Raw genomic sequence first — 72,089 nt, 5'->3', positions numbered from 1 at the left:
ACAGCCGGCTGGTGGGCAAAGGAGCTCCAGGTAACAGTTCAATGCCACAATCATAAGGGCGATGGGGGGGAAGCGAGAGCGCACAGCGTTTACTGAAAACCGCCCCCAGATCATGATATTGTTCAGGTACAGACGAAAGATCCACCTCCTCGGGCGCCAGCTTAGACGAGCAGACAGGCGAAGGCGGAAGAGCAGACTGTAAACAGTGAGACAAGCAGTGGCTACTCCAACTCTCAATGCGACGGGAGGACCAATTGATATGAGGATTATGACGCTCGAACCACGGATAACCTAAAACAATGGGAGACTCCGGGGAGGAAAAAACAAAAAAACGAAGAACCTCACGATGATTACCAGAAAGAATCAACGAAACCGGTTCACGAGTGGCGAGCTCATCCTTCATGCGATCGTCCAATCCAATGACGAAAGCCCCGCGCAACGCGTCCTCACCCCACCCCGTCTCCGCGGCTTTAACCCGGAAATCAATAGAAAACTCCGCCACCAACCGGCCCCCTTGGCGGAGCCCGTGCAGTTGCCGCGCGGCCTCATCCGAGCACAGGGGGTGGTGAAAAACCGCCTTAAAATCCCGAACAAACTGCTCATACGTGACAGTCTCCACGGGATGCAGAGCGAGATAAGACTCGGCCCAGTCCAAAGCACGATCATGAAGGGCACCGATAACATGAGAAATCTTAACAGCATCAGTGGAAAACGCTTGGGGATAACGCTGAAAAAGCAGAGAAACCTGAATCAAAAAACCCCCGCAACGGCCCAACTCTCCCGTAAAAGGCACCAGAGCCGGGGGAGCGGGGTCACGAACAGAGCCCACACTCAGTGAGGCAGACGGTACGGGCGGGGGAGCAGGAACAGCGGGAGCAGTAGGAGGAACTAGCCGAGCCAAAGTCTCTTGAATGGCCGACAGGGTCTCATTAACTCGGCCTGCCCATTGCTCGGACGCCGCCAACTGCCGAGACAAGCTAGACAAAGACTCCTCGTGTTTCCAGTGATCTGAGACCGAGACACTAACCCAGGATCATGATATGATGTTGTGAGAGTTTCACTAAGAATTAGCTCTGATTACAAGATTTCAATCTATCGTAACTCTAATTTGTATTTACTTCAGTTTGTTCATCTTGGAGCTGTGTGCAGCTGAGGTCAGTCTTATTATTACCAGGTGAGGATATGTAACAGCCACAGTCTGTAGAGATGATGTCACCATGGAGTGGTGATGTCACTGGAGCTGCCAATATGTGCTCCAGCCAAAGCTACACCAGAGGGTTGTGCTGTGTAACAGGTTGGTGCAGGTGGTGTTATCTACATTTGAACATTAGGCAACAGTCTCATGAAGACACTTTATATTGTTCACTAAAGACCAACAATAACAGAGACAAAGGGAGAGCAGCAGAACTAGTGCTAACAATTAGCACTGCTAGCCTGCCCACCAACACCAGCTAATGTTCTAAAAACGATGATCAATGATTTTGCTGTAACGGCTCCAGCTGTCTGTGTCAGGGACACGTTGGAGATGAAGTGAGTGATCCAGTGACAAAGGTTTGGAAACCTGCAGTCAGCTGAGACTAAAGGAGTCACCTGACCGAGAGACCAAATGTTTCACTGAGAACGTCCAGATGAACAGAATCAACCTTTGGGATAATCTGTTACACACATCCATGTTTCACTTACTGCATTATATTTCCTCATTGCTGTGCACACAGGCCTGTGGCTTATAACCAACTCCAAGTTCAGACTCAGAGGCTGCTGAAGCTGTTTTCTGGAACAGAGACGTGTTGGATATAAAAGCAACTCTTCTTTATGTGTCAGCACTGAGGAAAGGAGCAGCTTCGTTTCTAAGTGTATGAAGGACTGTAGCAGTGTGTGTGTGAGCTTTATTTCACAGACAGAACCATGTCAAAAACACAACTTCAGGTAAAAACAATACAAAATCAAAGAGTCTGATCAGAAGGATTAAACAGAGGAGTGTGGGACTGTTTTTAACAGACAGCAGGTTAAGCCAGGCTGGAGGAGTAAACTGAGCCTCGGTGTGAGCAGCAGTGTGTTTGACAGGAAGCTGAGATAAACAGTCTGGAGCCCATTTAGTGCTTCATATGAAAGTGTGAGGATTTGAAAGCAAATCTAAAATCAAGCAGGAGTCAGTGTGAGAATGATTTGTGCTTTTCCTCAGTCAGATGCTGGGAGTTTCAGTTCATCCATGTTCAGCGTGCTGTGCTTTGTGTAACAGGAGAATATGACAGTATAAATCAAGTCTTCATGTCACTGAAAGCCTCCACAGTCTGCTATGGAGGTGCATCAGTTTGGATTTACAAGAAGAACATTTCTTAAACCTGCCACAAGATGGCGCTCCAACAGAAGGGATGTCCACAGTGTAACACAGACACACACATACTGTGTGAATGTGTGAGTGAATGGGCTTTCAACACAAGGCTTCTGCTGCTACCTTTAATTACATAATTAGCTAACAAGAACAAACTGTTAATTACCACCAAAGAACGGCTCCAGATTTTAGCTGCTGACCATTTTGTGAAACGTTGATTACATCAGCTTATTGTTGATTTTTCAACCTTAATATCAGCTGCTTTAAAGGAGCCTCGTTCTCTCGCAGTAACACTTTTCTTCACTAGATGCAGTGCAGGCACAGTCTGTGTTTCTAAACTACACACTAATGTTCATTGTTGTGCAGCTAAATCCTCCCTCTGGATGGGAAGAATCCCTGTCAGGCTTCAAACACCTGGCTTGGTGTTCTGGAGCTAATGTGTCACCTGTGAGGACTCTGAGATGAACACACAGCAGACACTTCAGTTCTCCGTCTGTGTGTCCTCAGTTTCCCAGCATGCCTTGGCTGTGGTGGTGGAGGTGAATGAGGGGGAACATGCTGCTCTGTCAGCACTCAGGTTTCATACCTGGTGATCTCAGAGGACAAAGCGGCGTTACAGCAGCGCACGTTGATGAGACCTGATGCTCTGAACAGTTCAGACTTCAGCCTCACTCTGAGAAAACAAACGACTGACTGTCAGCAGCAACTACACCTGCTCCATCAGTGACGGAGAGAAGAACTGAGACTGAGAGACATACAGCTGCAGGTCAAAGGTCAGAAACGCCCGCTCTTTGTACGGGTCAGGAGTTAGTACTGCAGAGGTCAGAGGTCAGCTTGCTGACAAACCATTTGAAACAGTTTGGAGCTAAAAGCACAACAGCAGAGGAAAGAAGAGACACTGCAGAGATGATGCAAAATATTGTGTTTTGTTCTCAGCTGTCAAAAAGTGTAACACACGTGTTCCAGCACAGCCTTTGTGTACTTTCACTTCTCCATACTGTCCATTGGAAATCCTGTTTGTTACTTTTTGATTTCAGTCCATGTGTCCAAAGCAAACTTCTGTCCCACACTTTCTCTGCTGACTCTTCACCGATGCTCAGATGATCTCAGATGATTTCACCAGAACTCATCAAAATTCGGGCTCCACAGAAACCCAGACGTCACTAAACAAGCGTAACAAGCAAAGTGAAAACTGGTCGTTCAGCTTTATTGACCAAAGATAAGCTCACATGTCACCTCATGACACAGACACTTATTTCCACAGCATGCACGAGGACTGACAATAAGTGTCTATAAAGCCACTTCTATCTGCCACACCTGTGCTTCTGTCATGGTTGCTCTCCTCTCACTCTGTCATTTATCCACAGTCTGCCTCCCTCTGCTCCGTCAGCTGACGTCCTCTCTACACCACCTGCTGTGTTTTATCCTGCAAAAACACATTTAAGAAGCGTTGCACCGAGTAACGGGAGGAACTGCTATAAAATCCATTTAAAGGAGGTGGTGCTGAGTGCTGTGACTGGGGTCCCACCACTGACATCATGGGTGGAGGACATGTTGGAAAACTGCTACAAAGTGCTGTGCAGCCAGCAGAGCTTACAGTCTGTCCTGTGTGTCATACAGGCTCTCACACTTAGTGTTTCTGTGACACATTGAAGAGAAGTTTGTGTTGTTCACAGTTGTGCTTGTACTGAGTGACAGCTGACATGACCTAACAGCAATAATGTGTCTGTGCTGAATGAGAAGTAACACACAATGAAGTCTTGATGCATCTCAATCATCCAGGAAAGTGAGTCTGTTGCTTCTGTTCATCTGGACGCAGCGTTTTGTGGGAGAAACGTGTCGTCATCATCAGGTGACGTCTTCAGTCTCAGCTGCAGGTTTCAGTCTTACAAACAGGACATTTGCATAAAGACTGAAAGCAGCTGCAGGAACGATGGGCTGGGAGCTCCGTTCCTTCATCTTAATTATGCAGATTCTCAGGACCATTGATCAACAACCACTGATCCATGTCCATGAGTCCCATTCACAGAGATGTGGGAATGGCTGCAGTCACAGCATGTAAGATGGAAATAAATGAGAAGTATTTAGCTGAAGTGGATTTGATTTATGTTAGTTCTTTTTTAACTTGTAGTTCTACATTGGAAGATTATTGTGATATTGAAATATAAAAATACATTTATATTCTATTATTTTCTCAAAATAAGCGTCACACTCGTGGAAGCCGGTGTAGGCGCCGAAACGCCTGCATTTATGGAGACTTTCAGCCCCAGGTAGGCCAGTTATGGATCTTCGGATCCACATTATGTCAGCAGCTGTTCTCCACCGTGAACTGTGTTCAAACAAACACGCTCACGCCTCACAGACGACAGCTTACAGTCTGTAGAGATAAAGTGACTTCGTACAGCCCCGACCTGCAGACGCTGTGCGCAGAGGTTCAGGAGCAGAAGTCCCGTTGTAAACATATCACGGCAGACCCGACGATGTTTGCATGAACGCGCTTTTCAGCATCTCTTTATTGACCACTTTACACACACGGTTGCTGTGCGCACACAGCCGGCTGTAGCTTTGCAGCTCACAGCCCGACACACACCAACAACAGCAGAGAGAGCACAGACGTTAAGGCGTGATTGCGGGTGCCGCTCAGGTGCGTCCGCCTCCCCTGCAGTGGCGCTGCAGACCACGCCCACCACACGCAGTAACCAGGTAAAATACATACTTAGGCAGAATTTTGCAAATATCTATTTTTCATTTTGTAGCAGCATAGAGCTTTTTTCCAATTATTTTTTAAAAGTCAGGTCAAGGCTCCAAAAGCCCAAAGGCGATATAACAGTTTGTGTTTGCTACATGGATCATTGTAGTTCAGCTTTCCTTTGTTATATTTCTTTAAGAGCTCAAAATGTGTTCATTACATAAATCAAATGTAATTTTCTCTGTAGCACTTCATGGATTTCATAAGCAACACACTGTAGTTGTTCACACAAAGCATAAAGGTAAAAACAATATACACAGTGTTATCTTCATTTTAGATGTCACAAAGTATTTGCGGCTCCCAGTGTTTTCCCGAACCCTGACCCTTTGCGTGGAAACCGGGTCCAAAAGGCTCTTTGGGTGTTAAAGGTTGCTGACCCCTGCACTAGGCCCAACTGACACATATATTTGATTCCAAATACAAAAAATAATGTGTAACCTGCTGGAAGAATGTAGGAGGTTGAGACAGGATCTCAACACTTGGTGTCTGCAACAAAAGACAACAATATGTGGGCCGATCGTGGCTCAAGAGTTGGCAGCTTGTCTTGTAATCGGAAGGTTGCCGGTTCGAGCCCCTGCTTGGACATGTTGTGTCCTTGGGCAAAAAAGCACTTTGGGGTCCTTAGGGACGAGTAAAGCGCTCTACAAATACAGGCCATGTAATGGCAGAAACGTTCTCTAGTGTAAATCCTGACTAGTTCATTAACTACAGATCAGTTTCAGTGAACATTATTCACAGAGGGATCTGAGTTCCTTATACCAGACTCTACAGAAACTGTAACACTGTGCAGCTCTGCGACTCAACAATATGACAACAATGTAACACACACTAGAATCATCAAATAAAGCCCCACTAACCACTAGAACTAACTAACTAGCACTGGACACTTGCATATTAGAGATTTCTACCACCATAGGAGGCGAGATATCATCCTTGAACCAGAGCATCCAGCCCTCAATTTCGGACATAAAAAGCGACGTGGCCAGGCATGATAACACTTTGACTGAACTGCAGGACTGTGCCTCGAACCACTCTGACACCATCACCACTCTCCAGGCCACTGTGGAGCGTTTGTCTGCGGAGGTAAAGAAGTTAGATGAGAGATGTGGAGCTCTTGAGGCACTCCAGGAGGAATAATTTAAGAACGGCAGGAATACCAGAAGGCACAGAGGGACCCAAGATGACTGAGTTGGTTCACACCTGTTGGCGGAGGCGCTATCTCTCGAGGAGAAGCCACTCATCGATCGAGCACATAGAGTGAATCGCCAGCGTCCCAAACAAAGTCATCTTCCTCGGCCCATCATCTTGAGATTGCACTACTACCACATTGGTGAGGAAATTCTGCTGAAAGCTGCAGAGAACAAGAACCTGATGTATAAGGGTTTTTAAAATAAACATCCTCCCAGATTTCCCTCCCTCTGTTGGAAACGCAGAGCCGCATTTGCAAATATGAGAGGAAGACTACGTGGGATGACCGGCGTCAGGTACAGACTGCTATACCCTGCAAAGCTGTTAGTGACCCATGGTGATGTGAGGAAAAGCTTTAGCGATCCCAAAGAGACCGTAGACTACGCGGAGAAGCACCTCTCCCACCCACCTTCAAATGTATTAAAAGCAAGGATATATCTATATGTCTAACGCTGACACAGCACTGTGTTTCTTCTTTTCCCTTTATATTCCATGTAAAGGTGAATATGGAGCGTTTATGGAGCTCGTTTATTGACGAGGCCTTTGTGTCAACGTAGCTGAAGACAAAACACAGAAACACATGAAGGAGATTTTCCTGGCCTGGATTTTATACAAATATTCTGCAGTACATCAAAAATGAAAGAAAACCATTAGTCAACATATGAACATCACCTCTGAAGTTACAGAGCTTTGACTGGAGACACAGCTGAGCGTTTTGCATTTTGCATAATTAATTACACAATTAATTATGTAACCATAATTAAATGGTTACATCATCTTTAAAGTCCCCAGAGATCAGGAAAAGGGCCTGAGGGTGCTGTGTTTGGAGTCTGCTGGTTACAGTGTGCAGGACCTCACAGGCTGCTGCAGCGTTAGCAGAGGGCGGGACATACACAGCTATCATAATCACGTGTGTAAACTCTCGTGGTAGATAGTACGGTCTCATGCTAACCGCTAGCAGCTCAATGTCCTTACAGCATAGCGTCTCTTTGATAGAGAAATGCCCAGAGTTACACCATCTATCGTTCACAAACACAGCCAGACCCCCTCCTCCCTTCTTACCACTCTCCGCTGTTCTGTCATAAGAGGCTCAGCAGCTAAAGCAGCACACCTGGGTCTCCCAGCCTATTAAAAGCAGCCCTTTGCTTCACCTGCTTCACTAAACATTATTATTTTAAGCAGAGTGGTGTGATTTATGTAGGCATTGCTGTGTGACAGGATGACTTTTCTTGCACACCCACCAAATGAGGGCGCACATGCTTCCACGCCCACTGGTGACTGCACACATCCTTTCAAGGAAGCATTTCATTCATCCCTAACAAATGGAAGAAAACACTGTGCAGCGTGTTCAGGTTTGAACGTGGCCCTGGCTTCTCTCTGCATCCACCTGGCACATGCAACACACATCCACTCCCTGCTGAACTGCTTGTATTTGATGTGTTGAAGTTTTGGTAAAGTTTGAATAAATTCCACTTTATTTATAGGAACATTTCATCTGTGGACTCCTGCTTCCCCTCTCCTTGAGCCAGTTTGTGACGGGAACATGACATAAGAAAACTAATTTATCCCTTTTTGATTCTGTGTATCTGGCGCTCATCCAGTGAGTTCACACTTGGCAGAAACAGACTGAATTTGTCTGGAGAACTTTGGCTTCAGCCAAGTTAGATAAACACACTGTGTCTCTGTCAAAACAGCAGTGTAGTTGTGGCACCCCTGTGAGGGAATGACCACATGAATATTATTTTGTGTAAAACACTCATGTAACGGGACATTTTTCATTGCTATATGTATTTATTTTCAGTTTCTTTAAGAGGATAGAAAATCCATGTAACAGGGATTCATTTTATGTTAGAAAGCAGTGAGGGCGGAACTTTGGTGCTTGCTCCGGGGTTTCGGGGTGCAATAAGTGGAGCCCACCTTCCGCTGCTTCCTCAGACACGTTCTGGAGGAAAGCAGAGACGCATCATGTCTTCCTTACTCTGCTCTTCACCTGCTTTTACAGGTCGGTACACGGTGCTCGCACCGAAAATGTTGTTTATTGTCACCATGGTTACCCACGTTAATGTGAATGGGAGAGTTAAGGCGGTCCGCCAAAGTTATTTATATGTAAACACGGGAGAAAACCAGAGGAGTGTCCCGCGCGACCGCACCGCGAGCCCTCTCGTTAGGTGGAGCGCTCGTGAAGCAGAGTCAGTGCGCTCCTATGCTCTGTGCAAACGTGTTGTAATGCTCCAATCAAATCAGTTCTGTGAGATGTGAATGTTAATAGTTCTGTTAAAGTGACTGAGTAGATTAGCTAGTGTAACACAAGCACTCTGAGCAACTCTGTGTAGCTAACAGAGGCATTCATGGGTTGATTCAACAAGCTGTGTTTCATGATGCACTAAATAGTGATTTTGCCAGTAAATTACTGGAGGGAACAAATGTAATGTATTTACCAATGCTGTTATTGAATAGAACTGTTTAGCCAGTAAGACACTGCAGAAGACAATGTGATGTGTTTATTGATATGATAAAAGGATGTAGCTGTTATGGAAAGAAGTGTGAACTTGAGAAACTGAACCAGTTAAAAAGAGTATATTTCACTGATGTTGTGAAATAAGTAAATGTAATTGATGTGAATGAGGAACCAGCTGAACAGTATATTGAAAGCTCATGTTTAGTGTTTTATAGCATTTATTTGTGTGAAATAAATCAGACTCAGACACGTTCTGGAGGAAAGCAGAGACGCATCGTGTCTTCCTTACTCTGCTCTTCACCTGCTTTTACAGGTAACATGTTTGTCATCGAGGTCTTCATCCTTGGGACCCGTAACATAGTAACTTCTTCATTGTTATACTTCTATAGTTTTCCCATTTTGTGAGCTGTGGATGTGGAAAGTGTCTCAGTGACACATCCACATGAAAACGGCGTTACCTTCGTTCATTTGCACGTCAAATGAACGAGCTGTTTGGACTTTAACGTCACAGCTGATGCTTCGATACTCGAACTCAAGAGTTCAGCTTCCACTCAGAGGTACAAGTACACACAGCAAAGATAAACGTGTACACAAGGTTGAACCCACAAGTGCACAGCTCCAACCAGAGATGGGCAGTAATCCGATTACTTTTTTCAAGAAACGAGTAAAGTGAGGGATTACTATTGCAAAAAAGGTAATTAGATTACTGTTACTTTCCCGTAAGCACGCTGCGTTACTGCGTTACTAAAACCGCAGCTGTGTGCAGATGAACAATGGATAATCTATCGAGTGTGGAGAGAGTGTGAGCGTGCAGCGTTTAAAGCGTGGAAGCACTGACCTTACTTTGAGTTTGACTCTGTAAAAAGTGACAGAAACATTAGCATCCGCTGTTCACTGCGTGGGACGACAACATGCTCACTCACTATGTGTTAATGGGCATGCTTATTTATAACTTTGATAAAATGTCATAAAAATAATTCCATGCCAGCTCACCATTGGTGATCAGGTAGTTTCTGTTCCAGTTCCAGTCCCATAAATCATGAAGCTTGCTGCCAGAAAAGCTTCAAATCTCCTTTGAAAGCTGTTTGTGGTCTTGATTGTGGGAGCTTCAGTTGTCTGACTCCAGCTGCCACACAGTGCTCACTGATATCATTTGCAAAAACCCCAGTGTGACAATATTTATCAGTGAAGCAGAAATCAGGAAGTGACGACTTTTCTTTGAACATTTGCTAAGGCTAAGCTGTGCTTTCTACCACAGTTGGGAATTTCCTGGTTTACAACAAATTATTGTGTCAACACCGCATAAGATTTCAAACTACAGGAAAATCACTGGAGTTATAAGAGGCAGACAACGACACACACACCACATGCATGCTGTTGCTATTTATTGTGGATTAACCTGTCAAGGGCAAGAACAAAATAATTCTGCCTCAAATACAGGAAATCATAGCTTTCCTGTATTTCCTCCATTGTTGGCATGCTGGTTAGTGCTGTTGCTCCACAGTAAGAAGGTCCTGGGCTAAATTATCCATGAATGTAAACGGCTGTGTGTTTCTATCTGATAGACTGGTGAGCTGTCCAGGGTGTACCCTGCCTGGTAACCTATCACTTCAGGGTTATTTCCCAGCCCTGCTGCAACCAGGATAGAGATAGGAGGATGGTAGTTGTTGTAGACCCATTCAATTTCAATTGAAGGATTAAAATGTTCCAGGAGCTCAACTTACTCCATCTGAACATGTTTCAATCGTGTTTTATGAACACAACATGCAGGTTTACTGAATATGAAAAGGTTGTGTTGATTTAACTCAGTTGTTTAAGTTTCTGCCAAAGCAAAACCTTTGTGTGCAACCAGTGTCCACTATTGAATCAAGTAAATCCAACATGTTTTTGTCAGTGCAAAAGGAGTTACGGTGCCTGTATTCCTGCACAATATTGTCCCGGGAGGGAGGAAAACTTTCTGGTGAAGTTTTGGTTGATTTTTGGGTTTTGCTTGACACTAGGTTGATTTTATCAGTGAGGTTTGGATTGTTTTCTTTCTCTAAGAGAGAGAAAGATGGTTTTATGCTTGGACATGTTTGCAATGGGCCCCAGTATTTGTTACTTTATTAGTATTTTATTGGTTGCGTTTGTTTGTGCTTTTGTTACAGTGCACTGAGATAAGAACATCTGAGAGGTGTGATCCACCGGTGGTGATATTTTGGTATTTTGTGAGTTCCTGATTTAACAAATCAGCTCTTTAATCCAGACCTGAGAGGTTGAACTTTAAAGCGCTATAAAATATTCTTACTGGAAACAGTGGCAAAGTGTTTTTCTCCATGATTATAATGGGCTTGGGAGAAATTCACTGATATGTGACATTGATCACATGAGAAGTCCTGAGCCTAAAAGGATTGCAGCGAGTCAATCCAGTCCAAAAACAAGGAGCTGTTTTCCTTTAAAATGATGACGTCATCTTGCTGGTGATGGAGGTTCGAATAGGTTGCGCGTGAGACTCCATTATCAGCAATATCTGGTATGAATGTGTGTGGATGTATGCATGTGACTGGACTGTGATGGACTGACGACTAAAAGTTTAACTGACTTGATACTGAGACAAAAACGGTGCCGACTTTAGGATTAGTGAATGTCCACAACAATTCACCCAGCCTGTAGAAGAAGGGTGGAGGTTTTGTCTTGCTTTGTTTTGTTGTTGCAGGAGCAGAAGGATGACAGAGACTAAAGGGGGAGGCTGTAGCTTCACATGAGTGTGAGCTGCAGACTGAACCCTTTGGTTGCTAATGTTGAGTCACTGATGTTTGCATTAAGAAAATTGTGTTTTATTAGCTGTGTTTTAATTAAGGTATCACATTATATTGTTGGGAATGTTAAATGCTAAAGTGAAGAAAAGCTTTGATTTCACTCATGACTGAACATGTTATTATTAACCATAGCAGGCCACTGTAAAGAGTCAATTAGCTTTTATAGAGGAAAAAAAGGCCAAAAACTCTGTTAATACCTATGAATAACAGGCAATGATAGACTTGTCACATTCAAAATAGAGATATGTAATAACAAACACGGGTCCGTGTCATTTAGGTTCTCCATTGAAATAGTCAATCATTTAGAAAAGTAGAATATATATATATATGTCTCAACGCTGTTTCTCAATAATATTAAAAACCTAAAAACTATTGTTGTGGAAGATAGAAGTCACTGTGACAGCCCTCTGACTGTGGAGGACGTTTGTAATCCTATTTCTGCACTTAAGGCCAACAAATCTCCCGGCACAGATGGTTTAACTGCAGAGTTTTATGAATCATTTTCTAATCTCCTGGCTCCGTCTTACTGCAGCTTTTCATAGGAAGTGTAGAGAATAACATCCTCCCTCCTACTCTTACTCAGGGTCTCATAACACTTATTCCAAAGCCAAACAAAGACTTACTTCTTATTGATAATTGGAGACCCATCTGTCTGCTCAATGATGACTATGAGATTATGGCTTTAGTACTTGCTAACAGAATGAAAGAGTTCTTGGACACAATTATCGATGAGACACAATCAGGCTTTATGAGAAACAGACACCTTTCTAAGAACATGAGATTGGTTTTAGATCTACTTGATTACTCTGATTTGGTATCTGACTATAGCTTCATTCTCTTCCTGGATTTTTAAAAGGCTTTTGATACAATTGAACATCAATTTATTTTCCACTCTTTGGAAAAATTTGGCATTTTTCTGTAAAGCTATCAAAACCTTGTACACGAATGGCAATAGCTCAATTAAAATGATTAAGACTCCACCCCGAGATTTGACCTGTTATACAAGGAATCAGCACAGCTGATAAGGAGCTCATCATCAGCCAGCTAGCTGATGACACCACACTCTTCTTGAAGAATGCAAATCAAATCCATCCAGCCCTTAGTGTTATTAGTGATTTCTCTGAGGCATCTGCTTTATGTCGAAATCTAAAAAAAAATGTGAATTACTAGCAATTAAAGGCTGCACTGCAAATGCTCTCTGTAACATTTCTGTTAAACAAGAAGTCACATATCCAGGACTGTTAATATAAAGACCAAAAGTCAAGATGCTCGTCAAACTTGTCAAACAGTGTTGGGGAATTCTCAATGGTGCTTGGTGCCATACCCTCAGGGACTTTAATGTTATATAAAAACACCGACAGCTCAATATCTGCCTCAGTCACTCTCCCTGATCCAGCTGAGTCAGCAGTGGGAAAAATCTGCTTTTCACAGGAACTTGGTAACAGCAATAAGAGAATACGTAGTTTATTCCAAGAAGATATCATGTCTCTCCCATATATAGAATATCTTACTGGAATCGACATGTTCCAGATATCACCTGGAAGACAGTCTGGATGATCCCATAAATATCTAATTGTGAACAAGGTGAAAGAAATCTCATATAAAATTCTTCATAAATGTTACCCAGCCAGTCACTATATGGTAACATTTAAAAGAGACATAAATACTAATTGCACTTTCTGTGGGGATCATCCAGAAACTTTGGCACATCTCTTTTGGTTCCTCTACACAGAGATTCTGGAAGAATTTAGCAGTTTTGTTATTGTCTATAGTTTAAGGGAGTTTTCTTTACGATGGGAAAATGTTTTATTCTTTTTCTTTAAGTTCCCCAGGAAGAATGATAAATGTTTTTTTATAAAAAAATTGTTAATACTTTTAGCTATTTTATATCCATAAATGTAAGTTTATTAATAAAACACCATATTTCTGCCTTTTTATAAGGATATGAATTGTACATACAATCAATTTCAGACTCAACAAACAAAAAAAGCCTCTCAGAACAATATTTATATTGTAACAGTTGCTATTGTAATGCAGTGTATCACCACATGGCGGCGCCTCCTGTCTCATGACTGGTGTCACCCCCTTTTTGTTCTTCTTTGCACTCCTCCTGTAATGGATGCTCCCGTGTGTACGCAGACTAGTGTGCTCTTTAGTAATGTGTGGTAGAGGTAGCACTTTTATTTTTGATATTGTAAATAAATGAGTACTTTTTGGAAAGTCAGAAGCTGTTGCTCATTCGCTATCCACCTGCACACCTCCGCGGCTGGCTTCATCTCCACTGCACGTTACAATATGTTGATTTTTTTCGCCTACTCATATCATAATTTTTTTACTCCTGGTTCTGTATGTTCATGTTCTGTTCTTTTGTAAACTTCATCTGTTTGTATGTTGTATACTCATTGTGTTTCAATAAAGTTCGATTTAAAAAAAGGTACGTTCTAAACGAAGCTTCAGACGTCACTGATCACGTGACTCTGGCCAAACGAATCAAGCCTCGACACGGTGCTTCTGAAGCAGCGCGTTGATCTTTCTGACACACGCACCGGAGCGTCAGCTTCAAGCGGACCATCACTACGTCTCACATCTAAAGGTGTCAAGGTAACTTTGAACTGAGTTCAGTCAATCTGGAGTTTTTCCAAGTTTTCTGTTGCTCTCTGTGAGAGAAGAGCGTTAAAGGCGGGGCTCTCCAGAGTCCAGCAAAACAGGAAACCACAGCTGGGTGTGTGTAAGTGTGCAAACCAATAGAATGCATCGTGGTGGGGGGGGGGCATCACGGGCATTGGCAAGAAAAAAAGAAAATAATCGGTCGTACCCATGCTTCCCCGACGTCATGCCAGCGCATATTGGGAAATTCGTAGGCACCGATCGGTTTTCTATCAGCCATTTGCTGGGAGTAAGGGCACCCTCCGTTTGCGAGGTGCGCCTGCTGCTGGCGGCACAGGGAGGAGAGGGCGGGGCGGCGGGGAGTCTCTGGCTGGCTGGAGCGGCATCTAATAACCAACTCGCAAAACAAAATAAAAACAACAAACAGATATTATGATACAGACTTATAATCTGCACCGATGTTTTTTCTAAATTCTATAAAGTGAGCTTGAGAGCCCTCGGTGCGCCTGCGCGCTGCTGAAGTCAAAGTAAACTTTATTGTCATCTCCGCTACAGACAGTCCAGCATATAGAGAGACGAGACGACGAGGCTGCAGTTACAGCGGTGCAAGTAAACAAACAATAAATATAAGAAGAGTAAGAAAATAAATCTACACTTTAGGACTCGGGGTAAAGGATCAATAAAAATTAAAATTTATAATTTACAGTTTGATGATTTAAAGTCTCACACAACCCGTCAAAAGGGGCGGGGCCGGCTGCTTCCAAGTAGAGCACATTTCATTTATAATGATGTAAATCCAAGCCCATCATGGATTCACGATCTGAATCCTGGGTTGTGTGAAATCCCAGAAATCAACCTTAGACAAAGTGAATCTGTGAACTAAGGTGTAGGTCTGTTAGGTTAATTGTGCTGATCCTCGGGTTGGGGGATTTGTGTTTGTACTGGAGCGCAAAATTCAAACCAATGGAAGATGGACAACAAAAGTTCAAAGCCATCAGGTGCTCAGTTTATGTATTTATTTTTGGCCTACATCAGTAAGAAATGCCAAATTATATACACAAAGTTACAGGAATCACCACTCCTGTTATTCATGATGATTTCAGTAACATCACATAATAACATGTAACGTTATTATGTGATGTGCGTACTGTTAATGCTGATACTGTGGTGAAATTCTCTGCTTCTTTTGTGTATTCTGCATCTATTACGTCAGATTGTCTTACCCCTCATATGGTTGAGAATTTTGCCAATACCCTGTTAACTACATGTTCCTCCATCCTCGACACTGTGGCACCTATTAAAATGAAGCGCCCCAGAACTTACTCACAATGTTGGTTAAGTGACTCTGTTCGCGCTCTACGACGTGCGTGTCGGCGGGATGAGAGAAGGTGGAGGAAAGATAAACTCCAGGCATCTTACGACATCCTACGTACTAGTCGCTTGAAGTTTCAAACTGCTGCCAAAATGGCTAAAGCAGCTTTTCTTTCAAAAGTTATCTCTACCAATGGTAACAATCCTCGAATTTTATTTAAAATTTTTAACTCTGTGGTCAACCCCTGCCCCACTATGCCGCTGCCGTGCTCCACGGTTCTTTGCGAACAATTTTTAAATTATTTTTTAGATAAAGTCTCATCTCTTAAATCTGCTCTTCCTTTAATGACAGGCCCTGCGTTTACCCCTGACTGTTCCTCTTCCTTCTATCAGTTTGAACCCGTTTCACTCCCTACTCTTAAGCGTCTGGTTGAACAACTGAACAATACTAATCTCGTATATGATGTTCTTCCATCTCGTATAGTTAAGGACTGTTTTAGTGCAATTGGACCTAGTATATTGTCCCTTTTGAACTTTTCTTTGCTCTCTGGTTGCGTACCATCAGCCTTTAAACATGCTATAATTCAGCCTGTTCTTAAAAAAAGGAACCTCGATTATAATGATTATGCGAACTATAGGCCGATTTCCAAGCTTCCGTTCTTGGCCAAAATTCTTGAGAAGATAGTGTTGCTTCAACTCCAGGCCTACCTGGATGAGAATAGCATTAATGATAAATTCCAATCGGCCTTCAAACCACATCATAGCACTGAGTCAGCGCTGCTCCGAGTTCTCAATGACCTTCTACTAATGGCTGACAATGGACGCTCCTCGGTCCTAGTGCTATTGGATTTATCGTCGGCTTTCGATATGGTTGATCATAAAATCCTATTGGCGAGACTTGAGCACACTGTAGGCATCAAGGGTGTTGCCTTGGATTGGTTTAAATCATACTTGTCCAATCGGCTCTCCTCGGTTCACTTGGCCACTTCCTCTTCCTCCGCTGTACCTGTCTGTTGTGGTGTCCCTCAGGGATCTGTGTTAGGCCCTACTCTGTTCTCATTGTACATGCTTCCATTAAGCGCTATCTTTGAGAAATATCACATCGCTTTTCATTATTATGCTGATGACATTCAGATCTACTTTGAGTTAAATGATGACCTAGCTTTGTCCTTGAATAGTTTTCGAGGGTGCATGTGTGAGGTCAGGCAATGGCTCCTGGCAAATACTCTTATCCTTTATGATAAGAAAACTGAAATTGTGGTCTTTGGCAGTGATGTCCTTCGTGCCAAACTTCGTGATGCTTTTGGTTTTCTCACTAGCTCCTTTTACGACACTGTTAGGAATTTGGGCGTGTTACTTGACAGCTCATTTAAACTTGATAGACAAGTGTCTGCTGTTGTTAGATCCAGTTTATACCAACTCCGCCTTATTTCTAAGGCCAGGCAGTATATCCCGCATAAAGACCTGGAAAATCTCATCCATGCCTTTGTAACTTCGAGGCTGGATTACTGCAATTCACTCTATTTTGGACTCCACTCTGCCCTCCTCCATAGATTACAGACAGTCCAAAATGCTGCTGCACGCATTCTAACCAAAACTAAGAAGTTTGCCCACATTACTCCCGTCCTAGCTGATTTGCACTGGTTGCCTGTGAAATACCGTATCCAATTTAAAATTCTGCTGTTTACTTTTAAAATCACTAATAACACAGCACCGAGCTATCTTAAGGAACTCTTAAGCTTATATGTTCCTGCTAGGGCTTTAAGATCATCCTCACAGTTACTGTTGGTGCAGCCTAGATCTCGGCTGAAGTCTAGAGGTGATCGAGCGTTTGCCCTGGCCGCACCAGAGTTGTGGAACAACCTTCCCATTTGCATTCGGGCATCTGACTCTATTCAATCTTTTAAATCACGGCTTAAAACGTATTTGTTTAATCTTGCGTTTTCTACCGGTTAAATGCTGGCCTTGTCTGCAGTGATTTATTTTACTAATTTTCCTATCTTGCTTTTTATTTGCGCTGTGTATGTCTTATCCCCATTGTGTGTTGATGGCACAGTTATATTGTGCTATAGCTATGTGCTATAGTTATTGTTGAAAGATTTTATTATGTTTATGTATAGAAGTACATTTCATTTGAGGTTCTCTAGATGTGTTTGCTCTTTGTACTAGAGAAGTTACACTGTGCAAGCTCAGCACGAAGTCTCTACTGTTGTATGTTATCTCTTCCACTCATGTATCTGTGATGAAGTCTCTACTGTTGTATGTTATCTCTTCCTGCATGTGTCTGTGACGCAAACATGTTTGAGTATAAATAAAGGGTGGCAACTGCTGCGGGGTGTGAGTCTTCGTTTGAACACTCACCCGTGTGCACGTTAAACCTGCAAACCTGTCTGAGTGTCATTTATTCTGACCTGAGTTGCATTACAGGAAAACTCCTGACAGTTATATTTTTTCTATTGGTGGCTTTTTCCTGTGAACATAATTCTACACTTTTATTTTTATGACTCTGATTATACTTGTGTTAATTTGTTCAGGCAGGTATCAGTGCTCAAACCTTTTGTGTTTGTTTCCAACAAGTTGCCCACCTCGGGAAACAAAAATGTGTTCTTTTACTTGTCAGATGAACATATGAGACACTTTGACTCTTCAGTGCAGTGTGGAGCCTAACAAAGATCTGTTTTGTGTCCCAGCTGATCAGCAGGAGGAGGAGAGTCTGACGGAGCAGCAGAGGAACATTTTCAGCTACTTGGACTCAGCTCAGCCACTACAGAGGAAACAATGAGCTCAACACAGAAGGTGACAGACAGAGCAGGACCATATGACCAAAGATATTTATCACCATATACATTTGAACATTTGCCATAACGATGTAGCTGACGATAGAATTGACACCAGACAAAATACTTTACAGCTGCACAACTTTATTAAAATCCCATCAATGTATTTTCACTGAAACAAGCAGCTGTTGTTTATGTGTTTATGTACTAACAGCTGGAAACGTTTCATACAGCTGTGTTTGACAGAAATGAAGGAGAACATATTTAGTTCATTTGTTTCTACATGAGCTCTGTGTGATTTGATGAGTATCTGAGGCTGAGACCACAGGACTGTGAAACATGATTGTTGGGCTTCATTTCTGTGCTGAACAGTCGTTTAAGATTAGCTGTAAATAACAATTAGCTGATGTTGTTCATGAGACTAAAGTCATCTCACTGTGGTAATGTAAATATAATATGGCCAATATTATAGTTATTATATTGTTGGCATTACTAAATTTGGCTCAATGCTTACATATATGCGTAAAAAGCAAATGTAGGAGCTGTGATAACTGTTTCTGATAAAATGAAGAGTAGACTGATATATGAAATATTCCTTTATTGGGTGAGAAAATCAGACCATGTCATAACTGCTTTAAGTCACACAGAATAGATATCAGAGCCTTAAACAGGCTGACTTCTGCTAAATGGGTCAAACTGGGCAGAAGGTCTACAAACACATAACATCCTTATAGAATATGATGTAACACTATAGATCAACTTAGCTCAGAATATATAAAGCATATAAACAGTTACAGCAACATGATGCAACAAACACAGCAGCTACTGATCCAAAATACTCAAAGCTTCATAGTCAAAGGAGCTTGCAAAGAAAAGCGTCTGGACTTCTTTAAGTTACTTGAAGACGTTTCACCTCTCATCCGAGAAGCTTCTTCAGTTCTAAGGTCAAATGGTGGAGAGTCCCAGATATAAACCTAGTGGGAGTGACCCCCCACAGAGGGACAAAAGGACCCCCTGATGATCCTCTAATCGCCTGAGCCAAGGTGTGAAACTGGGTGTGGGTCCCAATCAGCCAGAGTTTCGGGTGAGTTCATTGTGAAACCTGGCCCCACCTTATCATGCGAATTCCTGAGATCAGATGGCCCAGGATGTGAGTGGGCGTTAAGGCGTCTGGGAAGGGATCTCAAAACTGGATTATAGATGGCAGAGAGTTGGTGTCGTAAACCCCGCCTCTGTTCAAAGATGGTCGCTCACAGTGGACATAGATGGCTTCCTTCACTCCTCTTTCAAACCATCTGTCCTCTCTGTCCAAAATGTGAACATTGGCATCCTCGAAAGAGTGACCTTTATCCTTAAGATGCAGATGGACTGCTGAGTCTTGTCCTGTGGAGGTGGCTCTTCTGTGTTGTGCCATGCGCTTGTGAAGTGGCTGTTTGGTCTCTCCAATGTAGAGGTCTGGGCATTCCTCGCTGCACTGTACAGCACACACCACATTGTTAAGTTTGTGTTTTGGCGTTTTATCTTTCGGGTGAACCAGTTTCTGTCTGAGCGTGTTGCTGGGTCTGAAATGCACCGGGATGTCATGCTTGGAGAAAACTCTCCTGAGTTTTTCTGATACACCGGCTACATAGGGGATGACAATGTTGTTGCGTCTGTCCTTCTTATCCTCCCTCGCTGGTGTCTGATCTTCTTTTCTGTGCCTCTTTGCTGACTTTAAGAACGCCCGTTTAGGATAGCCGCACGTTTTGAGTGCTTCCTTTACATGTGTGTGTTCCTTCTTTTTTCCTTCAGGCTTAGAGGGAACATGTTCTGCCCGGTGGTGTAGGGTCCTAATTACTCCAAGTTTGTGTTCCAGAGGGTGATGGGAGTCAAACAGGAGGTACTGGTCCGTGTGTGTGGGCTTCCGGTAAACTTCGATGTTGAGGTTGCCGTTCTCTTCAATGTGCACAGCGCAGTCCAGGAAAGGCAAACAGTTATCCTTTGTGTCTTCCCTGGTGAACTTGATGTTTTTATCCACAGCGTTAATGTGCGCAGTGAAGGATTCCACTTCTTGTGTCTTGATTTTGACCCAGGTGTCGTCCACATATCTGTACCAGTGGCTGGGTACTCTTCCTTTGAAAGAGACAAGAGCCTTCCTTTCCACTTCCTCCATGTAAAGGTTGGCTACAATAGGTGACACGGGGGAGCCCATGGCACAGCCATGTTTTTGTCTGTAAAAGCCTTCGTTGTATTTGAAATATGTAGTGGTGAGGCAGAGGTCTAACAGTGTGCAAATCTGATCGGCTGTGAAGTTGGTCCTGTCCTCCAAGGAGCTGTCTTCTTGTAGTCGTTTTCTGACCGTCTCCACGGCCTCCGTGGTGGGTATGCAAGTGAAGAGAGAGAACTGAAGAAGCTTCTCGGATGAGAGGTGAAACGTCTTCAAGTAACTTAAAGAAGTCCAGACGCTTTTCTTTGCAAGCTCCTTTGACTACGATGACCTGGATGACTGAGAACCTTCACAGACTCAAAGCTTCATAGAACTGAAACCAACATTTATTTTTAGCTCCATCCTGCTGCTGATACAGACTTTAGGTTTCTGAACATTAAACTTGTTGCTGTCTTTCATAGTGTGTAACTTGAAGGCCCTGAGTACTTTCTCCCACACTGAAAACACTGGGATGATCACATTATTTGAACATTACCTAATAAGACGGATTCAGCACAGACAGTTGTGTTAAACTTTCCTAGCAGTCCTTCACAAACAGGGAACAGTCTGTCTATTCTCTCCATCTGTCAGCTGCTGCTGGCTCTTCCTCCTCCTCTTCCTCACACACTGCTGAGTTTGTCCTGGTGGATCATCAGGGCTGCAAAGCCTCACAGATGATGTGCAGCAGTGGCTCCCTCAGTCTGTCCTCACTCTGGACACTTGCAGCTTATCACACATGGAAATCAAATGTGTGATAAGCTGCAGGATTCAAACACAAGTGTAACTTATAACCACATGTTCATACTTTTATTCCACAATCAGAGAGAAAGAAACAGAGAGAGAGTGCAGGACAGACAGACAGGTGGCAGTCTCAGGTGTACACACTGCTACACAACAGCACCAGAGAAGCAGGATTTAGTGTTTGTGTTATTACGAGTGTAAACAAGAAGAGTTCCAGATGGTGCAGTGGACACATGTGTGACTGCTGTGATTAAAGCATCTTTCTTTCAGCTTAACGAGTGAACCGTCAGCTCGTTCAAACACACGTTAAAGTGCGTTTGGCTCGACACCACCGAACAGAGGCAGCAATATAACACAGCTAACATTAACAGTGCAGTGGATCCTGCTTGTGCCGTGATGTTCAGGACTGCAAACCGAGCAGCATCACTGACTTTCAGCTTGTTGTGTTTGTGGATATATGACTGACTTTAATTATCCACAAAATCATCACATTCTCTGTCAGATTAAGGTCGACTATTGAACGGCGTATATTTTAAAGGCTTTAAAACCAAGTTAACGCTGAAAGTACAAACATCACTAATGTCACATAACTCTGCCGACAAGGCATAGCTATGGCTATGAAATGCTCTTTGTGTATCACTTCTTCATTATGAAAGATGTCATTAATGCACTAGTAATGTCTCATCTGGAGTATTGTTCAATCATTTGGTCAGCAGCTAATAAGACAGATCTTAACAGACTTCAGTTAGTCCAGAATAAGGCGTCCAGATTAGTGTGAAGATGTTCATACTATACTAATATTGATAAAATGCATAATAACCTTTCTTGGCTTCCTGTACAGGCTAAAATATTCTATGGCTTACTTGTAGTTCTAAAGAAAGCAATTCTGTTAAACACACCACATTTATTCTGCTCAGCTGCAGTATCCAAATGAAATACATCATCATATTACACAGTTTTCAACAAACTGCAATTTAGTAAATGCTCGAGTTAAAAGTAACGTTTTGTAAAACTGTTACATTTAGAGCAACTTTTAAGTGGAATAAGTTGCCTTAAAAAATTAGAGAATTATTCAAAACTTCAATGAACACTTAAAAGCCGATTTACAGAGCTTTTAGTTGTTGTAAATATTGTAAGACATGATTTGTTTTTGAAAGTTGTGTAATGTGCCTCAATGTTATTGATATTATTATTATTATTATTGATTGCTTATATTTGAACAATTGTGAAACCTCACTGTGGATGTAAGAGTGAAATTATGTGGATATCTTGAATCCACTTTATTGTGTAATATTTTATGTGAGTATTTGACGGAAGACGAGCAAAATCTGTTGTGGAAGCTAACGGGGTTCCTTTAGAATAAACAAACATAGGATTTATTATCACTGAATAATTCTGTATAAATCTATACAAATTATAGAAATATGTAATAGGAAACAACAAAATAATCTAAATTATAAAATAGTGTGTGTGTGTGTGTGTGTGTGTGTGTGTGTGTGTGTGTGTGTGTGTGTGTACAATCAGGATGGATGGGCATGATTTTAGTGTTTGAACAGTCATGAATTATCTTTAACAGCAGGTTGGATGTAATGTGTTAGAACTACCAGCAGGTGGGTATAGGTGGTGCCACGCTCCACCTTCAGGTTTAAAACTAGTGTTAATGGAGTTTGAAGGTTGAGTTTGTTCCACGACTGCATTTCACTCACTGCCTCTGTTTGTATCTCTGTCACTGCAGGACCAACATGGAGCCAGAAGTCAGCGCTCTCAGGAGGCCGACAAACCTCACAGAAGAAAGGGAGAGAAAAAACACACCTGTGACGAGTGTGGGAAGGGTTTTACTGTGAGGGCTAAACTAAAACGGCATCAGGTCATCCACACTGGAGAGAGACCGTTCAGCTGTGACTTGTGTGGAAAGTCTTTTTCCTTGAAGGGTTCCCTAAAAACACACCAACTCATCCACAGTGGAGTTAAAGCGTACAGCTGTGATCAGTGTGGCAGAGCTTTTACTCACAGTAGCAACTTACAGAGGCATCTAGTTACCCACTCTGGAATTAAGCCATACAGCTGTGACATCTGTGGAAAAACTTTCAGTCAGAGAGGGAACCGAAATACACACCTACGCATTCACACCAGACATGATGTGTATTGCTGTGAACAGTGTGGCAAACAGTTTATAACTCACACAGACTTACAACGACACATGTTTACCCACACTGAGGAGAGACCTTATCAATGTGACCTGTGTGAGAAGACTTTTAAATCTCCACGTCACCTGAGACAACACCAACAGATCCACACCAGAAAGAGACTCTACAAGTGCAGCTACTGTGAGGTATGTATTTATATTGTTATCTTGTCATTTTAGCCTGACTGTTTGGAACAACTCTGCTCATTAAACTGTGTTAGCATGTTAGCAATTCTACTGCATGGAAAAGCAGCTCTGAGTGATTATTCAGATTTTCCTTTCAGTTATGATTTTAGTATTACTGTAGTATTATGGTGGTAGTATTGTAGTTATTGCAGCCCAGTAAACTGAGTGTGTTAACTGAAACAGTCAAATGTAGTTGGACGTCTGCAGAGATGCTCTTTATTTCAGGCGACGTTCAGGATACAAATGTTGAAGGACTGACTTACACTGTCTTTGTGTCTTTGTTTAGAAGCAGAGCGGCACAGATGGATCCAGTTCTCAACCCTGTCATCACTGTGGTGGTGGGAAAGACTTTCATTGTGACCTCTGTGGAAAAACTTTCAGTTGGCAAAAGACCCTAAAAGTACATCAACGTAGACACACTGGAGACAAACTGAAATACTGCAAAGAATGTGGGAGAAGCTTCACCACACCAAGTGAGTTAAAACGACATGAACTGATTCACAGTGGGGTTAAAAAGCACCTCTGTGATCAGTGTGGGTCATCCTTCACCACTGCATGGAAGCTTAAAACACACAAAGGAGTCCACACAGGAGAGAAACCACACAAGTGCAGACACTGTGAGAGAAGCTTCTCACAGTCAGGTAGTCGTAACATTCATGAACGTGCACACATGGAAGGAAACTACAGCTGTGACCAGTGTGACAAGAGCTTCAGGAATCTCAGATCATACTCTGCACACAAACGATCCCACGTTACTAATAAACTGTTTCACTGTTACCAATGTGCCCAAACATTCACCTCATTGTCTGCTCTGTGCAAACATCAGCGCGATCACTCAGGGCTGAAATCACTCCCATCACTGGATCACAGTGAATCTGAAGACACAGAAAGATCCTCTGGTTTCTGTGTCAGACTCAAAAAGCTTGAGATCAGGCTCCACAGAGTTCAGATAGAATCATTTAAACTTGTGTTGAACTGAACTGGTTGCTGGGCTGAACTTCTACATAATACAGATCTACATGGGATCTTCTTTTCTGTTGTTTTACTGAGTCAGTTTTGTCCTTTTTTCTCTGTCCTGGTTTTGCTCGTCTGTAAATGATTGAAACTCAGTCAAATAGTTCATTGTTCTCCAGCAAAACGTTTTGGAAACTCATGTTTAACCTTTAAAACTCTGACATGTTTTAGCACACAAGGCTTCATCGGGGAGTTCACTCATGATTGGACCATGAGAACAAAGGTTTTTAGTTCTTTCAAAGAGAGTTTTGGAGATGTTTGATGTTTCTGTTTTTCTGAAACCACCTGAAAGAAAAACTATTTTTCTTGCTTTATGTAGTGTGGAAGTTTTTAATGTTTCTTCATCTGTGATGTTCTTGAATGTGTTCGCGTGAAGATGGTACAAATAAACTGTCCTTTCAGCTTTAGCTCCTAATTTATTCATTATTTATGGATGTAGCACAGCAGCCGTCTCTTGATTAACACATGGAGGGCTCGGGATCTGATGGTGTCGTCTCCCTAATTTGCCCACTCAGTAAATCTCACTCATGGCCAAGAAATTGAAATAAACCTTGTTTCCCTGCTGGATAGTGATCCACTGTAACTCTGCTCCTCCTTCCTGTTTAGGATTTCTGTGGCTGAAGTAAAATTCCCTCCATCCATCACTTATCCCAGCTAACCCAAAGTGAAATAAAGTTTTGCTCGTCTTAAAAAAGCGTTACAATAATGGGCATTACCAATGCAAACTGAATGATACAGAAGATGAAAGAAGAGACTTTGATCAGTTAATAAAGGTCATGATCTGGATTCATTGTGGCTGCTACACAGATACTTCTGGGTCACTTCTCTCAGATAAGATAAGATAACCTTTATTAGTCCCACACGTGGGAAATTTGTTTTGTCACAGCAGGAAGTGGACAGTGCAAAAGTTATGAGGCAAAAATTAGAATACAATAAGAATAAATACAGTACACAACTGTACAGAATAGAATAAAATAAAATACTATATACAGAAGAATAAAATAAAATAAATATACAATAAGATAAAAATAGAATACAAATACAAATACTATATACAACTGAGTAAAAATACAACGATGACAGAAAGGATTATTGCACTTAGTACTATTGCATATGTATGGATGTGTGTGCTTGATCAGTTAAAGTCTTTATTATGGAGTCTGACAGCAGTGGGGAGGAAAGACCTGCGAAATCTCTCCGTCCCACACCGTGGGTGCCGCAGTCTCCCACTGAAGGAGCTGCTCAGTGCTGTCACAGTCTGCTGCATGGGGTGGGAGATGTTGTCCAACAGGGATGACAGCTTAGCCGCCATTCTCCTGTCACTCACCACCTCCACTGGGTCCAGAGGGCATCCTAGAACAGAGCTGGCCCTTCGGATCACCCTGTTCAGTCTCTTCCTGTCCCCAGCAGAGATGCTGCCGCCCCAGCAGACCACACCATAGAAGATAGCAGAAGCCACAACAGAGTCATAGAAGGTCTTCAGCAGTGGGCCCTCCACTCCAAACGACCTGAGTCTCCGCAGCAGGTACAGCCTGCTCTGCCCTTTCCTGTAGAGGGCGTCTGAGTTATGAGTCCAGTCCAGTCTATTGTTCAGATGAACACCAAGGTACCTGTAGGTGTCCACAGCCTCAATGTCCATACCTTGGATGTTCAGTGGTTGCAGTGGAGAATGCTTGTGCCTGCGGAAGTCTACCACCAGTTCCTTGGTTTTACTGGCGTTGATCTGGAGGTAGTTCAGCTGGCACCAGTCCACAAAGTCTTGGGTCAGACCTCTGTACTCCTTGTCGTCCCCATCAGTGATGAGGCCGACTATTGCAGAGTCATCAGAGAACTTCTGCAGGAAGCACTGGGTGGAATTGTGGGAGAAGTCTGCAGTGTAGATGGTGAAGAGGAACGGAGCCAGAACCGTTCCCTGTGGGGCCCCCGTACTGCAGACGACCCTGTCCGACACACAGCCCTGAGTCCTCACATACTGTGGTCGGTCGGTGAGGTAGTCCAGGATCCAGGTAGTGAGGTGATGGTCCACTCCAGAGTTCTCCAGCTTGTCCTTCAGAACCGAGGGAAGAATAGTGTTGAAGCCACTGGAGAAATCAAAGAACATGATTCTCACAGTGCTTCCAGCGGTCTCCAGGTGAGCGAGGGAACGATGTAGTTAGGAACCTTCCTCACCAAACTGACTGTTGGACCACACCCCTGGTTTCATGAGAAATTGTTTCAGCCATGATTTCTCTTCCTGTATTTCAGAGTAAAGACTGAAGTGACAAATGGAAGCATGTTTAAAAAACACAATGTGAGAGAGACGTTGAGGTCCTTAGAAGTTACCCTGGGTTTTTCTGTCACCCTGCTAGATGTTACACACCTTGTTATTGGACTGATTTCTACTGCTGGACTACTCCTGCGGAGAGTAACAATACTCTTACTAATTAGCTCCCTTTCACACCTTTGGGGATATTTATTTTTGTGTTTGCAGCGCTGTGAGCCAGAACAGCGAGAGAAAAATCTGCAACAGCGACGAGCCGAATGCTTACGTGAATCGCAGCAGCTGCACATGTGCAACGCTGAATTAGAGGATATCTTTGCTCTGGATTTCTATTTCTACTTTTTCGTTTCTATATGATTCTTCTTGCATCTAAACAAAGATGATTCAATTTGCTAAATGTTGATGGCTCTTCATGCTCAGGTGTAAATGATACGTAATATTTGCTCTTGGTTTGGTTCTCCTGTACAGAACCTTGCAGTACAACAGAAACCTAAAAACATTATTTGTAGTTGTTATTCTTAGTAGTTCTGCTGCCTAAATACCACAGGGTCTGATTATGAAGTTATTGAGCTGCACATACGTTACGACCTGCTTAAGTTCGAGGTCACAGCGTCTGTAGAGCAGCTGGAACATAATGAAGTCTACAAGGTTAAAGTTTTCTCTTCAGTTATTGTTCTTTCTGCTGCTTGGTTTGATGGATCTGAGAGCTTTTGTTTTTATTATTGTTATTATAATTATCATTAATATTTTACTCTCTAGAAGCTTTAAAATAGTGTTTGTGTTTGAAAAAATTGATTTAAGAATTGAACAGAAACATCTGTCCTTCTGAAAATCGCCCAAAGGCACGGAGACAAAGTCAAAGGATGCAACCTGTAACTTTCTCTTCCTTCATGTCAGGACCATCATCCATGATTTATATAAAATGCATATAGCAACAGTAGCACTTTAGTTTGGACTTTATGATTTCTGTAACTGGAAAATATTATTTTGTTTAAAGAAAGAAGTGACCGCATAGTTGCAACATCAAAGGGAAATATTAATTAATTAGCATCAAGTATATTTGTTGCTTAAGCGTTTGCACTATAACTTAAGTAGGATTATAACTTTTAAGGAAGGAAAGATTTCAGATATTTAGTTCACTGTTTCAGTTATTTTATATGAAATTAAAACATTTACGTTGGTCAAACATGATGCTCTAAATCAAATAAAAGTTTGAAAATAAATGATGTATTTTTAAATGCTGCAACAAATGTTCACAAAAAGTAACTATAATTAAAACCAGTTAAACAAAATCAAATGTTTGAATCATGCTTAACCAAATGCCAGGCTGCAGAGCTGAACCTAAAGTATACGTAGAAAGATTTCAACATGTGAGCAGTTTTTAATGTTTTTATCACATATAAATGTCACAGCAGTGGGTCCTGGCCCAATGCTTTGTGTTTTTGGTTTTCTTTGACTCTTGTTTTTCTTGGTTTTTGTTCTTCTTATTTATCAGGCTCTCAGTAATCTTAGTTCTCCCTCCCTCAGTGTTCATTTCAGCCTGTGTTTAGTTTCTGTTCCCGTGTCCCACGTTTCATCGTTTCATGTCGAGTCAGCCCTGTCTCTCTGTTTCCTGTGTCTCCCCAGTCAGCCCCGCCTCCCTCGGGCACTCATGTGTGATACAGAGTAATAAACCTGACTACATTTGCTACACTCTCTTTATTACCTGTTACTTTAAAATTCATACACTAATTATGTCTGCCCATCTCTCTAATGTGAAGGTCAAAGGTCAACATCCCAGTGACATAAGAATAATCCCAAATCAGAATCAGAATCAGAATACTTTATTGATCCCTGGGGGAAATTATTTTTTGTTACAGTGCTCCATTTTAAACCAACATTAAGACAAGACAGACAATACACTAACTAAGAATAGTACAATATATACATATATATACATACATACATACATAAGTCACTCATAAATAAATAGTTGGAAAAGAAACATGTGTAGCTGTAGCAGCAAACAGTGTGTTAAGTGGATGCGTTGTACAGGGAGATGGCCACAGGCAGGAAAGATTTCCTGTGTCGTTCAGTGGTGCTTTTCGGTAATCTCAGTCTCTCACTGAACGTGCTCCTGTGACTGACCAGCATGTCATGGAGTGGGTGGGAGGTGTTATCCAACATTGTCTTTATCTTGGACAGCATCCGCCTCTCCGACACCACCTTGAGGGTGTCCAGCACCATCCCCACAACATTGCTGGCCTTACGGATTAGTTTATTAAGTCTGTTGGCATCTGCGACCCTCAGCCTGCTCCCCCAGCATGCAACAGCATAGAGGATCGCACTGGCCACAACAGACTCATAGAAAATCCTCAGCATTTTCTGGCAGATGTTGAAGGACCTCAGTCGCCTCAAAAAATAGAGACGACTCTGGCCCTTCCTGTAAAGTGCTGTGGTGTTTTTAGCCCAGTCCAGTTTATTGTCAATGTGTACTCCAAGGTATTTATAGTCCTCCACAATGTCAACACTGACCCCCTGAATTGAAACAGGGGTCAAGTGTTTCCTGGTCTTCCTGAAGTCCACGATCAGTTCCTTGGTCTTTGCCACGTTGAGCTGCAGATGATTCTGCTCACACCACGTGACAAAGGAGTCGATCACAGCCCGGTACTCTGTCTCATCATCCCTGCTGATGCATCCAACCACCGCAGAGTCATCAGAAAACTTCTGAAGATGGCAGGTCTCTGTGCAGTGGCTGAAGTCTGTGGTGTAGAGGGTGAAGAGGAAGGGGGAGAGGACAGTCCCCTGTGGTGCCCCTGTGTTGCTGATCACCTTGTCAGACACACACTGTGGGAGACGTACAGTGGGGCAAAAAAGTATTTAGTCAGCCACCGATTGTGCAAGTTCCCCCACTTAAAATGATGACACAGGTCAGTAATTTGCACCAGAGGTACACTTCAACTGTGAGAGACAGAATGTGAAAAAAAAAATCCATGAATCCACATGGTAGGATTTGTAAAGAATTTATTCGTAAATTAGGGTGGAAAATAAGTATTTGGTCACCTCAAACAAGGAAAATCTCTGGCTCTCACAGACCTGTAACGTCTTCTGTAAGAAGCTTTTCTGTCCCCCACTCGTTACCTGTATGAATGGCACCTGTTTGAACTCATCATCTGTATAAAAGACACCTGTCCACAGCCTCAAACAGTCAGGCTCCAAACTCCGCCATGGCCAAGACCAAAGAGCTTTCGAAGGACACCAGGAAAAGTATTGTAGACCTGCACCAGACTGGGAAGAGTGAATCTACAATAGGCAAGCAGCTTGGTGTGAAAAAATCAACTGTGGGAGCAATCATCAGAAAATGGAAGACATACAAGACCACTGATAATCTCCCTCGATCTGGGGCTCCATGCAAGATCTCATCCCGTGGGGTCAAAATGATCATGAGAACGGTGAGCAAAGATCCCAGAACCACACGGGGGGACCTGGTGAATGACCTGCAGAGAGCTGGGACCAAAGTAACAAAGGTCACCATCAGTAACACACTACAACGGCAGGGAATCAAATCCCGCACTGTCAGACGTGTTCCGCTGCTGAAGCCAGTGCATGTCCAGGCCCGTCTGAAGTTTGCCAGAGAGCACATGGATGATACAGCAGAGGATTGGGAGAATGTCATGTGGTCAGATGAAACCAAAGTAGAACTTTTTGGTATAAACTCAACTCGTCGTGTTTGGAGGAAGAAGAATACTGAGTTGCATCCCAAGAACACCATACCTACTGTGAAGCATGGGGGTGGAAACATCATGCTATGGGGCTGTTTTTCTGCCAAGGGGACAGGACGACTGATCCGTGTTAAGGACAGAATGAATGGGGCCATGTATCGTGAGATTTTGAGCCAAAACCTCCTTCCATCAGTGAGAACTTTGAAGATGAAACGAGGCTGGGTCTTCCAACATGACAATGATCCAAAACACACCGCCCGGGCAACAAAGGAGTGGCTCCGTAAGAAGCATTTGAAAGTCCTGGAGTGGCCTAGCCAGTCTCCAGACCTCAACCCCATAGAAAATCTGTGGCGGGAGTTGAAAGTCCGTGTTGCTCGGCGACAGCCCCAAAACATCACTGCTCTCGAGAAGATCTGCATGGAGGAATGGGCCAAAATACCAGCTACTGTGTGTGCAAACCTGGTAAAAGACCTATAGTAAACGTTTGACCTCTGTTATTGCCAACAAAGGTTATGTTACAAAGTATTGAGTTGTATTTTTGTTATTGACCAAATACTTATTTTCCACCCTGATTTACGAATAAATTCTTTACAAATCCTACCATGTGGATTCATGGATTTTTTTTTTCACATTCTGTCTCTCACAGTTGAAGTGTACCTCTGGTGCAAATTACTGACCTGTGTCATCATTTTAGGTGGGGGAACTTGCACAATCGGTGGCTGACTAAATACTTTTTTGCCCCACTGTACATATTGTGGTCTTCCTGTCAGGTAATCAACAATCCAGGACACCAGAGAAGCATCCACCTGCATCGCTGCTAACTTATCACCCAGGAGGGTCGGCCTGATGGTGTTGAAAGCACTGGAAAAGTCAAAAAACATGACCCTCACAGTGCTCGCCGGCTGGTCCAGATGGGTGTAGACACGATTGAGCAGGTAGATGATGGCGTCCTCAGTTCCGAGACGAGGCTGATAAGCGAACTGAAGGGGATCCAGGTGTGGTCTTACTATGGGTCGCAGCTGGTCCAGGATGAGCCTTTCCAGGGTCTTCATGATGTGGGAGGTCAATGCCACGGGCCTGTAATCCTGGGGGCCACTGGGACGTGGCGTCTTTGGTACAGGGACGAGGCATGATGTCTTCCACATCACTGGGACCCTCTGCAGACTCAGACTCAGCATAAACAGTTTATGAAAGACTCCACACAGCTGGGGGGCACAGGTCTTGAGGACAAGGGGACTCACTCCGTCTGGTCCAGCAGACTTGCCTGAGTGAAGTCTCCTCATTTGCATCTCAACCTGGTATTGAGTGAAGGTGATGGGTGGGGGAGGGGTGTCAGGAATCTCACAGGAGGCAAAATGTGAAGAGAGAGGCTGGCACAGTGGTGTGGCTCTGGATTCCAGGCTGACTGCAGGTGAGGTTGTGGGGGTGGGAGCAGACACTGTGGTGTCGAATCTATTGAAAAACAGATTCAACTCATTGGCTCTATTCTCACCTCCCTCAGCTCCCCTGCTGTTGGTTGGCCTGAATCCAGTGATGGTCTTCATGCCCCTCCACACCTCTCTCATGCTGTTCTGCTGGAGTTTCCACTCCAGCTTCCTCCTGTAATTGTCCTTAGCCTCTCTGATCTAAGGGGCAAAGGCAGCGGTTAATTTAGCACATTTAGCATTAAGGGTACAGCAAGGATATACTTTTACTTATTGTGGCAGGGGTGTGGTCTCTGGCCTGCTGCAGTGGAGGCTGGTGGCGGGACGTTGGACGGCACAGGTGAGGGTGATGGAGCTCATGACTCTCCCCTTTATAGTGACGGAGGAGACTGGCGTGGGGGAAGCGTGTAGTGGAGGAAGCCGAGGAGAGAGCTGGTTTCTGGCTACAAAGACGGCGTCAAACCAGAAAAGATTGCTCGTGGTCAAATAATGTGTCAATCACCTGTGAATCAAACTGTGTGTGGCTCAGTTCATGTCACAGTGTTGTTTAGTATATCTTCACTTGTCTCACTCTCCTTCTGTTCTGTCCATCAGGACGATCCTCAGCGCTTACACAGATCCTCCATCGATGTTTTGGATCCAATCAGTGATCAGTTCTACGAGGAGGCCTGGATGTTCACCAGCGCTCGCTGTGCAGTGATGTGTGTGAAACCTCTGAGGACTCACACGTGTGTGCTTCAGCCCACACACACATATGAAGCACTGCGACCTCACACAGAAGTGTTTTACACATCCAGCCTGAATCCTGATCATTTCTACAGTTTATTAAGTTCAGCTTCACCTGAACATCAGTGATGAAGCTGCTCTGACTCCATCACAGCTCACAGCTGTTGGAATGAGTCAAACAATGAAGAAGGTTCAGAAACAGCTGATGATTTTACAGAAACATGATGCAAACATGAAAATGGACACATGATTTTTTATTAACAGAAACTGTTTATGTTTCACTGTGCATGACGTCATCAACACTGACACCAGGGGGCGCTCATCACCAGCCTGAGGAAGTGTGATAATGGGGGGAGACGCAGTGTTGTGTGTACTGCAGTCGGACAGAAGGAAAAACTTCCTCCTGAAAACATTTTCATCCTTCCCAAAAGTGTTTGAGTCAAATGTTACAAATATATAAATACAATAAAACACAGGGTCTTACATAAAATCAGTGATGCAGTTGTGCACTGAGCACCTTTCCAATGTTCCTTCCTCAGATGAGTCCAGCTGCTGAACACATTAACATCTGTATGTAAATGTAGCTGAGAACCAACCTGAGCACTGCTGGGAAAATACAAAGGCAACCATCAAAGTGCTGTATTATCTTATTTATTCTGAATGTTGACTTAGATCCACACCACGATTTATGAAACTATAGAACTAAAATAACAACAATCGTCTGCTTCTTTAAAATTTCTTTCATTACATCAAACCAATGAAAACTGAAAAAAACAAAGAGCTGTTAGCATGTTCAGACCAACTTTGAGACAGAGACTGTAAAGTTCTGCACTTTAAATCCTGCCTGTGTTCCTGCAAATGATTCACACTGAAAGTATCTTAGTTTAGTATTGAGTGAGCCACAAAGCAGCCTGATAGCTTTAAAACAGGAAAAGTAAATGAAATTGACAGTTTCAGTGTAGCTGGATCTATTATTGGGGGGTCATGACCCCGTAACCCCGCCTGGTCCTGAGGTCAAATCCACCATCTTTGTTTCAGTGCTTCATGTTCTCCCGTGTTTGTGTGCGTCCTCTCCGGTACTCCGGCTTCCTCCCACAGTCCAAACACATGCAGTTAGTGGGGTCAGGTTAGCTGTGAGTGGTTGTGTCTCTGTGTTATTCCACCTTAATAAATGACTTCCTGTTAGCATGAAGTGCTTCTGTAGGACTGATGTCATTTTCATGGTTGGATCATTTAAATGAAGCTGGACTCAGATGCAGTAAATAAGCTGATTGATCATTAATGAATAAAGCTGGTCAAACACATCACGTGGACACATGTGATTGTGTGTTGTAGTATTGATCCTAATGCTGGTATCAGTCCTGGATCAATAACACTGGATGGATGCGTTCAGCATGGAGCCCTGAGCTGTGTTACAGACAAACATGGAAACTGACAGGTCTGTGTCATTCACAGTCTGTAACACTTCTAAACAACAGAGGCTGACCCAAGTGCCTCAGAGCCAGGCACGCTCACATCACAGCTCTCTAAATAAGCCAGTTTCAAAATAAGAGCTGAAAGCTGTGTTTGCTTGTGTTAGCTTATTATTGTGGAGACTAACATTCAGTGATCATGTGTTCAGACTCATAATGATTACTCTCAGAAATCCTGATCTTTGTATTTACTGTGTGTTGGATCAATAAATGAGATTCATGGTATCACACAGCTGTGCTGCTGCTGATGTCAGCACATCTGGAACAATACGAGGTATCTGCTACCAGACTGAGCAGGATGTGAGACCTGTGGACTGTTTAAAGCTGTCCCTCCACAGCTCACTCAGACCTGATCCACACCTCAGTGATATTCTCTGACTTCCTCAGTAGAGACAGAAACCATTCAGATCTGGGACCATCAGCTGACTGATGATGTCACACAGACTGTGTTTTTCAGGAACAGTGATTCTGATGTGAGCCTGCTAGCTGACAGCAGACCTGATGAAAGCACATGTTCACATCTGTGAGGACAGACTGGACTCTTTGACTGCACCTTGGTTCTCCTCAGAGGTCTGTACAGGAGCATGTCCACCCCCACTGAAGATCTCAGTCACTGTGAAACATAGAAAGCTGCTTGTGTGGCCTCTGCCTCACATGTAGATACAGCTACAGGTTTCTCTGTCAGTCAGACTGAAACAGTGTCCTGATGCTGCATCATTCAGCTCTGTGCCCCAGTCAGCATCACTGGGAGCTACCAGTGTTTCTGCCCTTTTCCTGTAACACTACACTCAGCACAGGCTCAGCTGGTATCCAGTGTTGGACTTTGGCTTCAGCTGCTGTGATAGATCCTCTAACATAGATCAGCTCTGCTACATGTTGTTAGATAAGTGCAGCTGCTGTCATGTCCTGATGTTTCTCTGGCTCAGCAGCTTCTCCATCAGAGGTTCACATGGAGCTGATCCAGTATCTCCAGTAACTGTGTTCTGTGCCTCACTGGTTCATCCTTCTGTCTGTGTGACGTCAGTCAGATGTTGAAGTTAAACTCTGTAATCTTCACTGTGTCACAGAGTTCAGTGAGTCCCGTTATTCACAGTATCAATCAGATCATCAGAGAACAGCTGATCAGCAATCAGTGGTGCCAACAGCGCCTCCTGTGGTGAGAGGATGCAATAATGCAATGTAGCATTTTTCCACTCAACACTTGCAGTCATGGAAACTGTCTGTTGGATCTGTGTGACGTTGCTTTCTTGGTTAGAGTTCCTCACAAATGTCCAGATGATTCTTCTAATGAGGCGTCGACCATGTTTTCAGCTCTTTGGAAGAAAACGTCGCCCTTTGCCATCCTTACTTTTCTTTGACTTCTTCAAATGCAGCTGAACTCCAGCTGGTATTTTCTTGGACTTTGCAGCTGTTTCTGGTCATCAGTTCATTCCTGCAAACCTCTGAAGCTGAACAACAATGATGCTGCATTGCTGGCTGATCCCAAAAGGTTGATTCTGTTCATCTGGACGTTTTCAGAAACGTTTGCTCACTGATCAGGTGACTTCTTCAGTCTCAGCTGACTGCAGCTTTACAACCTTACAAACAGCACATTTGCACAATGACTGAAAGCAGCAGCACCTGATATATATGATACTAATATAATACATATACATATATAATCCATACTAATGATGAAGGAACTGAGCTCACAGTCCATTGTTCATTCAGTGAACTACTCAGTTTATTTTGGGCCTCAGAAATGCTCACTCTGTTTGTACATCACTGTCAGCAATAGACTCATTCTGCTGTGTGGACAGGAACACATGTGACATCACTTCCTGTTTGTTTGTGACTGAAGAGGAAGAAGTTTACAAGGAATCATTTAGAAGAGTTTCAAACATCAACTGATTGAATCCATGAATCTGAAAACGTGTTTGTGAGTGAAAGAGACAGACATGTACAGACTGAACTATCTGTTCAACAGTCAGAGTGTTTCTGTAACAGGAGACACTCTTTACACTCCACTCAGCACAGGGACACTGAGGAACCAGGAAACCAGACCATAAACCCAGGATAAAGAGTTTGAGTGAATGTGGTGTTGAAGGTGTGGAGGTAGATCAGAGTGTCAGAGGAGACTCTGTAGAAGGACAGAGTGCCAGCAGGACAGTCCACATACACTGCTGCTCTGTTAGAGACAGAGGAGGAGGAGGAGGAGATGGATGTTTTTATTTTATTGTGCCTGACAGACTGAGGACCACGATCAGAGCAGAACAGACTCCAGGACTGATCATTCCATCCAAACCAACAGTCATAACTGACTCCTTGCCTTCTGATGCTTCTGTAACTCACTGATATACAAACGTCTCCTCTCCACTCGACCTCCCAGTAACAGCGACCAGTCAGACCATTTCTACACAGCAGCTGATGAACATCATCAAATCTGTCTGGATGATCAGGATATGACTGAACCTCCTCCACACGTGTCACCTTCCTGTTGTTGTCAGACAGTTGGAGCTTTGTGTTCACTGTGTTTGTGTCGATTGTGAGTTGACAGGAATCTGATGGAGAGAACAAACACAATCCAGCTGCAGTTATTGATCCATCATCTGTTCATTGATTGACACTTTGATGATGACTCCTGACATGATGAAGATGGTTGAATGTGTGCTGCTTTGTTTTCATGAATCCCATTAAAAACACACTTACACTTCCTCAGACCTGGTCTCAACCATCGGACTCCAGCAGGCTCCACCCTGAAAGGAGGAGGGGGGTCAGAGCAGCACAGTCAGCATGCACACATGGACATTACATGGCTCTCACACACACACTGTTACACACTGAGCTCAAAGCTCGGCTCCACTGTTTTATTCAAAGAAATCTACATTTATTTATCAGCACATTTAAAAACAGCTTGAGCCAAAGTGCTGCACAGAGTAGAGAGAAAATAGGAAACATACACAGTAATGACTATAAAGACTGGTCAGGATTGAAAGCTACAGAGTACAAATGTGTTTCCAACCGGCTTTTAAAAATGTCCAGTGTTGGTGACGACCTGATGTGAAGGGCGACTGTTCCAGAGTTTGGCTGCAGCCATCGATAAAGCTCACCTCTGTTTTTACGTCTAGTTCTGGTCAGAAGCTGCTTATCTGCAGACCTGAGGGCTCCACTTGGATTCTTTTGTTAAAGAGAGATAAGATGGAGCCAATCCATTCACAGATTTAAAGACAACCAGATCTGGAAGTGGATTCTACCACGTACTGGTAACCAGTGGAAAAAGCTGGTGATGGGTCGTCTAGCACAGACCCACCGCTGGAACCAGACAATTGATGAGGGAGAGAACTGTGACAGCGCCGTTCCTTCACTTGACCTCAGTCGCTCTCGTCTGCTCCCTCGTAACACTGCTCTTTATTGAGCTTACATGAATATGCACAAGTTCATTAACATATGACGTCTTACACAGGTATGAACAAAGAGTACCAGTCTGTGCATAGTGTGTGTGTGTGTGTGTGTGTGTTCCAGATGTGACCCTGTGACCCCAAAGCTGGTGCTAAGAGTCCAGCGGTCCCCCTAACAAAGGGCTCTTATACTTAACCAGACGCAGAGTAGGTGTCCTCCTACACCAGGGGTCTCAAACTCGCGGCCCGCGGGCCAATTGCGGCCCGCAGGACGATAGTTTTTGGCCCCACCTTAATATGAAAATGTAATGTTAGTTTGATAACGTATGACACTTTACAGTGTTGTGGGCGGAGCTGAATTAACCCACCAATCAGGGTTGGATATGGATCTCATGGGACACCAGCCGGGCTTGATGCAAGCAGGGAAACATTTCTCAATGAGTCAAAGTTCCAGCAGCGTTGCCCTGGAGTGTTTCTTTCTTTCCTGTGCCTGGCTGGCTTCCTCCTTTCTATTGGGCAAACGCCAACATTCGCCCCAGCGCGCTGCGTTCACAACACTTCAAAAAAACTTGTTTTTTTAAGTTGCTGCCCAGCGGGACATTATACGTATATAGATTTATACACACGTCAGTGGGATTTAAAGTTATTTTTCCACAGAGAGAGATCTCATATTAACTCTCACAGTGATGCGTAGGCGGCGGGATAAAAGAAAAGTCATGAACTCAATGCAGCCCAATTTAGTTTGCAGTCACATAGCGACGTCCCACCACCAGCCTCCACTGCAGCAGGCCAGAGACCACACCCCTGCCGCAATAAGTAAAAGTATATCCTTGCTTTACCCTTAATGGTAAATATGCTAAATTAACCGCTGCCTTTGCCCCTTTGGGATTATTCTTATGTCACTGGGATGTTGACCTTTGACCTTCACATTAGAGAGATGGGCAGACATAATTAGTGTATGAATTTTAAAGTAACAGGTAATAAAGAGAGTGTAGCAAATGTAGTCAGGTTTATTACTCTGTATCACACATGAGTGCCCGAGGGAGGCGGGGCTGACTGGGGAGACACAGGAAACAAAGAGACAGGGCTGACTCGACATGAAACGATGAAACGTGGGACACGGGAACAGAAACTAAACACAGGCTGAAATGAACACTGAGGGAGGGAGAACTAAGATTACTGAGAGCCTGATAAATAAGAAGAACAAAAACCAAGAAAAACAAGAGTCAAAGAAAACCAAAAACACAAAGCATTGGGCCAGGACCCACTGCGGTTGTGGGATTCATCGGGAAACTAGCGGATGATACCGTGGAGACAAAGACTATCACAACGTTTCCCAACCAGAAGCCGTGGGTGGATAAAACCATCCGCGACGCTCTGAGATCCCGCACCGCTGCCTACAACACGGGACTCATGACGGGGGACATGGACCCGTACAAAGCCGCGTCATATAACGTGCGGAGGGCGGTGAAAGAGGCGAAGCAGCGCTACGGGAGGAAACTAGAGTCACAACTCCAACAGAGTGACTCTAGGAGCCTGTGGCGGGGACTAAGGACAATAACGGACTATAAAGCACCAACAACCGGTATGACGAACGCGGCCGTGACTCTGGCAGACGAGCTGAACACTTTCTATGCTCGCTTCGAGGCTGCAGCTAAGGTCTCCAACAATGCTAGTGTTAGCGGCGCTAACGGCTGCAGACAGGAAGATACTGCCAGCACCGGAAACGTGCTCGTCATCTCCGAGCATGAAGTAAGGAGAGCCTTCAAGAGAGTGAACACCAGGAAAGCAGCAGGACCAGACGGCATCCCAGGTCGTATCCTAAGAGACTGCGCATACCAGCTAGCTCCTGTGTTCACTGAGATATTCAACATCTCTTTATCTCAGTCGGTGATCCCCACATGCTTCAAAGAGTCCATCATTGTTCCTGTCCCGAAGAAACCCCACCCTGCTTCTCTCAATGACTATTGCCCTGTAGCCCTCACCTCAGTAGTGATGAAGTGCTTTGAACGCCTGGTCAGAGACTTCATCATTTCTTCACTACCAGACACACTGGACCCACTACAGTTCGCTTACCGTCCAAATCGTTCCACAGACGATGCCATCTCTCATCTCCTCCACACATCACTCACTCACTTGGACACTAGAAGGGGGAATTATGTTAAAATGCTCTTCATAGACTACAGCTCTGCATTTAACACCATAATTCCCTCCACACTCACCACCAAGCTGGAGCATCTGGGACTCAGCTCATCTATGTGTCAGTGGGTCTCCAACTTCCTAACTGGCAGACCACAGGCAGTAAGGATGGGCGGACATGTCTCAGCCTCCACCACTCTCAGCACTGGAGCCCCCCAGGGGTGTGTTCTGAGCCCCCTGCTGTACTCTTTGTACACATATGACTGTGTGGCCACTACCAGCTCCACCACCATCATCAAGTTTGCTGACGACACCGTCGTGGTGGGCCTGATCTCTGATAACAACGAGACGGCCTACCTGAAGGAGATTAGGAATCTGGAGAACTGGTGCCAGAGGAACAACCTCCTTCTAAACGTCAGTAAGACAAAGGAGCTGATAGTGGACTTCAGCACTAAGCAGGAGAGGAACTACCAGACCCCCGTCATCAACGAGTGCCCAGTGGAGAGAGTGGACAGCTTCAAATACCTCGGAGTTCACATCACGCAGGACCTGTCATGGTCCTGTCACATCAACACCGTGGTGAAAAAGGCCCGACAGCGTCTCTACCACCTCAGACGCTTGAGAGACTTCCAACTGCCCTCCAAGGTGCTCAGGAACTTTTACTCGTGCACCATAGAGAGCATCCTGGCGGGAAACATCTTAACCTGGTTCGGGAACAGCACCATGCAGGACAGACGAGCTCTACAGAGGGTTGTGCGGTCAGCTGAGCGCACCATCCGCTCCGAGCTCCCTGACCTGCACTCAATCTACAGCAGGCGGTGCTGGACCAAGGCCAGGAAGATCGTGAAGGACCTCAGCCATCCCAACAACAGACTGTTCTCTCTGTTGAGGTCAGGAAAGCGATTCCGCTCCCTGAAGACCAACACAGAGAGACTGAGGAGGAGCTTCTTCCCGCAGGCGATACGGTCTCTCAATCACACCACCACACAGTACTGACCCACACATATGGTTCTTTCACACACACTGGACTTTCTGGACTTTGGTTTTGCACAACACTGGTCACTATATTCTTCATTTCCGGTTAATACTTGTACAGCTGCTGTTATTGTGTATATATTTATTTATATTTAGATTTCTTCATACATTCTTATATAGTTCTATATTGTGTATTGTGTATTTTGTTGTACAGTTATTTTATTTTCAACTTTAATTTATATATTTATCTTTATCTTATTCTTCCCAGTTAAATTTACCCTTCATTCTAATTTGTGTTGTACAGTTATTTCATTTTTAACCTTAATTTATATTCTATTCCTTCCTAGTTAAATTTACCCTTTTTAATTTTTCATATTTATTTCCTATCTTATTCATAGCCTTTTCCTTTTTTGTTTTCTTTAGGTCACGAGCAGTTGTCCAAGCATTTCACTACATATCGTACTGTGTATGACTGTGTACGTGACAAATAAAATTTGAATTTGAATTTGAATTTTATATGTGATAAAAACATTAAAAACTGCTCAGATGTTGAAATCTTTCTACGTATACTTTAGGTTCAGCTCTCCAGCCTGGCATTTGGTTAAGCATGATTCAAACATTTGATTTTGTTTAACTGGTTTTAATTATAGTTACTTTTTGTGAACATTTGTTGCAGCATTTAAAAATACATCATTTATTTTCAAACTTTTATTTGATTTAGAGCATCATATTTGACCAAAGTAAATGTTTTAATTTCATATAAAATAACTGAAGCAGTGAACTAAATATCTGAAATCTTTCCTTCCTTAAAAGTTATAATCCTACTTAAGTTATAGTGCAAACGCTTAAGCAACAAATATACTTGATGCTAATTAATTCATATTTCCCTTTGATGTTGCAACTATGCGGTCACTTCTGTCTTTAAACAAAATAATATTTTCCAGTTACAGAAATCATAAAGTCCAAACTAAAGTGCTACTGTTGCTATATGCATTTTATATAAATCATGGATGATGGTCCTGACATGAAGGAAGAGAAAGTTACAGGTTGCATCCTTTGACTTTGTCTCCGTGCCTTTGGGCGATTTTCAGAAGGACAGATGTTTCTGTTCAATTCTTAAATCAATTTTTTCAAACACAAACACTATTTTAAAGCTTCTAGAGAGTAAAATATTAATGATAATTATAATAACAATAATAAAAACAAAAGCTCTCAGATCCATCAAACCAAGCAGCAGAAAGAACAATAACTGAAGAGAAAACTTTAACCTTGTAGACTTCATTATGTTCCAGCTGCTCTACAGACGCTGTGACCTCGAACTTAAGCAGGTCGTAACGTATGTGCAGCTCAATAACTTCATAATCAGACCCTGTGGTATTTAGGCAGCAGAACAACTAAGAATAACAACTACAAATAATGTTTTTAGGTTTCTGTTGTACTGCAAGGTTCTGTACAGGAGAACCAAACCAAGAGCAAATATTACGTCTCATTTACACCTGAGCACGAAGAGCCATCAACATTTAGCAAATTGAATCATCTTTGTTTAGATGCAAGAAGAATCATATAGAAATGAAAAAGTAGAAATAGAAATCCAGAGCAAAGATATCCTCTAATTCAGCGTAGCACATGTGCAGCTGCTGCGATTCACGTAAGCATTCGGCTCGTCGCTGTTGCACATTTTTCTCTCGCTGTTCTGGCTCACAGCGCTGCAAACACAAAAATAAATATCCCCAAAGCTGTGAAAGGGAGCTAATTAGTAAGAGTATTGTTACTCTCCGCAGGAGTAGTCCAGCAGTAGAAATCAGTCCAATAACAAGGTGTGTAACATCTAGCAGGGTGACAGAAAAACCCAGGGTAACTTCTAAGGACCTCAACGTCTCTCACATTGTGTTTTTTAAACATGCTTCCATTTGTCACTTCAGTCTTTACTCTGAAATACAGGAAGAGAAATTATGGCTGAAACAATTTCTCATGAAACCAGGGGTGTGGTCCAACAGTCAGTTTGGTGAGGAAGGTTCCTAACTGAGAGAAGTGACCCAGAAGTATCTGTGTAGCAGCCACAATGAATCCAGATCATGAGCTTTATTAACTGATCAAAGTCTCTTCTTTCATCTTCTGTATCATTCAGTTTGCATTGGTAATGCCCATTATTGTAATGCTTTTTTAAGACGAGCAAAACTTTATTTCACTTTGGGTTAGCTGGGATAAGTAATGGATGGAGGGAATTTTACTTCAGCCACAGAAATCCTAAACAGGAAGGAGGAGCAGAGTTACAGTGGATCACTATCCAGCAGGGAAACAAGGTTTATTTCAATTTCTTGGCCATGAGTGAGATTTACTGAGTGGGCAAATTAGGGAGACGACACCATCAGATCCCGAGCCCTCCATGTGTTAATCAAGAGACGGCTGCTGTGCTACATCCATAAATAATGAATAAATTAGGAGCTAAAGCTGAAAGGACAGTTTATTTGTACCATCTTCACGTGAACACATTCAAGAACATCACAGATGAAGAAACATTAAAAACTTCCACACTACATAAAGCAAGAAAAATAGTTTTTCTTTCAGGTGGTTTCAGAAAAACAGAAACATCAAACATCTCCAAGACTCTCTTTGAAAGAACTAAAAACCTTTGTTCTCATGGTCCAATCATGAGTGAACTCCCCGATGAAGCCTTGTGTGCTAAAACATGTCAGAGTTTTAAAGGTTAAACATGAGTTTCCAAAACGTTTTGCTGGAGAACAATGAACTATTTGACTGAGTTTCAATCATTTACAGACGAGCAAAACCAGGACAGAGAAAAAAGGACAAAACTGACTCAGTAAAACAACAGAAAAGAAGATCCCATGTAGATCTGTATTATGTAGAAGTTCAGCCCAGCAACCAGTTCAGTTCAACACAAGTTTAAATGATTCTATCTGAACTCTGTGGAGCCTGATCTCAAGCTTTTTGAGTCTGACACAGAAACCAGAGGATCTTTCTGTGTCTTCAGATTCACTGTGATCCAGTGATGGGAGTGATTTCAGCCCTGAGTGATCGCGCTGATGTTTGCACAGAGCAGACAATGAGGTGAATGTTTGGGCACATTGGTAACAGTGAAACAGTTTATTAGTAACGTGGGATCGTTTGTGTGCAGAGTATGAACTGAGATTCCTGAAGCTCTTGTCACACTGGTCACAGCTGTAGTTTCCTTCCATGTGTGTACGTTCATGAATGTTACGATGACCTGAATGTGAGAAGCTTCTCTCACAGTGTCTGCACTTGTGTGGTTTCTCTCCTGTGTGGACTCGTTCGTGTGATTTAAGATGACCTTCAGTGGTGAAAGATGACCCACACTGATCACAGAGGTGCTTTTTAACCCCACTGTGAATCAGTTCATGTCGTTTTAACTCACTTGGTGTGGTGAAGCTTCTCCCACATTCTTTGCAGTATTTCAGTTTGTCTCCAGTGTGTCTACGTTGATGTAGTTTTAGGGTCTTTTGCTGACTGAAAGTTTTTCCACAGAGGTCACAATGAAAGTCTTTCCCACCACCACAGTGATGACAGGGTTGAGAACTGGATCCATCTGTGTCGCTCTGCTTCTAAACAAAGACACAAAGACAGTGTAAGTCAGTCCTTCAACATTTGTATCCTGAACGTCGCCTGAAATAAAGAGCATCTCTGCAGACGTCCAACTACATTTGACTGTTTCAGTTAACACACTCAGTTTACTGGGCTGCAATAACTACAATACTACCACCATAATACTACAGTAATACTAAAATCATAACTGAAAGGAAAATCTGAATAATCACTCAGAGCTGCTTTTCCATGCAGTAGAATTGCTAACATGCTAACACAGTTTAATGAGCAGAGTTGTTCCAAACAGTCAGGCTAAAATGACAAGATAACAATATAAATACATACCTCACAGTAGCTGCACTTGTAGAGTCTCTTTCTGGTGTGGATCTGTTGGTGTTCTCTCAGGTAACGTGGAGCTTTAAAAGTCTTCTCACACAGGTCACATCGATAAGGTCTCTCCTCAGTGTGGGTAAACATGTGTCGTTGTAAGACTGAGTCTGTTGTAAACTGTTTGCCACACTGTTCACAGCAGTACACATCATGTCTGGTGTGAATGCGTAGGTGTGTATTTCGGCTTCCTCTCCGGCTGAAAGTTTTTCCACAGATGTCACAGCTGTATGCCTTAATTCCAGAGTGGGTAACTAGATGCCTCTGTAAGCTGCTACTGTGAGTAAAAGCTCTGCCACACTGATCACAGCTGTACGCTTTAACTCCACTGTGGATGAGTTGGTGTTTTTTTAGAGAATCCTTCCAGGAAAAAGACTTTCCACACAAGTCACAGCTGAACGGTCTCTCTCCAGTGTGGATGACCTGATGCTGTTTTAGTGAAGCCTTCAGAGTAAACTCCATCCCACACTCGTCACAGCTGTATGGCTTAATTCCAGAGTGGGTAACTAGATGACTCTGTAAGTTGCTACTGCGAGTAAAAGCTCTGCCACACTGATCACAGCTGTACGCTTTAACTCCACTGTGCATGAGTTGGTGTTTTTTTAGGTAACCCTTCAAGGAAAAAGACTTTCCACACAAGTCACAGCTGAACGGTCTCTCTCCAGTGTGGATGACCTGATGCTGTTTTAGTGAAGCCTTCTCAGTAAAACCCTTCCCACACTCGTCACAGCTGTACGCTTTAACTCCAGTGTGGATGACCTGATGCTGTTTTAGTTTAGCCCTCACAGTAAAACCCTTCCCACACTCGTCACAGCTGTATGGCTTAATTCCAGAGTGGGTAACTAGATGCCTCTGTAAGTGGCTACTGTGAGTAAAAGCTCTGCCACACTGATCACAGCTGTACGCTTTAACTCCACTGTGGATGAGTTGGTGTTTTTTTAGGTAACCCTTCAAGGAAAAAGACTTTCCACACAAGTCACAGCTGAACGGTCTCTCTCCAGTGTGGATGACCTGATGCTGTTTTAGTGAAGCCTTCTCAGTAAAACCCTTCCCACACTCGTCACAGCTGTACGCTTTAACTCCAGTGTGGATGACCTGATGCTGTTTTAGTTTAGCCCTCACAGTAAAACCCTTCCCACACTCGTCACAGCTGTATGGCTTAATTCCAGAGTGGGTAACTAGATGCCTCTGTAAGTGGCTACTGTGAGTAAAAGCTCTGCCACACTGATCACAGCTGTACGCTTTAACTCCACTGTGGATGAGTTGGTGTTTTTTTAGGTAACCCTTCAAGGAAAAAGACTTTCCACACAAGTCACAGCTGAACGGTCTCTCTCCAGTGTGGATGACCTGATGCTGTTTTAGTGAAGCCTTCTCAGTAAAACCCTTCCCACACTCGTCACAGCTGTACGCTTTAACTCCAGTGTGGATGACCTGATGCTGTTTTAGTTTAGCCCTCACAGTAAAACCCTTCCCACACTCGTCACAGCTGTATGCCTTAATTCCAGAGTGGGTAACTAGATGACTCTGTAAGTTGCTACTGTGAGTAAAAGCTCTGCCACACTGATCACAGCTGTACGCTTTAACTCCACTGTGGATGTGTTGGTGTGTTCTTAGGGAACCCTTGAAGGAAAAAGACTTTCCACACAAGTCACAGCTGAACGGTCTCTCTCCAGTGTGGATGACCTGATGCTGTTTTAGTTTAGCCCTCACAGTAAAACCCTTCCCACACTCGTCACAGGTGTGTTTTTTCTCTCCCTTTCTTCTGTGAGGTTTGTCGGCCTTCTGAGAGCACTGACTTCTGGCTCCATGTTGGTCCTGCAGTGACAGAGATACAAACAGAGGCAGTGAGTGAAATGCAGTCGTGGAACAAACTCAACCTTCAAACTCCATTAACACTAGTTTTAAACCTGAAGGTGGAGCGTGGCACCAAACACCTTAAAGGTCTCTTATCCCCACCTGCTGGTAGTTCTAACACATTACATCCAACCTGCTGTTAAAGATAATTCATGACTGTTCAAACACTAAAATCATGCGCACACACACACACACACACACACACACACACACACACACACACACACATTATTTTATAATTTAGATTATTTTGTTGTTTCCTATTACATATTTCTATAATTTGTATAGATTTATACAGAATTATTCAGTGATAATAAATCCTATGTTTGTTTATTTTAAAGGAACCCCGTTAGCTTCCACAACAGATGTTGCTCGTCTTCCGTCAAATACTCACATAAAATATTACACAATAAAGTGGATTCAAGATATCCACATAATTTCACTCTTACATCCACAGTGAGGTTTCACAATTGTTCAAATATAAGCAATCAATAAGTGACGGAAGTGACGAGTAAGGTAAGCGGAGTGACGAGTAAGGTAAGCGACCCATGTTGTAGGTGACGTCAGACGCCGGAGATTTGGCGGAATAAAAAAAAAGCAAATGGTAGCACAGAGTTTAACAAAGGTTTTTCAAGCTTCAGTATTACCAAATATACTAATCGATTGTCATATAACTAACAACATCTGTTCTATCATCTCTAACACCCTGGAGGACAACGGGGAGAGTTTAGACGCTCTCCAAGATTACATCGACCGCTGTTTTCAAGATCTAGTAATGAAGAAGGCCCTCAGTGCATCCTCCCCGACCAAAATTGAGACGCCGTCATCGAAGAGATGTCGCCCGGCAGACTCCCCCGGTACAACATCGCCTGCCGGCAAAGACATCGCAGACATCCTGGAGTCAATCGACAAGCGATTGTCCAGTTTCGATGCGAGGCTGGCCCTGGTGGAGATTTTACACCGGGAATTTAAATCTCTGAGAGAATCCCTGGAATTCAGCCAGCAGCAGGTGGAAACGCTTGCCGCTGAAAATGCCACGCTACGGGAGTCGGTCAAATCTCTCACCGATAACGTGACCCAGCTAAACATTGAAAATAAAAAAATAAAAGAGTCCGTTATCGATCTACAAGCCCGTAGCATGAGAGATAATCTTGTGTTCTCTGGTATTCCAGAATCTGTCGGAGAGGATGCGGAGGCAACGGTGAAAAGCTTCATCAAAATCCACCTGATGCTGCCGGAGGACACCGTAAAGAACATCGACTTCGATAGAGTACATCGCTTGGGGGGGCGTGAGGTCGCGGACCGGGAGACCACGGCCTATTGTGGCCAAATTCGGGCAATTCAAACAGAAGGAACAGGTGAAGAGTCGCGGCAGAGAGCTGAAAGGAACGGACTTCAGCGTGAACGACCAGTTCCCCAAAGAGATCCTGGAACGACGCAAGGTCCTGTTCCCAGTTCGACGTAGCTTCATCCAGAAAGGCTCCCGTGCTGTCATCGCCGTGGACCGGCTCTACGTGGACGGACAGCTGTACCGCGACCCCGGCACCACACTGTGGTTATACTGACTGCACTCCAGATAAGAACCCGCTACACTCTTTTCTTATTCATTCACACTTTCTCCTTTAACATGGGTTTAACCTAGTAATATCAATATGATGTCATAGCAGATATAACACCGTCACCCTCCGTCATTGCTTTAATTGGAATGTTTCCGTTTCGTTTCTTTTTTTTGTTGTTGCTCACAGTTCATGTGGTTTCTTTCTTTCTCTTGTCTTTCACTGCTGTGATCACCTACTTCCCCACTCACCTACAAACAACACCCTCTATTTCCTCCATATTTTCACACCACGATCACGCAAACACATCCGCTCAACGGCAGCACATTCACAACAGCCTCACAGCACGCACAGACTTGCAGGACACATAAGCAAGCCACGCTTGTTCATATTAGTGAATATTCACACATAGTCAGACTTATGGAGTCTCTCACCACACTTGTTTTTCTCTCTCTCTCTTTCTATTTACAAACAAGGGATGTTTCCACACTCTCTCCACCTGTCTAAACGAAACACCCAGCGTACATCATTCGACATACACACACAATTATGGGCATGCTGAGGTTTGTCACATGGAATGTAAATGGAGCTGGCACCAGAGGAAAGAGGTTAAAGCTATTTAACCAGCTTAAAAAACTACAGGCAGATGTTTTATTACAAGAAACTCACAGACCTGTCACAGGTTTAAACGAACTTAAAACACCTGAGTTTCCTAACGTGTTTGCAGCCTGTTATAATTCTAGACAACGGGGAGTAGCAATTTTAATACATAAAAATGTTAATTTTACAGTACTCGATACAGTTATAGATCCAGAGGGTAGATTTCTAATTATTAAACTATCAATATTGAACAAAAAACTATGTATTGTAAGTATATATGGTCCAAATGTTGATGAACCCTCATTCTTCCACGGATTTTTTAGTGCACTCTCTGAGCACCTCGATTGCGCACTCATTCTTGGCGGTGACCTCAACCTTGGACTAAATGAAGAAATGGATAGGCTCAACACAACAGGAACTCAGCGCAATTGGCAATCCACAAATATAATCAAACAGTATATGAGCGACTTTGGCCTTCGCGATGCATGGCGCTCCCTTCACCCCAACAGTAAGGAATATACTTTTTTCTCGCATGTTCATCACTCTTACTCTCGTCTGGATTATTTTTTGGTCACCAGCTCACTGCTGAGTGACATTTCAGACACTGAGATTCATCCTATAGCTGTCAGCGATCATGCTCCTGTATCTTTAACACTAATGCACAAGAATAATACTACGCTAAGTAAAAACTGGAGATTTAATACATCACTGCTTAAAGATGAAGACTTTATTACATATTTTAAAAAGGAATGGACTTCATATTTAGACTTTAATGACACTCCCGGAATATCTGCTTCTGTTCTATGGGAAGCAGGGAAAGCTGTGATGAGAGGTAAAATAATTTCTTTCTCATCACACAAAAAGAAAGAAGAAAACAAAAATATTCAGGAATTAGAAAAAAACATAAAATCACTAGAAGAAGCCTATGCGTGCGACCAAGATCAGGAAACATTGAACAAAATATGCAAGACAAAACTAGAATTAAATGAAACTATTAATAAAAAAAACCACAATTCCTTATACAAAGACTTCGCTTGCAGAATTTTGAACACAGTAACAAATCAGGCCGATTTCTAGCTAACCAGTTAAAAATAAATAAAGAAAAAACAACTATATGTGCTGCTAAAGATTTATCGGGGAACACAATATATGACCCTGGAAGAATAAACAACATTTTTAGGGATTTCTATGAAACTTTATACTCACCACAAATAAACCCATCTAAAAATGAAATTGATCGGTTTCTTGACAACGTAACTCTCCCAAAATTACTAGACAGTCAAGCAATGGAACTGGATTCGCCACTGACGCCAAGTGAATTCCAGGAAGCCCTGATAAGTATGCCCAATAATAAGGCTCCAGGTCCAGACGGCTTCCCTGCAGAATTCTACAAAGAATTCTGGACAATTCTGGCACCAGTATTCCACGGAATGTTGCAAGAAATCAAGGAAAATGGCAGACTACCACCAAATATGAATTCTGCCAACATTAGTCTCCTGCTAAAACCAGGCAAAGACCCTTTATTTCCCTCAAGCTATCGTCCAATTTCTCTTTTAAATGTAGACCTTAAAATAATCTGCAAAGCTCTCTCAAAGAGATTAGAGAAAATAACCCCCCTCTTAATTCATCCTGACCAAACTGGTTTCATAAAAGGTCGGCACTCCTCAACAAACACTCGTAGATTACTTAATTTAATAGACTACTCATACAATAAAAACATCGAAACCATAATATTTTCTTTAGATGCAGAAAAAGCATTTGACAGAGTTAACTGGAAATTTTTATTCGCAACTTTACACAAATTTGGTTTCGGAAACTCTTTTATAAACTGGATAAGAATATTATACAATTCCCCAACAGCTCGTATCAGAACAAATGACCAGACATCCTCCAGCTTCTGTCTCCTGAGGGGCACCAGACAGGGATGCCCACTCTCCCCTTCACTTTTTGCAATTTTTATCGAACCTCTAGCAGCAGCATTTAGACAGGCTACAACAATTAAGGGCATAAAATGTAAGAACATAGAGCATAAAATCAGTCTCTATGCGGATAATGTGTTGCTTTTTCTGCAAAACACACAAACCAACCTCTCTGAGGTAATTACTCTAATAAACTGGTTTTCAAGAGTTTCAGATTATTCAATTAACTGGCCAAAATCTACAGTTCTCCCCATTAACTGCTCCTTCCATAATTCTTCCTCTGCCCCACTGCAATCCGAAAATATTAAACATTTAGGTATTAATGTTTCTCCTAAGCTTTCAGACTTAACTAAATTAAATCACATCCCACTTCTAAAGAAAGTAGAAGGCGATCTGACTAGATGGAAATCTTTACCCATATCACTCATGGGAAGGGTCGCCACTATAAAAATGATCTTGCCAAAAATAAATTACTTATTTTTGATGATCCCTAACAAACCATCACAAGATTGGTTCAGATCTCTGGATTCATATATTTCCAAATTCCTTTGGAAAAATAAACCTCCGCATATCAGCTTAAAAACGCTACAAAGAACCAAGGATAGAGGAGGATTAGATCTGCCTAATTTTCACCAATACTTCTTAGCCAACAGGCTTCAGTTCATCTCAGAATGGTCAAAACATACCTTCTTAGATGAGCCCTGGCTAGATGTTGAACAGGCACTATGCAAGGATCTAGAGATTTCAGACCTACCATTTATTAGCTCAAACATCAAAAGACATGAATGCTTTAAAAGTATCAACATCAGCTTCTCTCTGACAGCATGGTGGGAGTTTCTAAAAATAACGGAGTCTTCATTAATCCCATGCAAACGTACACCTATCTGGAATAACCCTGACATATTACAAAACAATAATATGATTAATTTCCCAGAATGGAGTTGTAAAGGAATTAAATACTTAGAACATATATTAGAGGGAACAGAATTTATTCCATTTGACAGACTAGTTGCACAATATGGGATCAACAAGAAAAGATTTTTAGAATATCAACAAATTAAATCCATAATAAAAAAGAAATTCAACCTCAGTCAAGTTGAATTACAAACACCACCAAGTGCGGCACATCTCCTTACTCTTAAATCCCCCAAATTATTATCTAAAATATACAGAACACTTTCTAAATTAGATGAATCAATATCACTTCCTATTGCAAAGTGGGAAGCAGATTTATCAGTCAGTATAGACCAAAACTTCTGGTCTCAGGTATGCTTAAAAACCTTTAAATTGATTAAAAATCCCAGTCTGCAATTAATACAATACAAAATACTACATAGAGTGCACTATACAGGTCATCGGATGTTCAAGATGGGCTTTACATCTTCAAACAACTGCTCATACTGTCAAAGCAATACACCAGACAATTACATTCACGCTCTTTGGTTCTGTCCACCAGTGCAGAAGTTTTGGCGCGAGATATGTGAAGACTTATCAAAGTGTCTGAAATGTAACATTCCAACTTCCCCCTTAGTGTGTTTGTTGGGCAGCTTAGATAATGTCACTTCAGAAAAGAATATAGCCCATATGGTTTTCCCTGCCCTATGCATAGCCAAGAAAACTGTCCTCATGAACTGGAAAAATAAAAACAATCTTAATTCTAACCAATATAGAAATTATCTATTAGATTACATTAGTTTTGATACAGCCTCTGCCACCACATCAGATCAATTGCTCTGGGCTCCTTTGATCAGCTCCATCACCTAGTGGGGGTGGGGGGTCATAGTTTGGTCCAGCCTTCAATGTTGTGATTGGTGTGGGGGTAGGGACAGGCTTAGGGCGTCGGGGGTTTCCCCGGAGGCATCTTCGTTGGGGGGGTCAACCCGGGGTAGCGGTCATGTCCGGTTGGGGGCTTTTCTGACTATTTCCTCGTGGCTGCGTGCAGCGGGGCTAGGGGAGGGTCTGTGCTGATGGACGTGGGTTACTGACCTGGTAGCCTGTCTGCCCCTGGGTGGGTCCGGGATGGGCGTGAGGGTCTGGGGGCGCGCCGTCTCTGGGCCGGGGCCCTGGCCGGGCCTCGGGGCCTTGGGTCCTGGTTTGTGTGTTGCCGGGGTTGTGGGCGGGTGGGTGCATGGGGGCCCATCCCTGGCGCAGGGTGCTGCCGGTGTGTCGAGCCACCTGTGGGGCTCTTCAACCGGTGGGGAAGATTGTCACACCTTGCAGGAGCTTTCCTCTCCTCAGGAGCTCTCTGCAGGAGGGGGAGATACAGGAGAAGTGAAGGAAGATCTCAGCCTGGGTGTCTATTGTCTCATGTAGTCTGGAAGATGAGTGGATGGTGGGGTGGGTGCAGTTTTCTCTATGGTGGGTTTAGGTGGACTGTCCCGGGCTCTGTGGGGCCGGGGGGGCGCTGCTGCGCTGGGCCCCGGTCTGGATGGGCCTGAGCCCCCTTTCCCTGGTGGGTCGCGGAGTATGGGAGTGCCTACTGGGGTCAGTGGGGGAGCTGGCCCCAGGGAGGGGTCACCTGCCCCTCCCTTCCTTCCCTCCCCATCTCCAGCTGCCTCCCTCTTCCCGCTCCACCACAACCACCCACACATGCAGGGCCTTGGAGTAGGGGTATGTCACCAGGGTGCAGAGGAGGCTACCCCCCTCTGTCCCCTTCTGGCTGCCTCTGCCTCAATTTTATCCCACAACTTAGACATTCACATTACTCACACCCTCATTACACATACATATAGGATCTTGGGGGTGGGCACGATACACGGAGTCCAAGTTACCATCAGGGTGTACACCTCACACCTGGCATCGTTGCCCACCTCTCAATATTAAATACACGTAGACATTGAGGGCTAGCAGGAGGGACTATGCGCTTACCTGCTGCTCTCTGGCAGGTAGCTCCATGCCCTCCTGGGTTTTAATTGCACCTTAGAACACACATGCATCAACACTACTATAAGCGGTTTGGAGTCTTCTCTCACCCCCATTCTCTGCGGCCTGCTGGAGCGGGGGGGCTAGGAGGAGTTGGCCGTCCGACTGCGGTCTGGGGTGTGTGAAGTGCATATGAGAGCATGAGGGTGGGAATAGATGTTTGTGTCTGTGTGTGCCTGTATGTGGGCAGGGATAGCTCAGTAGGTAAAGTGGTCGCCCCATGATCGGAAGGTCGGCGGTTCGAATCCACTTAACGGCTACCCTGAGGTACCCCTGAGCAAGGTACCGTCCCTACACACTGCTCCCCGGGCGCCTGCTTAGTGGGCTGCCCACTGCTTCACTGAGTGAATGGGTCAAATGCAGAGAAAAACAAGTAATTTCCCCATGGGGATCAATAAAGTATCCATTATTATTATTATTATTATTATTATTGTCTGTGTCTATATGTCAGGTTGGGTATCAGACGCCACCTCTCTGGGGACATCTCGGGCCCTCCAAGGTTTGGAGGCCTATCTCCACCCACCACCACTTCCTCTGCCGGTGGCGGACTCCCTCAGGTGTCGGTGCGTTGGTGGTTCTTTGTATCTGGGGGTGGGCGTCCGGGAACACACCGGCTCACTCCTTAGCGGCCGCTTATTGGGGCTCGCTCGGGCCACTTCGGAGGTGGGGTGCCCCCAGCCTCTCGGCCTGGGGCTCGGTCACTCAGGCACAGCTGGCTGCCGGCGGACCTCACAGACGCGTCGCTGCAACTCCCCCTGGCTTCTGCTCCGCGGCTGCTGAGTGAGCCCTCATCTGGGACTCTCCTTAGCTCTTACTGGGACAGTGGTGCGGCTGCCCCTCTGTGGGTCTTCCTTGGTCTCTTGTGTTCTGGGGGCCTCTGGATGTCTGGAGTTTTGATCTCCTCCATACCTGCTTGATACCATAGAGCACAGGGCTGTGGCTCCCCACACTCCCTAGCAGATCATTACATGGAGATTTATTGCTAGCTAGTTTATTGTGATGGTGCTTTTTTTTTCTTATTATGTTGCTCTTTGTTGTTTGCTTTCTCCTCTGTTTTTTTTTCTCCATACAGGTGACTCAGGAGTTTTGTTTTTTTATTTGTTTGTTTTTTTTCTCTCTTCCCCCCCTTCTCACAGTCTCTTCTCCCCTTTGGTTTTCTTTCTTTCTCTCCCTCTCTTTCTTTCATTCTTTCCCCCTGTCCTATCGCACAGTCATGTCTGTCCCGTTTGTAGCAACTGAAAATAAAATAAATTCATAATTATAATAAAGGTCAATCAAATGGACCAATATGGCAAGGTCATGATGATCCACTTGGTAAAATAAATCCGCTTGGCATCTTTCTTGGCCTTAAGACAACAATTCTGATGGCTATAGATCCAAACGGGACAAAAAAAAAAATATGATGATGTATTTTATCTGGATACTGCAGCTGAGCAGAATAAATGTGGTGTGTTTAATAGAATTGCTTTTTTTAGAACTACAAGTAAGCCATAGAATATTTTAGCCTGTACAGGAAGCCAAGAAAGGTTATTATGCATTTTATCAATATTAGTATAGTATGAACATCTTCACACTAATCTGGACGCCTTATTCTGGACTAACTGAAGTCTGTTAAGATCTGTCTTATTAGCTGCTGACCAAATGATTGAACAATACTCCAGATGAGACATTACTAGTGCATTAATGACATCTTTCATAATGAAGAAGTGATACACAAAGAGCATTTCATAGCCATAGCTATGCCTTGTCGGCAGAGTTATGTGACATTAGTGATGTTTGTACTTTCAGCGTTAACTTGGTTTTAAAGCCTTTAAAATATACGCCGTTCAATAGTCGACCTTAATCTGACAGAGAATGTGATGATTTTGTGGATAATTAAAGTCAGTCATATATCCACAAACACAACAAGCAGAAAGTCAGTGATGCTGCTCGGTTTGCAGTCCTGAACATCACGGCACAAGCAGGATCCACTGCACTGTTAATGTTAGCTGTGTTATATTGCTGCCTCTGTTCGCTGGTGTTGAGCCAAACGCACTTTAACGTGTGTTTGAACGAGCTGACGGTTCACTCGTTAAGCTGAAAGAAAGATGCTTTAATCACAGCAGTCACACATGTGTCCACTGCACCATCTGGAACTCTTCTTGTTTACACTCGTAATAACACAAACACTAAATCCTGCTTCTCTGGTGCTGTTGTGTAGCAGTGTGTACACCTGAGACTGTCACCTGTCTGTCTGTCCTGCACTCTCTCTCTGTTTCTTTTTCTCTGATTGTGGAATAAAAGTATGAACATGTGTTTATAAGTTACACTTGTGTTTGAATCCTGCAGCTCATCACACATTTGATTTCCATGTGTGACGACTGCAAGTGTCCAGAGTGAGGACAGACTGAGGGAGCCACTGCTGCACATCATCTGTGAGGCTTTGCAGCCCTGATGATCCACCAGGACAAACTCAGCAGTGTGTGAGGAAGAGGAGGAGGAAGAGCCAGCAGCAGCTGACAGATGGAGAGAATAGACAGACTGTTCCCTGTTTGTGAAGGACTGCTAGGAAAGTTTAACATAACTGTCTGTCCTGAGTCTTATTAGGTAATGTTCAAATAATGTGATCATCCCAGTGTTTCCAGTGTGGGAGAAAGTACTCAGGGCCTTCAAGTTACACACTATAAAAGGCAGCAACAAGTTTAATGTTCAGAAACCTAAAGTCTGTATCAGCAGCAGAATGGAGCTAAAAATAAATGTTGGTTTCAGTTCTATGAAGCTTTGAGTATTTTGGATCAGTAGCTGCTGTGTTTGTTGCATCAATTCAATTTAAATCAATTCAATTTTATTTATATAGCGCCAAATCACAACAAAAGTCGCCTCAAGGCGCTTCATAGATACAGAGAAAAAACCCAACAATCATATGACCCCCTATGAGCAAGCACTTTGGCGACAGTGGGAAGGAAAAACTCCCTTTTAACAGGAAGAAACCTCCGGCAGAACCAGGCTCAGGGAGGGGCGGCCATCTGCTGCGACCGGTTGGGGTGAGAGAAGGAAGACAGGATAAAGACATGCTGTGGAAGAGAGACAGAGGTTAATAACAGATATGATTCAATGCAGAGAGGTCTATTAATACATAGTGAGTGAGAAAGGTGACTGGAAAGGAAAAACTCAATGCATCATGGGAATCCCCCGGCAGCCTACATCTATTGCAGCATAACTAAGGGAGGATTCAGGGTCACCTGGTCCAGCCCTAACTATATGCTTTAGCAAAAAGGAAAGTTTTAAGCCTAATCTTGAAAGTAGAGATAGTGTCTGTCTCCCAAATCCAAACTGGAAGCTGGTTCCACAGAAGAGGGGCCTGAAAACTGAAGACTCTGCCTCCCATTCTACTCTTAAATACTCTAGGAACAACAAGTAGGCCTGCAGAGCGAGAGCGGAGCGCTCTAATAGGGTGATATGGTACTACAAGGTCATTAAGATAAGATGGGGCCTGATTATTTAAGACCTTGTATGTGAGGAGCAGGATTTTGAATTCAATTCTGGATTTAACAGGAAGCCAATGAAGGGAAGCCGAAACAGGAGAAATATGCTCTCTCTTTCTAGTCCCTGTCAGTACTCTTGCTGCAGCATTTTGGATTAGCTGAAGGCTTTTCAGTGAGTTTTTTGGACATCCTGATAATAATGAATTACAGTCGTCCAGCCTGGAAGTAATAAATGCATGAACTAGTTTTTCAGCATCGCTCTGAGACAGGATATTTCTAATTTTAGAGATGTTGCACAAATGGAAGAAAGCAGTCTTACATATTTGTTTAATATGTGCGTTGAAGGACATGTCCTGGTCAAAAATGACTCCAAGGTTCCTCACCGCGTTACTGGAGGCCAAGGTAATGCCATCCAGAGTAAGAATCTGGTTAGATACCATATTTCTAAGATTTTCAGGGCCGAGTACAATAACCTCAGTTTTATCTGAATTAAGAAGCAGAAGGTTAGCGGCCATCCAGGTCTTTATGTCTTTAAGACATTCCTGCAGTTTAACTAATTGTTGTGTGTTATCTGGCTTCATGGACAGATAGAGCTGGGTGTCATCTGCATAGCAGTGAAAATGTATGCTATGTCTTCTAATGATACTGCCTAAGGGAAGCATGTATAATGTAAACAGAATTGGTCCTAGCACTGAACCCTGTGGAACTCCATAATTAACCTCAGTGTGTGAAGAGGACTCTCCATTTACATGCACAAATTGGAGTCTATTAGATAGATATGATACAAACCACTGCAGCGCAGTACTTGTAATACCTACAGCATGTTCTAATCGCTCTAATAGGATATTATGGTCAACAGTATTGAACGCTGCACTGAGGTCTAGCAGGACAAGCACAGAGATGAGTCCACTGTCAGAGGCCATAAGAAGATCATTTGTAACCTTCACTAAAGCTGTTTCTGTGCTGTGCTGAGCTCTGAAACCTGACTGAAACTCTTCAAATAAACAATTCCTCTGCAGATGATCTGTTAGCTGTTTGACAACTACTCTTTCAAGGATTTTTGATATGAAAGGAAGGTTGGAGATTGGCCTATAATTAGCTAGACTGCTGGGTCTAGAGATGGCTTTTTGAGTAAAGGTTTAACTACAGCCAGCTTGAAGGCCTGTGGTACATAGCCGATTATTAGAGATAGGTTGATCATATTTAAGATCGAAGAATTAATTAATGGCAGGACTTCTTTGAGCAGTTTTGTAGGAATGGGGTCTAAAAGACACGTTGATGGTTTGGAGGAAGTAATTATTGAAGTTAACTCAGAAAGATCAATTGGAGAAAAAGAGTCTAACTTAACATCAATGGTACTAAGAGTAACTGTAGATAATATTACATCTGTGGGATGATTATTGGTAATTTTTTCTCTAATGATAAAAATTTTATTTGTGAAGAAGTTCATGAAGTCATTACTAGTTAACGTTAAAGGGATGGTTGGCTCAAAAGAGCTCTGACTTTTTGTCAGCCTGGCTACAGTGCTGAAGAGAAACCTGGGGTTGTTCTTATTTTCTTCAATCAGTGATGAATAGTAAGATGTTCTGGCTTTGCGGAGGGCTTTCTTATAAAGCAGCAAACTATTTCTCCAGGCTAAATGATGATCCTCTAGATTTGTGACACGCCATTTCCTCTCCAGATTACGAGTCATCTGCTTTAGGGTACGTGTTTGAGAATTATACCACGGAGTCAGGTACTTCTGATTTGAGGCCTTAGTTTTCACAGGAGCTACAGTATCCAGAGTCGTACGTAGTGAGGAGGTGAAATTATTAACAAGATAATCGACCTCTGTTGGGGTAGCGTTCAGATAGCTGCTCTGCTCTGTGTTGGTACAGGGCATTGGAGATGATAACAGTGGGTGGATTATATTCTTAAACTTAGTTACAGTGCTTTCAGAAAGACATCTACTTTGATAAAGTCTACTCTCCACCGCTGTGTAATCAATTATTGTAAAAGTAAATGTTATCAGGAAATGATCAGACAGGAGAGGGTTTTCAGGAAACACTGTTAAATGTTCAGGTTCGATGCCATATGTTAAAACAAGATCTAGAGTGTGATTAAAGTGGTGGGTGGGTTCTTTTACATTTTGAGAGAAACCAATTGAGTCTAATAACAGATTAAATGCCATGTTGAGGCTGTCATTCTTCGCATCTACATGGATGTTAAAATCACCCACAATAATTATTTTATCTGAGCTCAGAACTAAATTAGATATACAGTCTGAGAAATCAGACAGAAACTCTGTGTAAGGCCCAGGTGGACGATAGATGATAACAAGTAAGACTGGTTTCTGAGTTTCACAGCTGGGGTGGACAATGTTAAGCATCAGGCTTTCAAATGAATTAAAAGTCTGTCTTGGTTAGGGATGGGTATCGAAACCCGGTTCTTGTTGAGAACCGGTTCCCACTGTTTCAATTCCTTGGAATCGTTTGCCATTTTTGCAAACGATTCCCTTATCGATTCCAGTCGCCCCGAATGACGTCACCACGTTGCGGAGCGTCATTTACCTGGCAGGAAACACGGCACCAGCGGCTCAAATGCTCAAAAGCTTGGTTATACTTTACGAGAACGGATGACAACAGGGCAACTTGCAATACTTGCAAAGTAGATATTTCATTTAAGGGAGGAAACACTACGAATATGCAAAAGCATTTGCTCACAAAACACGTGATAACCTTAAATGAATGTCGTGTTTTTAATTCCGCTCCGGACTCGTGAATCTCAACCCAGCAGCAGCAGTAACGTTTGCACGTCCTCTCCCGTTAATGCGGCAGGTAAATAATCAACTAACAGTGCATATTATGTTAGCGCGATCTGCCTTATTACAAACCTGCCATTACTGTGCATTTAGGGGACCGTGATGAGACAGACAGAGTCTGGCTGGCTCAGATGCTGGCAGTTCTCACTGCAGTCTACCGGTAGCGTCTCCTTTCAGGCCAGGATAGACGAATGTCACCGAGCAGTGACTGAGTTTGTGGTCAAAGGCTTGCACCCGTTTGCCACAGCAGATGCCCCCGATTTCACTTTGGTAAGTGAATGTGTTTAATTGTAGGCAGGGACATTACTGGATATTCTTGTGTAATTGCTACAGAATAATTTATGTTACACTTTGTTATTGCTACAGGAGAATATTTATTTTATTATTTTACATTTACATTTTTTTCCTGGGGACCCTGTGACACCCCATTGAAGAGCCGCAGGCTGGATCTCTTAAGATCTCACTGTTGGGTTTGTAAGGCCATGTTACTCCTAAATTTCTATCTTGTTCAAAGAGAAGATAAAAAATAAAGTTCTAAGCTAATCGACCTCAGTGTTCTCCTTTTTTAAAAATAAGAATCGATAAGAGAATCGATAAAGAATCGAATCGTTAAACAGAATCGAAAATGGAATCGGAATTAGGGCTGGGCCATATTATACCGTTCACGGTAATACCGGTATAAAGTTAGGCAACGATAGGAAAATGAAATATCGCGATAGAATATGAGTAAAACGCGCATGCGCAGTGCCTTTGTTTTCATACGCACATGGCCGATTGTTGAGTGAAACAAATGAACCAGAATTGGTTTGTAAAAATGGTGCAACTTCAGTGATGTGGAACTGGTTTGGTGTTTGTCCGTCAGATACACAAAGCACATTTTTTGCAGAACATGCAAGCGGCCGTCGTTATTGTCGTATTTGTCGGACTAAGATGCTCTTAAATCTGGGAGTAATCTGGGTCCTAAACTCCGTATTCTATAGGTCAAACGAACACTGCAGCATCACCTAGACTTAAAAACTGTCTAAATTCTTTCATCTTTAATAAAACGATCAGCATTGCTGCTTTACCAGGTGTAACTATGAAGTTTAGCTTCCAGGCATCCATGAAAACAAAAGTTATTACATTTAACGGAGTTAGAAGTTAGCAGGAAGCTAGCGGAAGTTAGCTCACTAGTTTTGCTAGTTACCCAAGCATGATATAGCATGTTCTGACAGAGATTTCTGGAAAAATTCAAACGTACAGCTCTGCTATCACTTCCAACATAAATGAAGACAGGAAACTAAACAGCAGTGACGTTTGTAGGGTTACTGAAGGTGGGCTAACTGGTATATAACGATATGCTACGTGATCGCTAGCAACACAGCTATGTTAGCATAACATAAACAGTGAAGCTGGAGGACGAACACCAACACTTTTCCACTTAGAAAAGTTAACGTGCCTGATAGTTAGAGACAAATGCAATCGCATGGCAGGATGCTGTAAACGGACCAAACTTCAGTCAGGAGAACAACTGAGATAATCCATCCACAATACAAGGTTAGTCATTAATATACTGCAACAACATGGGAATAGAACAGCTGCCAGAGAATTCAACATTAATGAATCAATGGTACAGAAGTGGAGGAAGCAAGAAGAATGAGTTTAATAAAGTTTGATTTATCTGACTGCTTTGTTTCGCTTAATGTGCCTTATAATCACGTGCACCTTATGGTCCGAAAAATACGTACTGCACACTGCAGTTTAATGTTGCAAAGCACCTCTTTTTAACTTCAGTCGATATTATACATGGTTATGCTCAGGATATGTCAGCCCATTTCTACTGGAAATGCCTTTTGGTTAAACTTTCAGCAAGGAATTTGCATTTGCACTGTTACATTTTTATAAAGCTTTAATGTACATAAAAACCAGCTTCTTGTTTAAGTGAAAATAAATGGAAGGTTGTCTTTTTGCGCTAGTAATGTTGTGGAGTTGTATTTTGTCTCGCATCAATTATATCGTCAGTTATATCGTTATCGCAAATTTTCAAATATATATCGTGATAAATATTTTTGGCCATATCGCCCTGCTCTAATCGGAATCGTTAAAATCTTATCAATACCCATCCCTAGTTTTGGTCTTTCATTAATTAATAGGCTGGTGTGAAAAATTGCTGCCACACCGCCCCCTCAGCCTGTGCTTCGAGATTTCTGGTAGTTAGAATGACTCGGGGGTGTTGATTCATTTAAACTAACATAATCATCCTGCTGCAACCAGGTTTCTGTAAGGCAGAGTAAATCAATTTGTTGATCAATTATTAAGTCATGTACTAACAGAGACTTGGAGGAGAGAGACCTAATATTTAATAATCCACATTTCACTGTTTTACTCTTTGGTTCAGATGTGGATACTGTATTGTTCTTTCTTTGTAATTGTTTATGTTTAAGTTGTTTGTTGCTGGTTTTTAGTTTGTTTTTTGTCTTTTTGGAAGCTGACACAGTCTCTATGGAGATGGGGTTTTTTTTGGGGGGGGGGGGGGGTAGCAGGAGGAGAGAAGCTGCAGAGAGGCGTGTAAGACTGCAACTCTGCTTCCTGGTCCCAACTCTGGATAGTCATATTTTGGGGGGGTTTAATAAATTTGTCCATATTTCTAGAAATGAGAGCTGCTCCATCCAAAGTGGGATGGATGCCGTCTCTCGTAACAAGACCAGGTTTCCTCCAGAAGGTTTGCCAATTATCTATGAAGCCCACATCGTTTCTGGGACACCACTCAGACAGCCAGCAATTTAAGGAGAACATGCGGCTAGTCTACCCTCTTCCTGACCAAGGATGTTTGCTTGTGTGCTTTTATGACCCTTTGATCAGCAGTACCTCACACACACACACACACACACACACACATACACACACCCAGGCAAGGTACTCTTTGTGTGTATGTGGACGTCATATGTTAATGAACCTATGCATATTCATGTAACCTCAATAAAAGGACAGTGGTATGGGAGGACGGACGAGACCAACTGGAGTCAAGCGGTTGTCCAGTTCTCTCCCGTGCACGAGTAACATGAAGAAGCTTGCCTACAAGTGTCTTGCTTTTGCAGTGTAATTATATTGTCTTCAACGTTCCAGCGAATAGGTTTATACTCTAAAACCTATCAAAGACGATCACTGAAATGGTCTCAGCAGGTCCTTTGATGACAGCAATGAAATGCAGTGGTAAGGCTTTTTGGGGATTAAGTTCGTTTTCATGGCAAAGAAGGACGATGCAGTTCATCTGATCACTCCTCATAACATTCTGGAGTGCAGGCAAAATGCTATTATAAAAACTTAAGCAGCAACTTCTCCAGGTTCCAATATTTATGCAATTCTCAAACCTTTTGGCCACGACTGTATAACCTCTTCTGAAGTTTAGTGGATATTATACATGGTTATGCTCAGGATGTGTCGGCCAGTTTCCACTGGAAACGCCTTTTGGTTAAACTGTCAGCGAGGAATTTGCATTTGCACTGTTACATTTTTATATAACTTTAATGCACATAAACAACAGCTGCTTGTTTCAGTGAAAATACATTGATGGCTTTTTAATAAAGTTGTGCAGCTGTAAAGTATTTTGTCTGGTGTCAATTCTATCGTCAGCTACATCGTTATGGCAAATGTTCAAATGTATATGGTGATAAATATCTTTGGTCATATGGTCCTGCTCTGTCTGTCACCTTCTGTGTTGAGCTCATTGTTTCCTCTGTAGTGGCTGAGCTGAGTCCAAGTAGCTGAAAATGTTCCTCTGCTGCTCCGTCAGACTCTCCTCCTCCTGCTGATCAGCTGGGACACAAAACAGATCTTTGTTAGGCTCCACACTGCACTGAAGAGTCAAAGTGTCTCATATGTTCATCTGACAAGTAAAAGAACACATTTTTGTTTCCTGAGGTGGGCAACTTGTTGGAAACAAACACAAAAGGTTTGAGCACTGATACCTGCCATTGCTGGCATTGAAAGATGCAACGCCAGCAATGTGGATTGTCAAGACTCAAACCAATCATCAAGCAAAGACAACAGGGATCATTTGTTTCTGTTTATTTAGCATTCACAGCATTTGTAGTTGCCTTCTGTGCAGGGGAAGTCCACGCACACTGTGTGGTACCGCCATCCGCAGAAGGTGCATTCAACCTCTGTAAGAGAAACGAGATTGTCTGAGACTGAAATGATATTAACTAAAGAAGTGGTGATTTGTAAAACTTCACATTTTGATCCGGGACGTACTCTGCATGAAAACAAGCGCTCACTCTTCCTGCTCAACAAATGACAAGGGCGGAGCCTTATACCACGTGATACAGAAGCTGTGCCGTGTGATGCTAAAATTAGCAGGGAAACAACAACGGAGAGCACGTCAGGGATGACGAGAAAGTGACAGGAGAAAATCCGTCCCGGTCAACCACCCAAACATTAATAACGGGAACCTTATACAGCGCTTCCCTATACACGTCGAACTCCCGCAGGCACAAAGACATCACGGAGGCTATCACTTATCACCTGACCAAAGATATGGCTCCATCAACACTGTGCAAAACGAGGGATTTAGGAAAACGATCAACACCCTAGACAAACGCTACACAGTGCCGTCCCACAACTATTTTTCTATTGTTGCACTACCTGCTCTGTACACGCAGCGTCGAGCAACGGTGGAGACGGAATTTCAAGCAGGACAACATTTTGCTGCAACAACAAAACGTGAGACATTTGTTGTTTTATGTTTATTTATTGTTATGAGAGAATCATGATCTCAATTCTAAGCCAAAAAATCGTGATTCTCATTTTATGCAAAATCGTGCAGCCCTAACATTAACATAAAACTATTGTTTCACCAGAGAAACAAACATGAAGAGAGAGAGAGAGACAATAACAGCTACCAAACAGTCGTCATAATTCGTCACACAATGAGAAAAGGACAAATCAACAAGTAACAATGACTAATTAATATTAAAATCTGTAACATAATGTATTGTTTGGAGTTTAGTCTGATTGGTTCAGGATGACCTGCCATTATCCAATCACACGTCTGCTTACCTGCATCTTTTCTCTTTTTTCTAACCTGAGCACCTGATGGCTTTGAACTTTTGTTGTCCATCTTCCATTGGTTTGAATTTTGCGCTCCAGTACAAACACAAATCCCCCAACCCGAGGATCAGCACAATTAACCTAACAGACCTACACCTTAGTTCACAGATTCACTTTGTCTAAGGTTGATTTCTGGGATTTCACACAACCCAGGATTCAGATCGTGAATCCATGATGGGCTTGGATTTACATCATTATAAATGAAATGCGCTCTACTTGGCAGCCGGCCCCGCCCCTTTTGACGGGTTGTGTGAGACTTTAAATCATCAAACTGTAAATTATAAATTAAATTGTTATTGATCCTTTACCCCGAGTCCTAAAGTGTAGATTTATTTTCTTACTCTTCTTATATTTATTGTTTGTTTACTTGCACCGCTGTAACTGCAGCCTCGTCGTCTCGTCTCTCTATATGCTGGACTGTCTGTAGCGGAGATGACAATAAAGTTTACTTTGACTTCAGCAGCGCGCAGGCGCACCGAGGGCTCTCGCGCTCACTTTATAGAATTTAGAAAAAACATCGGTGCAGATTATAAGTCTGTATCATAATATCTGTTTGTTGTGTTGTTTTTATTTTCTTTTGCGAGTTGGTTATTAGATGCCGCTCCAGCCAGCCAGAGACTCCCCGCCGCCCCGCCCTCTCCTCCCTGTGCCGCCAGCAGCAGGCGCACCTCGCAAACGGAGGGCGCCCTTACTCCCAGCAAATGGCTGATAGAAAACCGATCGGTGCCTACGAATTTCCCAATATGCGCTGGCATGACGTCGGGGAAGCATGGGTACGACCGATTATTTTCTTTTTTTCTTGCCAATGCCCGTGATGCCCCCCCACCACGATGCATTCTATTGGTTTGCACACTTACACACACCCAGCTGTGGTTTCCTGTTTTGCTGGACTCTGGAGAGCCCCGCCTTTAACGCTCTTCTCTCACAGAGAGCAACAGAAAACTTGGAAAAACTCCAGATTGACTGAACTCAGTTCAAAGTTACCTTGACACCTTTAGATGTGAGACGTAGTGATGGTCCGCTTGAAGCTGACGCTCTGGTGCGTGTGTCAGAAAGATCAACGCGCTGCTTCAGAAGCACCGTGTCGAGGCTTGATTCGTTTGGCCAGAGTCACGTGATCAGTGACGTCTGAAGCTTCGTTTAGAACGTACCTCTTTTTAAATCGAACTTTATTGAAACACAATGAGTATACAACATACAAACAGATGAAGTTTACAAAAGAACAGAACATGAACATACAGAACCAGGAGTAAAAAAATTATGATATGAGTAGGCGAAAAAAATCAACATATTGTAACGTGCAGTGGAGATGAAGCCAGCCGCGGAGGTGTGCAGGTGGATAGCGAATGAGCAACAGCTTCTGACTTTCCAAAAAGTACTCATTTATTTACAATATCAAAAATAAAAGTGCTACCTCTACCACACATTACTAAAGAGCACACTAGTCCGCGTACACACGGGAGCATCCATTACAGGAGGAGTGCAAAGAAGAACAAAAAGGGGGTGACACCAGTCGTGAGACAAGAGGCGCCGCCATGTGGTGATACACTGCATTACAATAGCAACTGTTACAATATAAATATTGTTCTGAGAGGCTTTTTGTTGGTTGAGTCTGAAATTGATTGTATGTACAATTCATATCCTTATAAAAAGGCAGAAATATGGTGTTTTATTAATAAACTTACATTTATGGATATAAAATAGCTAAAAGTATTAACATGCCTCAGAGAAATCACTAATAACACTAAGGGCTGGACGGATTTGATTTGCATTCTTCAAGAAGAGTGTGGTGTCATCAGCTAGCTGGCTGATGATGAGCTCCTTATCAGCTGTGCTGATTCCTTGTATAACAGGTCAAATCTCGGGGTGGAGTCTTAATCATTTTAATTGAGCTATTGCCATTCGTGTACAAGGTTTTGATAGCTTTACAGAAAAATGCCAAATTTTTCCAAAGAGTGGAGAATAAATTGATGTTCAATTGTATCAAAAGCCTTTTAAAAATCCAGGAAGAGAATGAAGCTATAGTCAGATACCAAATCAGAGTAATCAAGTAGATCTAAAACCAGTCTCGTGTTCTTAGAAAGGTGTCTGTTTCTCATAAAGCCTGATTGTGTCTCATCGATAATTGTGTCCAAGAACTCTTTCATTCTGTTAGCAAGTACTAAAGCCTTAATCTCATAGTCATCATTGAGCAGACAGATGGGTCTCCAATTGTCAATAAGAAGTAAGTCTTTGTTTGGCTTTGGAATAAGTGTTATGAGACCCTGAGTAAGAGTAGGAGGGAGGATGTTATTCTCTACACTTCCTATGAAAAGCTGCAGTAAGAACGGAGCCAGGAGATTAGAAAATGATTCATAAAACTCTGCAGTTAAACCATCTGTGCCGGGAGATTTGTTGGCCTTAAGTGCAGAAATAGGATTACAAACGTCCTCCACAGTCAGAGGGCTGTCACAGTGACTTCTATCTTCCACAACAATAGTTTTTAGGTTTTTAATATTATTGAGAAACAGCGTTGAGACATATATATATATATTCTACTTTTCTAAATGATTGACTATTTCAATGGAGAACCTAAATGACACGGACCCGTGTTTGTTATTACATATCTCTATTTTGAATGTGACAAGTCTATCATTGCCTGTTATTCATAGGTATTAACAGAGTTTTTGGCCTTTTTTTCCATCTATAAAAGCTAATTGACTCTTTACACCTGCTATGGTTAATAATAACATGTTCAGTCATGAGTGAAATCAAAGCTTTTCTTCACTTTAGCATTTAACATTCCCAACAATATAATGTAATACCTTAATTAAAACACAGCTAATAAAACACAATTTTCTTAATGCAAACATCAGTGACTCAACATTAGCAACCAAAGGGTTCAGTCTGCAGCTCACACTCATGTGAAGCTACAGCCTCCCCCTTTAGTCTCTGTCATCCTTCTGCTCCTGCACAAACAAAGCAAGACAAAACCTCCACCCTTCTTCTACAGGCTGGGTGAATTGTTGTGGACATTCACTAATCCTAAAGTCGGCACCGTTTTTGTCTCAGTATCAAGTCAGTTAAACTTTTAGTCGTCAGTCCGTCACAGTCCAGTCACATGCATACATCCACACACATTCATACCAGATATTGCTGATAATGGAGTCTCACGCGCAGCCTATTCGAGCCTCCATCACCAGCAAGATGACGTCATCATTTTAAAGGAAAACAGCTCCTTGTTTTTGGACTGGATTGACTCGCTGCAATCCTTTTAGGCTCAGGACTTCTCATGTGATCAATGTCACATATAAGTGAATTTCTCCCAAGCCCATTATAATCATGGAGAAAAACACTTTGCCACTGTTTCCAGTAAGAATATTTTATAGCGCTTTAAAGTTCAATCTCTCAGGTCTGGATTAAAGAGCTGATTTGTTAAATCAGGAACTCACAAAATACCAAAATATCACCACCGGTGGATCACACCTCTCAGATGTTCTTATCTCAGTGCACTGTAACAAAAGCACAAACAAACGCAACCAATAAAATACTAATAAAGTAACAAATACTGGGGCCCATTGCAAACATGTCCAAGCATAAAACCATCTTTCTCTCTCTTAGAGAAAGAAAACAATCCAAACCTCACTGATAAAATCAACCTAGTGTCAAGCAAAACCCAAAAATCAACCAAAATTTCACCAGAAAGTTTTTCTCCCTCCCGGGACAATATTGTGCAGGAATACAGGCACCGTAACTCCTTTTGCACTGACAAAAACATGTTGGATTTACTTGATTCAATAGTGGACACTGGTTGCACACAAAGGTTTTGCTTTGGCAGAAACTTAAACAACTGAGTTAAATCAACACAACCTTTTCATATTCAGTAAAGCTGCATGTTGTGTTCATAAAACACGATTGAAACATGTTCAGATGGAGTAAGTTGAGCTCCTGGAACATTTTAATCCTTCAATTGAAATTGAATGGGTCTACAACAACTACCATCCTCCTATCTCTATCCTGGTTGCAGCAGGGCTGGGAAATAACCCTGAAGTGATAGGTTACCAGGCAGGGTACACCCTGGACAGCTCACCAGTCTATCAGATAGAAACACACAGCCGTTTACATTCATGGATAATTTAGCCCAGGACCTTCTTACTGTGGAGCAACAGCACTAACCAGCATGCCAACAATGGAGGAAATACAGGAAAGCTATGATTTCCTGTATTTGAGGCAGAATTATTTTGTTCTTGCCCTTGACAGGTTAATCCACAATAAATAGCAACAGCATGCATGTGGTGTGTGTGTCGTTGTCTGCCTCTTATAACTCCAGTGATTTTCCTGTAGTTTGAAATCTTATGCGGTGTTGACACAATAATTTGTTGTAAACCAGGAAATTCCCAACTGTGGTAGAAAGCACAGCTTAGCCTTAGCAAATGTTCAAAGAAAAGTCGTCACTTCCTGATAAATATTGTCACACTGGGGTTTTTGCAAATGATATCAGTGAGCACTGTGTGGCAGCTGGAGTCAGACAACTGAAGCTCCCACAATCAAGACCACAAACAGCTTTCAAAGGAGATTTGAAGCTTTTCTGGCAGCAAGCTTCATGATTTATGGGACTGGAACTGGAACAGAAACTACCTGATCACCAATGGTGAGCTGGCATGGAATTATTTTTATGACATTTTATCAAAGTTATAAATAAGCATGCCCATTAACACATAGTGAGTGAGCATGTTGTCGTCCCACGCAGTGAACAGCGGACGCTAATGTTTTTGTCACTTTTTACAGAGTCAAACTCAAAGTAAGGTCAGTGCTTCCACGCTTTAAACGCTGCACGCTCACACTCTCTCCACACTCGATAGATTATCCATTGTTCATCTGCACACAGCTGCGGTTTTAGTAACGCAGTAACGCAGCGTGCTTACGGGAAAGTAACAGTAATCTAATTACCTTTTTTGCAATAGTAATCCCTCACTTTACTCGTTTCTTGAAAAAAGTAATCGGATCACTGCCCATCTCTGGTTGGAGCTGTGCACTTGTGGGTTCAACCTTGTGTACACGTTTATCTTTGCTGTGTGTACTTGTACCTCTGAGTGGAAGCTGAACTCTTGAGTTCGAGTATCGAAGCATCAGCTGTGACGTTAAAGTCCAAACAGCTCGTTCATTTGACGTGCAAATGAACGAAGGTAACGCCGTTTTCATGTGGATGTGTCACTGAGACACTTTCCACATCCACAGCTCACAAAATGGGAAAACTATAGAAGTATAACAATGAAGAAGTTACTATGTTACGGGTCCCAAGGATGAAGACCTCGATGACAAATATGTTACCTGTAAAAGCAGGTGAAGAGCAGAGTAAGGAAGACACGATGCGTCTCTGCTTTCCTCCAGAACGTGTCTGAGTCTGATTTATTTCACACAAATAAATGCTATAAAACACTAAACATGAGCTTTCAATATACTGTTCAGCTGGTTCCTCATTCACATCAATTACATTTACTTATTTCACAACATCAGTGAAATATACTCTTTTTAACTGGTTCAGTTTCTCAAGTTCACACTTCTTTCCATAACAGCTACATCCTTTTATCATATCAATAAACACATCACATTGTCTTCTGCAGTGTCTTACTGGCTAAACAGTTCTATTCAATAACAGCATTGGTAAATACATTACATTTGTTCCCTCCAGTAATTTACTGGCAAAATCACTATTTAGTGCATCATGAAACACAGCTTGTTTAATCAACCCATGAATGCCTCTGTTAGCTACACAGAGTTGCTCAGAGTGCTTGTGTTACACTAGCTAATCTACTCAGTCACTTTAACAGAACTATTAACATTCACATCTCACAGAACTGATTTGATTGGAGCATTACAACACGTTTGCACAGAGCATAGGAGCGCACTGACTCTGCTTCACGAGCGCTCCACCTAACGAGCGGGCTCGCGGTGCGGTCGCGCGGGACACTCCTCTGGTTTTCTCCCGTGTTTACATATAAATAACTTTGGCGGACCGCCTTAACTCTCCCATTCACATTAACCTGGGTAACCATGGTGACAATAAACAACATTTTCGGTGCGAGCACCGTGTACCGACCTGTAAAAGCAGGTGAAGAGCAGAGTAAGGAAGACACGATGCGTCTCTGCTTTCCTCCAGAACGTGTCTGAGGAAGCAGCGGAAGGTGGGCTCCACTTACTGCTCCCCGAAACCCCGGAGCAAGCACCAAAGTTCCGCCCTCACTGCTTTCTAACATAAAATGAATCCCTGTTACATGGATTTTCTATCCTCTTAAAGAAACTGAAAATAAATACATATAGCAATGAAAAATGTCCCGTTACATGAGTGTTTTACACAAAATAATATTAATGTGGTCATTCCCTCACAGGGGTGCCACAACTACACTGCTGTTTTGACAGAGACACAGTGTGTTTATCTAACTTGGCTGAAGCCAAAGTTCTCCAGACAAATTCAGTCTGTTTCTGCCAAGTGTGAACTCACTGGATGAGCGCCAGATACACAGAATCAAAAAGGGATAAATTACTTTTCTTATGTCATGTTCCCGTCACAAACTGGCTCAAGGAGAGGGGAAGCAGGAGTCCACAGATGAAATGTTCCTATAAATAAAGTGGAATTTATTCAAACTTTACCAAAACTTCAACACATCAAATACAAGCAGTTCAGCAGGGAGTGGATGTGTGTTGCATGTGCCAGGTGGATGCAGAGAGAAGCCAGGGCCACGTTCAAACCTGAACACGCTGCACAGTGTTTTCTTCCATTTGTTAGGGATGAATGAAATGCTTCCTTGAAAGGATGTGTGCAGTCACCAGTGGGCGTGGAAGCATGTGCGCCCTCATTTGGTGGGTGTGCAAGAAAAGTCATCCTGTCACACAGCAATGCCTACATAAATCACACCACTCTGCTTAAAATAATAATGTTTAGTGAAGCAGGTGAAGCAAAGGGCTGCTTTTAATAGGCTGGGAGACCCAGGTGTGCTGCTTTAGCTGCTGAGCCTCTTATGACAGAACAGCGGAGAGTGGTAAGAAGGGAGGAGGGGGTCTGGCTGTGTTTGTGAACGATAGATGGTGTAACTCTGGGCATTTCTCTATCAAAGAGACGCTATGCTGTAAGGACATTGAGCTGCTAGCGGTTAGCATGAGACCGTACTATCTACCACGAGAGTTTACACACGTGATTATGATAGCTGTGTATGTCCCGCCCTCTGCTAACGCTGCAGCAGCCTGTGAGGTCCTGCACACTGTAACCAGCAGACTCCAAACACAGCACCCTCAGGCCCTTTTCCTGATCTCTGGGGACTTTAAAGATGATGTAACCATTTAATTATGGTTACAT

The 72,089-nt window shown here is 42.9% G+C and overlaps 1 protein-coding gene, 1 long non-coding RNA gene and 1 pseudogene across 5 annotated transcripts; 1 reads left to right on the top strand and 2 right to left on the bottom strand.

The window, feature by feature from the left end:
* Positions 1-13,667: 13,667 nt before the first annotated feature.
* LOC146577266 (uncharacterized) lies at positions 13,668-22,981 on the top strand. The gene is made up of 3 exons (XR_014891644.1): positions 13,668-14,126; positions 18,134-18,239; positions 22,882-22,981. It is a non-coding gene; the product is annotated as an uncharacterized LOC146577266 (long non-coding RNA).
* A 13,092-nt stretch (positions 22,982-36,073) lies between these two features.
* Positions 36,074-37,885, bottom strand: LOC146577265 (stonustoxin subunit alpha-like; annotated as a pseudogene). The gene is made up of 3 exons (XR_014891324.1): positions 37,860-37,885; positions 36,803-36,849; positions 36,074-36,654 (listed from the first exon to the last, which is right to left on the bottom strand). The product of XR_014891324.1 is annotated as a stonustoxin subunit alpha-like (transcript).
* Positions 37,886-42,780: 4,895 nt separating this feature from the next.
* LOC146577264 (uncharacterized) lies at positions 42,781-70,128 on the bottom strand. Of its 3 annotated transcripts, XM_085252662.1 has the most exons (4): positions 70,067-70,128; positions 63,358-63,463; positions 44,512-46,368; positions 42,781-44,186 (listed from the first exon to the last, which is right to left on the bottom strand). In XM_085252662.1, exons 2-4 carry the CDS (start codon positions 63,373-63,375, stop codon positions 43,494-43,496), a joined length of 2,568 nt encoding a protein of 855 aa, XP_085108788.1. In that variant the 5' UTR covers positions 63,376-63,463; positions 70,067-70,128; the 3' UTR covers positions 42,781-43,493. The 3 variants fall into 3 exon arrangements, with proteins under 3 accessions (XP_085108788.1, XP_085108780.1, XP_085108774.1); XM_085252654.1 differs by lacking the exon at positions 70,067-70,128 and having other exon boundaries at positions 63,358-63,931; XM_085252648.1 differs by lacking the exons at positions 63,358-63,463; positions 70,067-70,128 and adding an exon at positions 52,469-62,193.
* Positions 70,129-72,089: the final 1,961 nt, after the last annotated feature.

The sequence above is a fragment of the Mchenga conophoros genome, linkage group LG3, assembly GCF_057382185.1.
Source record: "Mchenga conophoros isolate Kocher_MC1m ecotype Shallow Benthic linkage group LG3, M_conophoros_male_GT1.1, whole genome shotgun sequence".
Classification (NCBI taxonomy): Eukaryota; Metazoa; Chordata; class Actinopteri; order Cichliformes; family Cichlidae; genus Mchenga; species Mchenga conophoros.
This window is presented reverse-complemented; position numbering and strand designations above follow the sequence as displayed.

Excerpts from the sequence above, each read along its gene's own strand:
- LOC146577264 (XM_085252648.1), bottom strand. The coding sequence starts at position 52,612 with ATGCACCCACCCGCCCACAACCCCGGCAACACACAAACCAGGACCCAA. Across the intron at positions 46,369-52,468 it reads AGGGGCAGACAGGCTACCAG|GACCAACATGGAGCCAGAAG; the intron begins GTCAGTAACCCA and ends CTGTCACTGCAG. Across the intron at positions 44,187-44,511 it reads ACAAGTGCAGCTACTGTGAG|AAGCAGAGCGACACAGATGG; the intron begins GTATGTATTTAT and ends GTCTTTGTTTAG.